Genomic DNA, 72,089 nt, shown 5'->3' on the forward strand with positions numbered 1-72,089 from the left:
ATTAGAATGAAAAGGAAAATTTGAGACTCATTCAAAGGGTCATAGAGCATTCTTCCAGGGACCTATGACTAATCTGTATTTTGGGGTGAGGGGAGGAGTTAAAAAACACACAAATCCTTAGGAAGTTTCTGGGTGATTTGGGAACTCCATGGTTTATCTCATTCTATTTCCAGGAATTTTCCGTCTGGGCTAGACTGCACCCCATCTACCTTTCCTTTTAGCCCCTCTGTGAGCTTTGCATTCCCCATCTTGGCCCACCAACTTCACAGAAGCATGTGAGCTGCACATAGGATGAAGGAGACAGGACTAAGGGTCCTCTGGATGCTCTCCGCAAGGCCCCTAACAGCAATACTGTTGTGCAAGTCCCAGGGTGCTGCCCCAGGTATGCATTACCCCAAGCAAATTGTCTCCAGGATCCCACAGACTTCAGCCTTGGCTCTTTCATTGCCATCCTATCTCAAGTCTGGAAATCCATAACATCACATGGCCTTAGTTTCCTGGTTGTCGGGAAGGGCTGCCAGGCAGTCCCAGTAATGGAAAGAACAGTGAGTCACACAGGCCTGGGCTCAGTTCCACCTCCACCACCCACCAGCTCCATGAAGCAAGGGTGGTAAGGAAACAGTGTGGGGCTGGAGTCAGGAGGACCTAGCTCTTTGATCTCAGTCAAGCTTCTCAGTTATGTCTTTCTTAAACTACCCAAATTTCAGTGACCTCATCAGTAAGATGGAGATTATAGTAACTATGTTAAAGGTTTGCTGTGAGGATTAAAAAAATAATGTGCCCTGTGTGAAGTAGGCACTAAATAATTGGTTGATGTTGTCATTGTTATTGTTATTCTATGACCTTTAGCAAGACACTTACCATCTCTGAACTTGCTTTCTTATTCGAAAAACTAGAAGTAATAGCAATTACCTCTTAGGATGGTCACAAGGATTATATATGTAAAGGATTATATACGTAAAGATTACAAGGATTATACATGTAATTTACGTAAAGCACCTGGCCTGATAGATAGTAGGCATTTGATGTTAGATTTCTTTTCCTTTCCTTTCCAACCTCCCCCTACGCAATCCAGGATAAGAGTTTCCTGGCTCCCTCATGGCCAAGCTGGCCCCAACATTTAGCTAAAAACCAGAAGAATCTGTCCCTGAACGTGGTTTTTCCGAACTACTGGTCCCTGGAACCCCACACCTGCTGTGATCTCAGGCCACGCCCATTAAAGGAAAAACTGTCAGGTGAGAGGCCTCCCTCGATCGCCCTGGGTCGTCCAAGAGGGAAGCTGACAGCTGCAGGACTCACCGCTCAGCACTAGGGGGAGCAGTACGCTCGGGAACACAGTGAGGGCCACGCCCAGAAATCGCTCAACTACCCTTGTGCCGTGTCGCCCGGATTGGGCCGATCCAAGCAGGAAGAGAACGCTTAAGGACAACTCCGAAAGCCCCTTGTGCGAACAAATGATGGGAGAAAATTCAGGGAGCCGTGGAGAGCACACCTTCCTTCGCGCTTCAGCCTGGTCCCGGCCAAGAGAGCCCTCTCTGGCTCCAGACTGCGACTTTCAGATCCCCTGGGGGAGGAGGTGGGTGGAGGCTTGAGGAACAGGAGGTAGGCAAGACAGGCCAGGTCACTTTTCCCAGTCACTCCAACTTCTCCATCTAGCTCATCCAGCATCTTAATAAGTCCCAGTGGGTCACAGCTAGAAGGAGTCTTAGCCCCAGATGTTCAAACCCCGGATATTTAGCTGGAGGGCTGAGACGGGGAGAGGAGAAACAACTAGAGCAAGATCTCCCAGGTCGTTTACAACAATCCCTCATAGACTTTACCAGGTACTTTCATGTCCACCATCTCACTTGGATGTTCACAACCACCTGGTGTTGTAGGCAGGAACTATTGTTCCATTTTACAAATGAGGAGACTGAGGTTCAGTAAGTACCCTCTTCCCTACCAAGCTTTCATTGCCACCCACTGTTCCCTCCTCTCTTGCTGTCCCTTGTTTTAAAAGCGGTCCAAACTGCACACATAACCCCAGGGAGATTGCTACTCAACTCTGAGTATTCCATAAATCAAACTTTAAAATATTTCTTGCATTCCCCATCTTCCTAACCCATTTAGCGTAAAGAAAAGATGATGCAGCATAGTAATTATGAGGGTGCACCTTGGAGTCAGATCTGAGTAAATACTCTATGTTCATCGCTTAGGAATTCCACAACCATGGGCCTCTCTATGTCTCAATTTCTTCATCTTGTAAAATGGAAATATTCACATCTATCTCCTGGGATTCTTTTAAGGATTAAGTGAGATGTACTGTAAAGCAGTTTTATAGTGCCTGGCATAAAGGCTCAAGAAATGCTTCTAGCGTATATAATTTTCATGTAATCATAGAACCGAAATGATCTTTAGGAATTCGTTTGTTACTCTCATGCCATTTACTAATGCAGTTAGATGACGTTAAGCGGGGATGTTACTTTGCAAAGGTTTGAGCACTGGTTTCAATGGTTTCCCCTCCCAAAATTCATGTCCAACTGGAACCTCAGAATGTGAACTTGTTTGCAAATAGGGTCTTTGCAGATGTCATGAGTTAAGACGAGGTTGTGCTAGATTAGGGTGAGCTCTAAATCCAATAAGAGGAGAGGACATATAGAGACATCAAGACACAGAGGGAGGAAACCCACCCAGACAGAGGCAGAGACTGGGGTGATGTCGCTACAAGCCAAGGATTGCCAAGGATTGCCGGGAACCCCCAGAAGCTGGGAGAGAAGCGTGGAATGGATCCTCCATCAGACTGCCCCCTCTCCCCGAAAGGAACCAACCTTGTCAACACCTTGATTTAGACGTGTAGCCTCCAGGCTGAGAGAGAATACACTTCTGTTGTTTAAGCCACCCAGTTGGTGGTAATTTGTTACAGCAGCCCTAGGAAACTGAGTTTGTGACAGAGGGAGAACTCCGACAGAACCCCGGGTTTTTTCCCTTCCAACCTAGCCTTCTTTTACTCCATCAGCGCCAGCAAAAAACACTTACGGATCACCTACCTGGGAAGTTTACCTACTTGGAGAAAAATTGACATGGTCTATAATCTTCACCTCTTCTTACTAAGTTGTTGCCTGACACACAGAAGGCATTTAATATTTACTAGCAAGTTGATAAAATAACAGATATAGGGGCCAGCCCGGTGGCGCAGCGGTTAAGTACCACGTTCTGCTTTTGAGGCCCTGGGATCGCCGGCCTGGATCCCGGATACCGACATGGCACCGCCTGGCAAGCCATGCTGTGGTAGGCGTCCCACGTATAAAGTAGAGGAAGATGGGGGCTGGCCCCGTGGTCGAGTGGTTAAGTTCACACGCTCCGCTGCAGGCGGCCCAGTGTTTCGTTGGTTCGAATCCTGGGCGCGGACATGGCACTGCTCATCAAACCACAAACCACGCTGAGGCAGCGTCCCACATGCCACAGCTAGATGGACCTACAATGAAGAATATACAACTATGTACTGGGGGCTTTGGGGAGAAAAAGGAAAAAAATAAAATCTTTAAAAAAAAAAGTGAAAATTAAAAAAAAAAAAAAAAAGTAGAGGAAGATGGGCACGGATGTTAGCCCAGGGCCAGTTTTCCTCAGCAAAAAGAGGAGGATTAGCAGCAGATGTTAGCTCAGGGCTAATGTTCCTCAAAAAAAAAAAAAAGATATAAAAATGGTACAGTGTGTTATACCAATTCAAGATATTATTATGAACTCACTTTCTGCCTCCTTTTATACCTTTGTACCAGGCTCTAAATTTATTTGCACGTTCTTTAAAAATGTTTTAAATTTTTTTATTATTCTTCTCCCCAAAGCCCCCCAGTACCTAGTTGTATATTTTAGTTGTGGGTCCTTCTAGTTGTGGCATGTGGGATGCTGCCTCAACATGGCCTAATGAGCGGCGCCATGTCTGCACCCAGGATCTGAACCGGTGAAACCTGGGCCACCGAAGCAGAGCGAGTGTTCTTAACCACTCGGCCAAGGGCCAGCCCCTATTTACAAGTTTTGTGTATTGAAGAATCACAAACTCCAGAACTCTCTCTCAAGGCTGCTACCTCCAGGGGTGCTGAGTTAAAAGGAAAGCCATCTGAATGCCCTCAGGACTCTGACTCCTGCAAGGCAGGGATGATCTCATTCTTGCCGGGTCCTCCCACAGTCACTGAGGAATGGGCAGGAGGGAGCCCAGAGAGTCAGGGGGCTGCCAGGGGCTGGAGAGGAAGTAAGCAACAGAGCACTGCGCCTGCGGGGCAGCCTGGGGTAGAATGGGAGATGGCGGGTTAACAGCTACAAAGGGAGGGAGGGGGAGGAGGGGGGAGCTGATTCACTGGGACAATTCTCAGAGTGACTCAGAAGCCGGCAGAAAATAGCCTGTTCTCCCACATCTGTCTCATTGTCAGGCAATGAGGCACTTCCTCATTGCACACCCATAGGCAGGGCAAAGGGAGGAGGAGGAAATGGGATTTTTCAAATTCATGGGCCTATTCCAGCGCCTAACACTCTGTGTTTTTAACCATTTCAGACATTTTGTTTCAAGTTGTCAGGACTTATTAACCACCTACTATGTGCCTGGCCCTGCATCCTTCTCTTCCAGATAGTCAGTCTCCTGAACCCAGGGAATGATGTCTTTCTGACATTCTGAATTTCTTACTTCATTACTTCCATAGTACTTGGGCTGCTGTTGAGAACCTCAGTAAACCTTGCTGTCCTTCATATACAGAGATGCCCCTTTCAGGGCCACAATCAGTACGGGGAGACACAGAGATTTCTCTGGCTCTAAAGCTGGTTTTATAGTCATCCCAGCCCAGGCTCTAGACCAGCGCTCCTTGTGAGAGCCAGGGTGTGGTGAGCACAATACGGCACAGGTTGGGAGTCACACATCCTTGTTGGAAGTTCTTGTTTTTACCATTTACTAGTTCTATGACTTTACTTGATTTCTCTGAATCTCTATCTTCTCATCTTTAAAATGGGCATAGTGATGTCTATCTTAGGTTAGGCAAGATTTTTTTTATATAGTAGTGAAGATTAAATAAGATATCATTGTATGAAAGTATCTGGCACAGTAATGACATAAATACTGGTTTACTTTCTTCAAACTTCCCTGTGATTGCACAGACTGACCACATCCCCCTACCAGACCGTAAACTGCATGAGGGCAGGGCTGCACCGGCAGGGTCTCCGGAGGTGCTAGGCCCCTAATACTGCCTTGCTTAGTAATAATTGTTAAGATTAGGAATAATGTATTAAAATTAATACAGTATTTATGCATTATATTTAATTGTATTAAATATTATATTTAGTTGTATTAGATATTAAAATTAAAAGGCATTTATTATATTTAAAATAATGTGGTTATTCTTCTTTCAACCAGCTGAATCAATCTGTGAACTGGGAAAAGAATGCAGAAACCTTGATCTCAGATAGGGATGCACCCTCTCCCTTCCGGGATATTTGGTCGTGGTAGGGCTTGCTGCCACCAGCATTCCTGTCTTCACAAGAAGGGACAGATAACTCCTTACATCCTCTACACTCTCCTTTGTTTCAGCCTCACCGCAAACAATTGTCCACATTACCACGGGGACAAGAACACAAAAATGACCCCTCATCTGGCAAGCATAGCACGGAAAACCTTGACACACACATTTGCAAGTATTCATTTGACTTCTACCTGGAAGGCAGGTTGGGCTGGGTCGGTCTCCCCGCCCAGGGGCTCCAGAGGTAGTGTTCTCTTCCAAACGTAGTGTGAAAAGAGAAAAGGGTCTTCGGGCTTTTCATCTTTGCGCCCTTGCTTCTAGCACCACACCCACTAGTTCGTCCAAGAAAAAGAGAGAGCAGGGAAGCCACTTTACCAGGTTTTCAACATCAATTCTACAGCAGACACCAATGCGCGCTTCATTTATTAACATTTTGGAGGGACTGAAACGTTACTGTGCCCAATCAATCAGGGAACCCGAAGCCCGCCAGTCCTAAGCTTCCCGGACCACGAGGGTAAAGCACCGAGCACTCTCTATGGTCCTCCCCAGAAACTGCAGAGAAGGTGCAAAGTTGCAGAAGCCGGGCCGGGAGGGGCGCGAGCCCACCCCCAAACCCGGGCCGGAGGAGGATGCTTCCTCCCGGAAGTGACGCGAACTCAATCCCTGCTTGGCTCTCCCCAAACAAAAGGGATCCTGGGGCCCCGGGAGGAGCCTAAATGACACTGGAGAAGCCCCTCCTCCAGCCGGCGCGGATTGGTGCTGGGGCTGGAGAGGCGAGGCGGCGATTGGCCCTGGTGAACGCCAGCGCCCCCGCCTGGCGGCTGGGGGGCGGGGCCTCAGGGGGCTGTGGATGGGAGCGGGTGGCGGAGGCGGCGGGGAGCAGAGCCCGGAGCGCCGGGAAAAGGTAGGAGCCGGTGGAGCTGGGGTTTGGCGGTGGCTGGGTGGCCGGGTCCTCAAGAGAAAAACAAAGTTGGGATCACCGGTGTCCTCCCACCACCATCCCAGCTGCCGCTCGCGCCCAACCCCTGAGGGGGCGGGGCCGTCTCCTCCACCTCCCGGTATTCCCTGAGGAGGCGGCTCCTCATCCTCCGAGGGTCCTCGCGGCTACTTATTGTCTCCCGGTAACCCCAGCTCCGCAGAATGGGCTTCCCTCCTGACACCCCTCATCTAAAGGACCCCTCGCCCAGCGCCTCAACCTTGGGGGAGGGCGCACAGGTTCCCATTCTCTAGGCTGCCGCTCCCAACCCCATTTTGTACCCCCAGGAAGCCAGACATCCCTCCCTACACCTGTCCCCGCTCGCTAAGGTGACACCAGAGCTGGTTTCAGCCATAAGATGTCAGTGTTTTCCAAAAAAGAGAGATGGGGCGAAGCAAAAATCGGAGACCCGATGTAGACTGCCAGCTCCACAGACGAAGCGGCCTTCCCCGACTTCGCTCTTCCCATCCCCCATTCTCTGACCCTCAGCTTTCCTCCTGAAGCCCCTCGGATCCTCTGTTCTCCACTGAGTCGAGAGCTCATCTGCTTCGGGACTTTTTTAGACTAGAAGAAGGAGAAATAGTAACTCCCCAGCCCCCCCCGCCCGCCCCTTGTACCTTCCCTCTACTCTCTATTCCTTGACGGAGAACCCAGCTTCTAAGGGTTTTTTAGGTTTGAGTTGCATTTCATTTTTGCTTTCCATCCTATTTCTTCCCCGAGAACTTGATGAAAAACCATCCTTTTATATTTCACAGTGAAGTGGGTGTGTTGGGTATCTGTGGAGTTGGCCTTGTGTGGGTAGGAATGCAGTATATATTGTTTGACTGTCGGTGAGTAACAGCGGGCTTTCAAAGGAAACAGTATAGATAATCAAATAAAGAGCGGTAGATTAGGAGTGAGTATCTCCCGGTCTAGGGTGGGCTGTGCTGTTGCTCGGGGAGACTGCAGTTAACCTTGAAGGTATAGTTCTGTTGAAACAAAAGGCAGGAAGTGTTTGAAGACAATTCAGGTTCAGTCGTCTAGGTTTATGATTAATCTGGTCCTGTGGCCTTTGGTTACTCTGTAGACCCTCTTTTATGGTGGGTTTTTCCCTCTAGGTGAAACTGATACATTTATGATGTTGTTGATTGATTTTACAAGACCAATATCATCGACCAAAATTCAGGGGATGAAAAGTCATAGCAAGTTTTAAATCTCAGAGATAAGGATAAATAAAAGCAAGGTTAACTCCAGCTATTCACGCACGTGTGACTACCGGAAAGTGTCTCTGTAGTGTGCTCATAAAGGCTTTGTCAAGTTGGCCTTCAATTCAGCAGCTGCAAAAATATTGATGATTTGGGCCTAATGTTAATGCCATTGAATCCTCGGTAATCTCTATTCCTAGCACTTTCATACATTCAAATTTGCCATATTTTTTAGGATTGTTTCTTTTGCTTTCAATCTGAAGTCCATCGTACTACTGTTATCTGTAGCCAAAGTTGATAGCAATGAGATGCAGGGAGGTGGAATCGCAGAGTCTGTTATGATGGCTGTCTTTTACCTTCCTGGTGAGACTATCTGAAGGTGGGCCTACTGAAGGTAATTACCTTTGAATAGTTAGGTTCGAAGTTTTCAGAGCCACTCTCAGAGCTCACAGATCTGTTTAGTGATTGTTTCCAGATTCCAACGAAAAAGCACAGAGAAGAAACTATGTGGAGGGTCTTCAGCAAACACAAAGTGTCCTGCGATAGGAGGGTAAGACATGGGCCACCAGCAATGGCAGCAGAGAAAAACTAAAAGCAGAACAGGAAATCCCAAAAAAGATACATCTTATTATCTGAGTGAGAACAGAAAGTAAACTAAGGTAAGAGTCTGAGGAAATCAAAGGAGTGATTTCCAGGGCCTTCAAGAGCAGAGAGGAAAAAGCAAATGATGCTCTGTGATTATTTGGCACAATAAGCAAGTTGGTACACATTTGGGTCTTAGAAATCTTTCCTCTAGCTTTTTTCAACACCTGTTTGGTCATGTTAGATAAAGAAAAGCACTGTATGCGGAGAATTTTTATGTATATGTTTACTCTATTTCATTAAATTAAAAATTCTTTGTGAGCAGGTAGTATGGGTTTTTTTCATCTTTGTGTCTTTCACATGCCTAGTATATAGTTTGACTTAATGAGTGTGTGTTGCACTTCGTTTGAATCTGTCCCCTTAGAGTAGACTGGACACATGCTCCACTGATAAGGCACATCTTGTTATTATAAACAGTCCACTTTTTGTCTTAATTTAACTTTATTTTCCCTATCTTCTATCTTCTGAAACTCCACTATCTTAATAGACTCTAAAATATTGAATTTCCTATAAGAAAATAGCTGCTGGTTAGGTTTATAATTTTGCCACGATGAAATCTGAAGCAGACGTATTAATGTAATCAGTGCTCGTCATTTTAGGATTTTACTTTTCTAAGACTCTGACCCGAGACGAGTGAAGTGAATTTAGGGGAGCACGCCAGGAACTGAGTGCTGATTTTTGTTTAAGAACACTTTCTCCGTGTTTGGTTTTGACAAGTTACTGATCTACTTTGGGACTTTTTATTTTAATGGATTTTTAGTTGATTTGGTGCTTTCTGAACTAGCGCTAAATACGTGACCGGGGCATCAGCAGCATCGGGTCTCTGAAGGGACTCATGCTGATTACGGTAGGCATGGTGCACAGCCCACAACGGGTTTATGTCTTGGCAGAATCTGGTTTGCAGTGCCACCGGTTAATCTGCAGAACAAGATTGGAATTCTTGGCTTTTCTGAGTGGAGCAGAGTGGTGTTTCTGGGGTTACCATTGAAATGGTGTCTGGTGGCATGAGACAAGAAGCAGAGATTTATTTCTAGAGGAAATTTGTCCAGTCTGTGGTGAGTGATCCCAGGAATGGCTTGTCAGCTTGTTTCTAACGGCTGTTTTTTCTTATTTCCTGAATGTTTGCTGCTAATAACTAAAAATCAAGTCTTCCCAGTTTCAGTTCTAAGCATTTCAGTGAGAAAATGACTTATTAGCGTGAGGCTGTAGAGTGTGGTCATTTACAGCCCAGACTGTAAGGCAAGCCTGGGTTCAAATCCCAACTCTGCAGCTTTCACGGTGTGACCCGGGGCCAGAGCAGAGTTTTCTGTCTCCACCACCTCCCAGTTTCCTCAGCTGTGACATGGAAATAACTTTGAGGGTTTTTTTAAGGATTGCATGAACTAATATGTATATAAATCACAAAGCAAGGTACCTAGCATGTAGGAAGCACTCAGTAATCGGTAGGTATTATTGTCATTATTATTAGCACTTTGCATGTGAGTTAAAGAATTTAATATTAAATATTCTTTTCCTCCTTTAGCATTTTAGCAAGGGTGAAGAATTAGTGTCTGATTTTCAGTTGTTGGTTGGTTTTGTTTTAAATTTTTCAATACATAGCTAAGATTCCTAAGTGGAGGGAAACAAAGCTTATATATGCTAATCTCAGACATCTGGTGTAACGATTTTTAGAAGAGTGTGTCTGCCTTCATAGTGTGCGTGTTTCATAATTTTGTCATTCAAATTATCTGCCTTGAAATTTTTGGCCCAGGAAAAAGAAAGGCAGGGGATTCAACCATTTGAAATCTTCTCTCCAAATTGTCCATTGTTCCACTCCCAGCTCTCCTGTCTTAAGAACCTCCTCCTGAGCGTAATATAAATGGTTTTGTGGACATGTCATTACAGTGCAGGGTTGTACCTTCTGTGAGATTTAAGGGATTTTCAATGGTAATTTTGATGAAAGTGATTTTTGCCTTTTGAAGACAATTCCCCTGCTGCCCCAAACGTAAGGAGCAGTCATAGGAACAACCAAAATGGGTAAGAAGGAGCCAGGGCTAGGGGAGTTAAGAGTGGAGGGTGGGGGTCGGGGACAAGGGTTTGTGGATTGAGGAAAACAGGGCTACAAGCAGGCATTGCAGGAAAGAATGCAGTAATGTGGTTCCTCTCTGCCAAGTATTTCCAAACTGTATTTCAGGTACAAAGCCAAAGCTTCCAGTCTAAATGTGTTCTTTGCTGCTAAATGAATCCTTTCTGACTTCTGGAGCCACAGAGAATGTAATCCTTAATTGTTACTGAGTTTAGAGAATATAATCCTTAATTGTTACTGAGTTCAATGGAAACTAGGAAAATAGGAGCACACAGGATGATGGGGTTTGCAGAGAAGAAAGACTCCTGACCTGATCTTTGGGAGCATCTGCATAGATTGCTTGTGCAAAGCTGCTGGGGAAGGCCAGGCAGAAGTGTGCTCTGGGTCTGCTCTCCAGAAAGATGAGACCCGGGGCGGGAGGAGTCCAGAAGGGAGAAGCGAGCGGGGTGAATAGTTTTAACAAGAGATGGGAACTCTCGGTTATAAAGGAGAGAAGAATTAAGGATAACTGACAGGTGAGTTGTAGGAAAAAGAGAGAAGCACTAACTTTGTTTTCTCATCAGGGCGGGTGCCCCATTTCTTGGTTTCTGCTAAGTGGGCCTTTCTGTGGCAGTAGGTCGTACAGGAGTGAGAACAGAACCAATTTGATTCTTAACTGGTTTAATATTTGAGGGTACAAAAATGATCTGGTCTAGTTCTATGAGTCGGCTTCTTCCTATTGCCTTTTGTTCTTAAATTGAAGTCACAGAAGTTTTCTGAAAAGGCTCCATCCCCAGAGACTTACCCACTTCTAAACCTATAGCATTTACCCCACTGACAGACTTAACATGTTCCTCATGGCAGTCTAATTACTTCTCATTCAGCATGTCTCACATCACAGTCATCATTTTCCCCTTAAAACCAGTTCCTTTTCTAACATCCCTGTTTCTGTTAATTGCATCATCTTTCTAGTCACCCAGTCTTAAAACCTCAGCTGATCTGGGATTATTTCCCCTCTTCTCTCCTTAAAGAGAACCAATAGCAAGTTACTGTAAATTCTTTATGAAGCCTCTAGCATCAGTCATTTCTTGTCCATTCTTCCTGCCACCATCCTAGTTCACACATTTTTGCCTCATACCTATACTGTTAAAGTTTTCTCTCAGCTGCTCTTTCTTCTTCCAGTTTCTCTTCAGTCAAATCAGCTCTGGACCTCAAGCCTTAACCTTCCTAAAACTATGCTTTCTTTATGATATTCACCTGCTTAACAATGTTTAGTAGCGTCTCGTCTCCTAAAAGGTAAAGTCCAGTTTTGTTGGCTGTAACTCACGGTACTGTACTGAACATTTCTTTCCAACGAGCAGTTTTTGAGTACCCTTTTGAACCACAGACTGCTAGGTGCTAAGTTTAATCAAGTTGAATAAGGCAGAGTATTTGTCCAGAAGAGAGGAGTCTTGTGAGACAGAAGACAGATATGTAAACAGGTGAAGTGATGCTAGAGCATGTGATGACTGCTCCTGGGTTATGAATGTAGATACATACCCATTATGTATTTAACATAATGTAAAAAATAGCTGTGATATTTTTAGAAAATCCATTTTTCAGTCATTACAGGGTAAAATTGTGACTTGCTTAAAAGCTGTAAAAATTCAGTGGAAACAAAAGCATGCTTTTCACCTAAAGTCACAAAAGCTAGTCTAGGCAGAAGACTGTCGTTTTCTTTTGCCAAGTAGTGTGCAGAAACTGTTGGCCTGAACAAGTGTTGTGTATGTTCCTAAGCCGACTTTCCCAGGAACTGGACAGGCCATCTCCTTCTTGGAGCAGATCAACCTGTCAAGTCAGAAGGAGTAAACTTGTTTTGATTTCTAAATTAGAAACAGGAATGATAGAAAATGACAACTCATTGGAAAAAGGAAAACTGCGTTATCCTTGCAGATGAGACCAAATATATGCTCTCCAGGGATGAGAAATGAGAGAACTGAGCAGTCGCTAACTCATTTAAATCATTCAGCATCCTCTTAGAGTAGGTGCTCTTATCCCCATTTTATAGATGAAGAACTTAAAGCTCAAAGGTTAAGTGAGTCAAGGAACTATGAAGTGGCAGAGTCAGGATGCAAACCAGGGCTATGGGCCTCTAAAGTCCCTGCATTTTCCACTGCAACACACTGCCTCCCAGAATTATTTTCCTAGAAGAACCTTGGAGCAAAAACAATTGCTAGGTCTGTTGGTAATTTTCAACTGAAACCAAATTGTTAAACTTTTTTTAAAATCAGTGATCTGATTTAGAAGGCAAAATTTAAAAGGCAAAACAACATCATCAATTACAGTATTTCTGTTAGAGGCTTTTGTGAAATTTTTCCAGTTCAGGGAGAGTCAAGTTATGGGCATAACTAAAACACAGATGCCTTGACTGTTTTATGGTTCATCCTCCATACCATACGCTCTGTTTCTTCTCAGTTTGCAGTCCGGATGGAGTCAACGACTTCATCCTACATTAACATTTAAAGGGTTTTTGTATTCCGGGGCTGCCTCTAGAATTGTGGCCCAGGCATCCTTTTACTGGAAATAAAATCAATCTACATGTTATTGTTCCCTCACAGTGATATTTTACAAGTCATCGTGGCATTATTTTAGAAAACAAAAATTTAGGGGAATGATGGACAGGTAGATGATACAGACATATACATATTTCAATGAAACCGTGTTATAATTCATTTAAACTAAATAAAGCAACTGACAAATATACTTGAAATGGTTCATACTTCTGGTAGTTTTCTGATGTTAAAAGACTTTTTTATTTTAATGAAAACATTATTAATGTAAAAACTGTTAATCATTTTCATTAACATACATTCCAGTAGCTTAACTAATGTAGTTCTTCTGGTTTGGTCTTGTCTCAGATGAGAATACCTGAAAGAGTGTAAGCAGATATCCAGGTAGACAGACCTGTTTTTAATAATGTTGTGCTAAATGTCCTCATTTTGGGGGAGAGATGTTTGAATGTTTATGGGCATGAGGCCACTTCCTCTTTTTCTTCAATATACGTATAAATCTTCTTGCCAACATATAGGAGAGACAATGAGAGAAACAGACGTACACACAGAGAGAGAAAGAGACAGACATTCGCGCACACACACACAGAGATACACCAGAGATGCCTGAATCTTAAAACAGAGCTAAACAAAACAAAAACCTGATATCCATCATGGTGTCCCAGAAAGTGGATTAGACTGGATCTTAAAAAGACATGAGTGCAAGGCCTAGTTTTACGATGTGACTGTAATCATCAGTAATTCACTTAACAACTCTGGCCCCAATTTTCATCTGTAAAATGAGAGTGCTAAATTAGATTATTTCTGAGGTCTCTTCCAGCTTTGTGAATCACATTTTAGCGGAGGTTTTTCCACTACGCAATCCCCAAGCGTGATAAAATGAAAAGATCAGATGTGAACGGTGATTACCAAGTAGCAATGGTTGCTAAGGAAGCCTCTGGAATCAAATTACAGAAGTTCAAATCCCATTTCTGCCATATACTAAATGTGAGGCTTTGAGCAAGTTATTTAGCCTCTATGCCTTAGTTTTTCCATCTGTAAAATGGGGATGATGCTGAATTCGTTGGTGATGGTTATAGCATCTATTACTCACCTAAGGTGGTTGGGAGGACGGAATAATGCATGCCAAGTACTTAGAACACTAGCTGGGACACGTTAATGTTTAGCTCAATAAGTATTTATCTTTTTTATTATTACTATTATTGCTTGAATTCTTCTTAGAAAACTATGCTATAAAACACTGAGGTAGTGGTAATTGACATTAATAAGCTCAATTATATCATTATTAATTTCTGTACTGAGCATAAATCCAGACAATCTGTTATCCTAGAATCTGCTTTGAATTAGAGCACTGTGTATTTGAATAGAGTACTGGAAGTGTTTTAAATGTTGACCTAACAGAGAATTAGCTTTATTACACAACTGGTTTCTTGAGACCTACTTCCAAGTCTCTATTGACAGTACCAGATAAACAAGCGTCTCGATCCCATAGCAGTGTTGTAGTTTCTTTGTAAGTGTACTGTTCAGATTATATTTCAGGACCCTGAAATTTACAATCTCTACAGGCGTTTCAAAACCTTTATGTTTTATGTAATGCTATGTATAGTGTGGCTGGAAAAAGCAGACTGATAAGACAAAGCGGGGCGTTCTGAGAAATGTGTTTGGCACTCTCATGGTGCAGGGAAGGCTTAGATCCTCTTGCTCCTCTAGTCTTTAAAGTAGTAAGTGGTTAACATGTCCTTTTAGTTTGCTGGGGCTGCCATAACAAAGTACCACAGACTGGGTGGCTTAAACAGAAATTTATTTTCTCGCAATCCTGGCAGCCAGAAGTCCAAACTCAACCTGTCAGCAGGATTGGTTACCTCTGAGGCCTCTATGGCTTGGAGATGGCTATCTTATCCCTGTGTCTTCACATGGGCTTTGCCTACACCGTGTTTGTGTCCAAACTTCCTCTTCTTATAAGGATACCAGTCAGATTAGGGCCCACCCTAGTGACCTCATTTTAACTTACTTACCTCTTTAAAGGCCCTGTCTCCAAATGCAGTCACATTCTGAAGGACTGGGGATTGGGACTTCAACGTATGAATTTTAGAGGACACAAATCAACCCATAACGCGTTATAACACATAGGCACATAAAAATCCGAATCATCCAGTAATGCCTGTTACCGTCAACTGGCAGAAGATTGATCTGACATTTGTAGTAAAGCTTATATTGCTTAGTATTATAGAATTCAGTAAAATGAGATTCATTTTTACACCTTGGTTTAAAGCCTTTGTGAATAATGAGAGCAAAACCAACTCTCTCTAGTAAATGTACAAAAGATGTGCTTTCTTGATCAGAAAATTATTTTCTGATAGTATTTTGACATGTTTTTCTTCCTTGACCTAATCTTAAAATGTGTAAATAACCCTTCTGAAAACCAGAAGTGCCAGAGGATGGGGGAACGTACATCTTTTGAGATAGTCAAGGTCATGTGTCAACACCTTCCACCCCAGTTAGGAGGTTGCTTGGGATACATTTTTAAAAATAGCAGTACATTTTTGTCCATATTTAGATTTAGTGTTTATGAATGTGACACGTTTATTTTATTTTTTTAAATTTCATATATACTAGCTTTTTAAGGAAGTACATTACCTAATGGAAAACTGTCAAAAACACCCATTTTGTATGTCAGTGTTGACTGTTTGAATTTTAAGAATTAACTGGCCTTCCATATTTTGGGTTTGCTTATATGTATGTGAAACAGTCTTTACGTAATTGGAGCAGATTTGCTTTATATCTTTGCCATATCTTATCACTAATACTAAAAGCTTAATGAATGGCCTGAATCTCAAGTCGGTTATAGCCCAAGTGTAAATTTCTTAAATTTGGGGGGCCAGCCTGGTGGCATAGTGGTTAAGTTCACATGCTCTGCTTTGGCAGCCTGGGGTTCGTGGGTTCAGATCCCAGGCACAGACCTACATACTGCTCATCAAGCCATGCTGTGGCAGCATCCCACATACAAAATAGAGGAGGACTGACACTGATTTCAGCTAAACGACAGTCTTCCTCAAGCAAAAAGAGGAAGATTGGCAACAGATGTTTGCTCAGGGCCAATCTTCCTTGCCAAAAAAAATAAAATAATAAAATAAAATTGATTTTTTAAAAATTTCTTAAATTTGATATCTGAGTGATTTTTGTCCAGTTTTACAGGAGTGATCTTCTGTGTAAAACAACTGATTTGTTTTTTATACCAGCCAAGTTGATTTAAAAAAAATCTATGTAGATTTTTTGAGGTGTTTCTATGTCCCAACATATCTAAGACTCATCTAAAAATGTTTTTCCTCTTTCGTGTCCCATATCACCTACCATTTAGAAATAAAGCCTTCAGTTCCACATAAAGACATACATACACCCAGATACTAGAGAGACAGACATCTTACTTGTACTCCACCCTATCCTGCCCTACTGTTTACATAGCTGTAGAAGCTGTTTGGGGTGTTTATTTTTCTGCCACCCAATCTCTATGTGGTAAAAAAAACACAACAACAATACCTGCTATCCTGTAGAATTAATTCAGAGTTCTAGAGCAAAAGCTGGGACCTCCTCAAGAAAGAGAATGCACAACCAGAACCAGAACGAGTGGAATTTAGGTATTATCCGAAGAAGGGAAAAGGTCAGAATAAAATGAACAGAGCTGGAGCCACAGCAGCATACTTCCGTGGCAAAATCAGCACAGCCATTTAGGAGGTACGGGGGATGGGGCTGTGCCCTTCCTGGTACCTATAGCTCTTGTGACTGTTGGCACGTGAAAGTTCATAGAGAGGAGACTCATGCCCTCCTGGCTGTTGGCCCTGACTTGGTGGGAGGTAGCATGTGAATAGACCAAATGGTATGCTGGGCAAACTCATGCTTGAAATCATTTACTGATAACTTAAAAATAAGTTTCATACTTAGCCTATAAATAGGGTTATTTTTCCAGGGTATTAAAATATATATAACTTTGTCTTTTTTATTATATGTATATTTTTTTTTAAGATTTTTTTATTTTTTCCTTTTTCTCCCCAAAGCCCCCGGTACATAGTTGTATATTCTTCGTTGTGGGTTGTTCTAGTTGTGGTATGTGGGACGCTGCCTCAGCGTGGTTTGATGAGCAGTGCCATGTCTGCGCCCAGGATTCGAACCAGCGAAACACTGGGCCGCCTGCAGCGGAGCGCGCGAACTTAACCACTCGGCCACGGGGCCAGCCCCTTTATTATATGTATTTTTTAATTGAGAAAACTGTAAAGCTTAATACAGCTAAGGCTAGCTGTACCACAGTGTACGATAATGTATCCAGACAACTTGTCCACAAATGGTTTTTATTTCAAATTTATAGACCGTAGCATTCCTTAGACAAAAATGTTTGCCTCGAAACTCTAAGGAAAGTTGGGTCTTGGAAAGGTTCTAATGGAAGGAATGAGCATTTGGTTGAAATGATCTTGTCTTTCAGAGCTACTTAATGGATGATGACAATGACAAGTAACAGCTTATTTAGAAAATAAGTAGAGAATGAGTCTATAGACTACAATATGGCATGCCAAAAATCTAGCAATCATACTTCTGATAATGAATATGGAGTTAGAAACAGCCTTTTTATGAAAATCGTGGGCCACATAATTTATACATTGGGCAGAAAGTAGAGTCAAATAGACTTGGTACTTTAAAATACAACACAAAAATTGCTTTATCAAATAAAATTTAAAGCCTATAATTTTTTAAAAGAGTTTGCTGAGTCTAATACACGCTTAGGAAAACATCAACAAAAAATTTGTATATAATTCAACATTCAATACTTGAAAGTAAATCAGAAAAAGTAGAAGCTGGGGTGAGTAATCACCCTTACAGACAAAGCTGAGATGGTGACAGCTTGATTTTTTTGTTTATTCATTGGCAGGCGGTGAGGGGATGAGAATTGTCCTCACATGGATTTGGCAGTTTGCAAAGTTCAGTTGTAATCATGTTATTTTCTCTCGAGTGCACTGTACAGAAGTCATGGTGATTCAAGCCGATAGGCTTTTGTCAGTTCAGGGAGAGAAAGTCAGTTTCATCTAGTGACATTCATAAGTTCTTGAAATAGCAGTGGACATCTTAAAGTAAAAAAGATTTTGAAAGTCCTTACTTTTCCTAATTATAATTGCAAAGGGGAAGTCAGATTCCTGATGTTTTTCCTATATCACTCAGCTTCAATTTGAAGAAGTGGCTATTTTCTTTTTTCTTGTCTGTATCAACCTACAGCTGTCTGGCCACATCAGCTATAATGACAGTTGACATTCATGAGCTTTACCAAATTGTTTGTAGTATGGTCACCTAGACAATAAATTTCTTATTATTTTGCAGTATTGGACACTTTTCCACCATGCTGACGGCATTTTAACTATATTTGTCAATTTTCTCAAATTGTAATTGAAGAAAAACCTTAAGAATTTATACTTGAGGACTGAAGTGTGACTGCCAATTATCAGGTCAGTATCACCCCTACCCCTGGGAATATCACTGCCATCTTAAAACATAATGCAGTTTTACTATCTTTCGTTTGTATTTCAGACAAAAATTTATTGCAATGTTTCATGTATTGAGATTAGATAAAAATGTAAAGAACTGCTAAATTTTAATATTTAGAAAGAAAGGTTATGGGAAACCAGACCTGTTGTTTTTTTAATTACAGAGCTGTGGCTGTTTTTTTCCTCCTGTGTCATATTTATACTGTATCCACTTCATGTAGACAGTAAGCTAAATGAGTTGGTACACATTAGCAGAATGTTCCAGGTATTAAAATTGGTATATAGAAGTGATTTACAAATGTAGAGATAACAAGGATATTGTTCTTCGTGCCATTGACAAAGAAAAGAATTTTTCCTACCTAGGCTGGACTGTTTTATTATTAAAGTGACAATGCAGGTTGTTTCAATTTTCAATTTTACTCTTTTATGAGGCTATATATTTATCACAACAGATCAAAGACTTTGATTTAGGTACAGTCTGTTTTAGTTCTTTGTGTATTTACCTCTCACTCATATTTAATAGGATTCTCTAAGAAATAATTCTTGATTTTTACCTGTGAAGGGTTAGAATGGAACCCAGAAGGACCTTAGAGATTAGCCAGTCTGTCTTATTTTACCGGTGAGGAAACTCAGTGCCACAGCAGCTGGGTAATTGTTTCCTCGAGGCCGTGTAGCTGTTGAGTGGCAGAGCTGAGACTGAAACTCTCACTCCTCACTCCCCCCTGTGATGTTTTGCTCATATCACACTGCTTCTTTGTGACAGTTTTGAGTCTGTATATAAGAATATTTGAGGACTGTGAAGATATTGAAGGAACAAAGACTAATACGTGTGCACACTGTTGTGTTTAACTCTATTCCTTCCTTCCTGCCTTGGTGCGTATCCACTCAGTTTCCTCAGTGCAATGAGTATTTGCGGAGTACCTTTACCAGGTGCCCATTATTCTGCTTAACATCATGGAAGGAGAAAGGAAAGGCCTAAAATGATAGGATTTTTCCTCTGCCTATAATCTCTCTGAGACATTGAAACATGAAACCATCGGGAAGAGGGGAAGCGCTTCGTCTGAGAAACCAGTGCCCCTTGGGCGGTAGTTGAAATCCCTCCCCGCCCCTTCTTCACTCCAGGACGCTCTCACCCTCTGCGTTTGTTGTCCCCACTATAGAAGGGCAGCTGAGGGTATTTCGGAGGTCACTGACCTCGGCTGCCCCCAGGTTTAGGAATGCCTTTCTCAGAATCCTTTTGAAAAATGAGAGAGGATAGTAGTTATTAATGATTAAACCATTGTTGGGCCTGTATCAGAACTTGGCAAGATGTTTTACATTTACTTAACTCAGTCTTCACAGCCAGCCTTTGAGTTAGCTGTCATCATCCCCCTTTCACAGATAAGAAAACCAAGAATGAGAACACTTGTCCCAAGTCACACAGCTAGATGCTAGATGCAGACCCAGCATCTATCTGACCACAAAGCCACGTGCTCTTCCCAGCATGCCATCTTAATATATAAGTGTAGCTTGATACGGTTTGTTGTTTTTTTAGTTATTTTTAAAATAACTGTCGTGAAATGTCTCTCTGACACTGAAGTGAGAATCACTTATTAGTTGCTAAAACTCCCTAGGTAGAAAGTTAGCAGTTAGAGGTGAAGTTACCTTAAACATATTTTACCATGTGGCAAAAGATTTGTACAGCATGTCCTGGAACACAAGCTGACAACACAGTGAGGTATGCGTTTTCTACATGCTCTCCTTCATTTAAAGGCAGTAGCTCTGGGAGGAATCAATGACTCTTTTGTGTGCCGCCTGAAATGTACTGTGCTCCTAGGAGTTGGGAATTGCTGGAGGGTGTGTGAACGAGTTATGTTGTGATTCACCTTAAAGAAAAGATATGAGAGTGGCAATTTGGAAGTAAAAAGTGGGAGAGGGAAAATAGTGTTTGCTCTACTTTGGAAGTTATAAAATGTATCTTACCATGCACAGTGGTCAGAAGACTCTTAAAGATTGTATAGCAGTCTAACTTCTATGTGTAGATTGTGAGAAATCAATCTTGTGGAAAGGATTGAGTTTGTGCCATGCAATTTCCCCTTTAACATATTTCAAAAGATGCAAGACTTTGTAGAAATGTGAATTTATTAAATGAAATAAATTCAGTTTGCAGTAGCCTGGCCAGTGAAGATGTTTATATATATATCACTATCTATATTTTCAATATCTATATTTTCAATATAGATATTGATTCAATATATTTTACTTCAATATATTTTAGGTCATTTAAAAGTTTATTTGTATATAATTGAACTTGTTTTATTTTACTATTTGAAATATAAATATTGTGATAGATGTTCTCTGTGAAAGTAGACAATTTAAAAGAAAAATTTCTCTCATACTCCCATCAAACATTATCTTTGCTCAGATTTCATTTCCACCAATTACAGAGGGATGCCAGAGTGTTTTATATACAGTTTTGGAATTTGGTTATCTAAAACCGGGAAATCTTTTCGTGGTCTAACAATTTTTCAGTGGAATAGTATTCATTGCAATACAATTTTACCTGAACGTCTAGTGAACAAAATTAGTGACTAATTCTTTCTGAGACCTTCTAGGATATTTGTAAATAATGACTGGAGGAAAAATGATGAAAAATTGATCTTTGTGAGTGTTGATGAAATCAGTAATTAAAGTGAATTTTATTTTCTCTTACTGCTCAGTTTGTGATTAACGTCAGAAAGCTTTTATTTTTCTATTTAATTGTAACCATTTCCTTTCTTAAAGCATTTTACACTGTAATTGTTGCTCCTTTCTTATCTGTCTCACTGTATTTTTTCTTTAATAATATAAAATTAACTCTGTCTTCTGGAGATTGACTGTTGTCTTTGTTTTAGGCTTTCAGGATGAATCTGGAAAAACTCAGTAAGCCTGAGCTCCTGACACTATTCAGTATTCTTGAAGGAGAACTTGAAGCGAGGGACCTTGTTATAGAAGCTTTAAAGGTATGGAAAAAGAAAGAAAGAGGTCATCAGATGTTTGAAAGTTGTTTCATTGGTTGTAATTTATTTAACTAGGGTATGTATGTGGCCCCCATTGAAGCTGAGGCCTGGGTTACGTTGATACTTGCCATGGCAGACACCTATGGGGTGTGATCTTAGGGACACAGGTAAAGCCTCTCTGCTCCCAAAATAGTTCCTTTAGTTTTTCTACCTGCTGTCTGGACCTTGAACTTCATTCTTTAGCTTAGTGGCCTTAGCTGTTTTTGAATACCAACCCCTCGAGAACTTGATGAGACCTGCTTCCTAAAAACTGTATGTACACCTGTAAACAAAATTCAGTATACAATATCTGGGAGACCATGGACCCTATGAAGACCATCCATGCATTCCATAGACCCCAGATTAAGAATTCTTACTTTTGTTTTAGTGTTTGATATCTATTCAAATACAGGGGGGAGAAGGGTGGGTGTGGTATATGGAAACTCTGTACTTTCTGCTTGGTTTTGCTGTGAACCTAAAACTGCTCTAAAAAACAAAGTCTAATAAAAAGAAAATACAAGGGGGCATAACTCCTTTGAAGTATCGTGAATCCTTTACTCCTTGGTAAGGATATTTCCCAGTCTGTCTGGAGATCAGATTTGGAGAGAGGAAGAAAACACCTTAAGGGTATCTGTGTGAGTAGCAGGAAGATGATACCCCCAGGAATGGGTAAAGAAGGTGAGACTTGAGTGTGCTGAAGAAAGCCTAGTCCCGGCAAAGTGCACCCGAGTCTGAGCATCTAAGATTTCTATAGTTTAATTCTTTAGTTAGAGGTTAAGTATATCTTAAAGTTCATTTGTAAAATGTTTATGAAGGGCTTTACTACATTTTTTGAAAATTATCCTAGCTCTTTATTAAATATTATATTAATATTTCATGTGTGTTCATATGAAGCTCCTCTGTTGAAGATTTTTTTTTATAGCAACAAAGATAATTTTCCCATTGCCATTCTAGGAGGCTTAGAGAATCGTTGATTTTCCTAAGTAGCCAAGGATGCCCGCTCAACAGAGTTCATACCAAAAGCTGTATCTTTTCTCTTCTTTAGCTTGTCTTGTTTCCACTCCTGTGCTGAGATAGAGTAAATGTGTTCATTTAGTCATATTTGGGTAGTCATTTCTTGGATTACTCTGAAATTATAATTGGGATAAAAATAAAATCTAAACCTATTATTTCTGTATGCTGTTAAATTTAGAGTGACATATTAATTTATGTTTTTTAAGGCTGGTTGAAAAAGACTGACATCTATCTAATTAAATATGCCTAAGGGTAATTTATCATTGAAAACTATTGCTTTTTTGTTTTCCCTTGTAGCTGTGTAATGTGTGATGTTTTTTCCAGTGGTTTCATTTTTCCAGAGTGCTTGAGGCAGCTCCCTTCTGATATGGGGCGATGGAGTCTGTCTTGTTTTCTTCCTTTCCCTGCTTGCTTCAGTCTTGTTTTGCATGGCTTCCCTAGGGACCACATGTTTATAGCTTTGACACATGCCTAGCCACATATGTTAAAGTTCATTGCCTGTCATGCCACTAAGCATAACTTTGTGACCTTGGTCAAGTCGTTTAATCTATCTCTGAAGCTAAGCTTCCTTGTCTATAAGAATAATAAATGATTAATAACTCGTGTTTGTGTGTAACACTGCAATTTGCATGGCGTTGCAAATACTTCAGTGGTGTAGGATTCATTTCTTCTTTTCCCTTTATTTATATTCTGTCAGTGCATATCATGTACCGCATATCCAAGGGACAGTCAGTGGTTGCTAAACATTTGAATGGGTGTCTCTAGTGTGCTCTCAGTGGTGCCTAATTTTTTCATGACTCCCCTGCCAATATATATTACGTAGAAATGTTCACTCTGGTTGGTGACTCATTTCTGCCACATCCACAGCCTTCCCTTTTATCACTGTTGGTGATTTCTCTTCCTTTCCCTGTACATCTCTGAAAACTATCCTATTTTTTATACCCTGTCCCACTATTACCAGTAGTCCTAACCTTCTTAAACCCAGGACACCGTCCCATTTCTTATCCCATATTTGTCTGATCAGTGAAGAAAAAGAAGAATTGGGGAAAGTTTGAGCTTCTTCCTAATCCTCACTTCTAATGCGTGTTGTTTTTCCCACTTCTTTCCCCGGTTCTCATCTGAGACCCCTGGCTCTCCTCTCCATAGGAGTTACCAGCTTAGAACTGGAAGAGTTCCACTGCCTAGGCTGAACCAGGAAGAACCTTGTTCATGGTGACTCCTTTTAGAACTTGGAAAGCATTTTCCAGGAGCAGCATTATAAATAGCAATAAGATTTTAGAAAACTACAATAGTTGGGCAACGTGTGTTAAATAGACTCACTCAAGGATCTAGCCCTATTTGCACTGAGACTCCAGGAGGCAGTTTCCTGTGAATATCACACTTGACTTATTCAAAAACTTGTGGGCCTCAACTCCCTCATAATTGGTGTGGGGATAGGGGATGGCTGGCTCTACTGAAAAATCAGAGAATGACCTTATTTTCTCTTTGCTTTTCAGCCTTAGAAACCATACAAACCTGTAGAGTTTTGTGTGTTTATTTTGCTAATCATAACATCCTCAGCACCCAGTGTAGTCCTTAGTGTATAGATGCTCAATAAATATTTATTGAACAGATGGAACGATTGTGCCATTTTAACTGATTGCCATATTTCAGAGTGAATGTTGTGAATTATTAAATTTTACAGCCTGTCTTATATGTGCTGCAGCACACTGACTTCTGGTTTTATTGTTAGCAGATACTTAGGTGCTTGTTGTGCATGTTTTCCTAAAATATATTTTTTTCTGCATGAATCCAATTTTAGTGTCTTTAGGCAGATTCTGACAAGTTGAAAGAGCAGCTTGAGAAGCAAGAGCTATAATTAAGGGAGCGTTTTGATATAAGATACCATTCAGAATCAGGCACAAGTGTTGTATGTAGTCTGTGCATACCGCCTGTAGGTGAGAAAGTTCTCTTCTGAGGCCTAAGCTGTATGCAGTTTGGGTGAAATGAATAGCTTCACCAGAAGTGATACATCTTTAAACAGTCTATTGTTAGATAAAATAAGCAGCAGCTGGGGTCAAGATTGTTTCAGTCCTTTGAGAAAAGCAACTGCCATACCAGATTCTTAGTTAACATGAAATGTTGTTTTATTTGTGGAGTAATTTCTTGTTTTGGTTTTATTTTCTTGTTATTTTTGTTTGTTTTGGTTCTGTAATGTGTCAAGATTTTTTTGTTGCTGTTTTTTTTGAGGAAGATTAGCCCTGAGCTAACATCTGCTGCCAATCCTCCTCTTTTTGCTGAGGAAGACTGGCCCTGAGCTAACATCTGTGCCCATCTTCCTCTGCTTTATATGTGGGACGCCTGCCACAGCATGGCTTGCAAGTGGTGCCATGTCCGCACCCAGGATCTGAACTGGTGAACCCCGGGCCGCCGAAGCAGAATGTGCGCACTTAACCACTGCACCACCGGGCCGGCCCCTGTAATATGTCAAGATTTTATTGCATTATTTCTGTAGCTCTTAACAACAAACACCTGTTGAACTTCTTGGACTAATATGGCAGCTGCTTATTTTCTTCCTTTTAGTATTCTTTCTTAATTCATGCTTAGTGGGTTGAAAAGGTTTTGGTCTTTGTCCCAAATAGCTATGATTGGTTTTTCCTTCCTTTTAAAGTAAAAAGGCTTATCTTTTTTTTTTTCTTCTTACCTTCAAAATAGATTTTTTCTTGGACATAAAACCTGTTCTTCAACCTTGAATCTCTGAACAAAACCATATGTTTCACTGTTGCTGCTACATAAATGTAGGACACATTGGCAAGGGTTAGGTTTTTATAGGGATATAATATAAAGTTTCCATCGTTTGTAAATAGATCCTACCTATAGGGTTACAACTGTAAAAGAGCTTCATTCATTTTCCAAAATTTCTACAAAGTGCCAGATTCCAGCTACACCCTTCTAGAGCCCCCATAGTTATGTTCTTTTTCTCCCCAAAATATCAAAGTCTCCTCACTCTTTTGTTGCAGCCAAGACATGTTTGGCATAGAACCAGGGAAGCCAATAGAAAAGAGTGTAATATTCAGCCTCTTCTATGTTTGAAGTCTATTTGTTACAGTGGCATTTATACTGTATTTGGTCCTAAATGAACTTTATTAAATAAAGTGTTTTCTGTTTTAGAAGGGATTATGTCACAGAAAAACATTCTTTATGAAAGTCTTTCCCTTTGACCACTTTATTTTCATGAATGAAAGCACTATGGGAATCCCCTGCACAGTGACAGCAAATTGCATTGCTCGTGAACTGTACCGGGGGGGTTGGGGGGGACCACACTGTTCAACGAGAGATCCTGAGCTCATTAATTCTAAGCAAATCTAGGAAATTATTTCCCAGCATTGTCTGACAACTCCAGAAGAACATGAAGGAACCTTAATTTTAAAAATTTGGGGGGCCAGCCCCGTGGCCAAGTGGTTAAGTTCACACACTCCACTTCGGCAGTCTGGGGTTCCCTGGTTCTGATCCTGGGCGCAGACCTACACACTGCTCATCAAGCCAAGCTGTGGTGGCATCGCACATGGAAGAACTAGAATGACTTACAACTAGGGTATACAGCTATGCACCAGGGCTTTGGGGAGAAAACAAAAAAAAGGAAGGTTGGCAACAGGTGTTAGCTCAGAGCCAATCTTCCTCACCAAAAAGCATACCTTAAAAAAATTGGAAAATAGATTTGACTGCTAATAAAAGTTAGATTAAATAGTTTATTTTTGAGTCTTCCACACTGGGTATATCTGCACATCTCAGATCTGACGTAAAGCCATACTTACTATGACTCAGTAAACTCTACCTTGTATTAGTATCAGTTTATTTTGAAGAATTCTTTAAATTGCTTCTACAATTATAAATGGTAAAGTATTACAACTTTCATGTAAAATTGCTTAAGGAGTCTTGAATTCCTTTCCACTGATGCCTCAATCATAAAACAGGTATAACTCTTTTAAAGCCTAGGATAGAACTTTGTTATTTTTGGCCAAAGGCCATTGCAGAATTCCCCAAGCGAGAAGATTTACAGACAAAAATGTTGTAGACAGGACAAAGTCAGAAATATATTTAGAGTATGAGACTGTAATATGTCACTCTATTGTTTTAACTATTGTTAGTTTTTTTAATCAAGCAAGGGTCAGAAATAAAAAATCTAAATGTTACATATATGTCTGTGTTGAAGCAATAAATGATTTACTTTTGCAGAAAATATTCTTAAAATAATAATAATTATCAGGCTCTTATGACTATGCCAAAGATATAGAACAAAACAAAAGCTATCGTGGAATGGAAGGTGCTGTAGCTCAAGAACCTCACAAATACAAGTTCACCATAAGTCAGGTCTGACATCTGCTTTTGGTCAAGGCCTTGTGCCTGTTATGGAAGCAGATGATTATAAAGGCTGGTCTGAGATGAGGAAAGTAACATTAAATTTAGCAATCACCATACATAGTCCTATACTAGTAAGCCTGTCAAGAGTGTTTGCACTAAAAAAAAATCAGGTATTAGCTTGCTTAATAACACATCTGTGAATGTACTTAAATGGACTCAAAGCAGAAGCATTCTTTGGCACCCATAAGCCTGGACCTAACAATTTTTTGGCCAAAAAGGATCCCATTTTGATAGATGATTTTTAGGAAGAGATTTTAGGATTGGAGCAGGTAGTTAGATCTTTGATAAAGATCGTATGTCTATAAGCTATAACTGAGAGAAGTCCAATTTCTGCCTGGATAAGAACTGGAATGTTAGGAAACAAACACAACTTTATTTAGGGAATTGAATTATAAGGTTTTTAGATTTACATTCATAACTATTACTGTGAAACATGTTTTAGAAGAGAATAATCTGTGGCCATTTTGGGCCATATTTTCATGTGTTTTTTATTGTTGAAATAGCTGATATTTTTTATTTCTACTCTTTCTGAGTAAAGCGCATTCATGAAATCCCAACTCTTCAAAAAGAGACATAAAGATAATTACTAGGCACTCTACGAAACTATCACCTAGAATGTTGGATTAGTGTAGCTGTTAAGAGCATGAGCTTTCGCATCAGTCAGACCTAGGTTTGAGCTCTGCCATTTCATTGTTGTATGATCTAAGACCAGTTATTTACCCTCTAAGCTTTACCTGTAAAATGGGACGGCTATTGTGAAGACTGAATCAGATAGCAAGTGCTCATCAAGGTCCTCAGTGCCTATTTACTATTAGTTTTTATTAGAACATAAGGATTTTTTTGTTTTTTGGGTTTTTTCTCCACAAAGCCCCAGCACATGGTTGAATATCCCAGTTGTAGGTCGTTCTAGTTCTTCTACATGATCCGCCACTACAGCATGGCTGCTGACAGACAAGTGGCATGGTTCCGCGACGGGGAAGCGAACTTGGGCTGCCAAGGCGGTGAGCACAGAACTTTAAACACTAGGCTGTTAGGGTTGGCTCAGAACATGGCTTTTAAAGTCCATCCACTTAGGAACAAAGATATAGTCCATAAAGCAAGAACTACTGATAATATGCTGTCTTTTGTAAGAAAGCTAAAGGTTTAAATTAAATCTTTGTTATCAGCAGAGCCTACTCCTTGGCTTGTTTTTCTTAAGGGGAATTGACGGGTTTGAGTTGATCCATCCCCACCCCCATGACCAAAAGCATGTATTTTGAGACAGCTGGCAAGGGTTAAGCGTGTCCTCTGGGGCATGGAACAGATGTTATATTTTATTTCCTTCTCTCCCTCTTTATAATGAAAACAGGAAAAAGAGGGACAATGTGGAAGCCTTTTTAGAATTGATTTTTTTCCATTGATTTCTTTGCTTATTTCTCTATTATTTGATTTGGTATATTGTTATTTTTTTTTTAAACAGCTTTATTGAGGAATAATTGACATACAGTAAGCTGCATATATTTAATGTATACAAATTGATGTTTTGATATATGTATTCCCCCATGAAACCATTACTACAGTCAAGATAACAAATATCCATCACCTCCCAAATTTTCCTTATGCCCCTTTGTAACTCCTTTACCTAACGTTCCCCACTCCTCCCTACCCCCTCCCCTCAAACCACCAATCCACTAGAGATTGGTTTATATTTTCTGGAATTTCTTTAAGTGGCATCATACAGTATATACCTTTCTTTGGCCTGATTCTTTCACGCAGCATAATTATCTTGAGATTCATCCATATTGTTGTTGTATTGATAGTTCATTCCCTTTATTACTAAGCAGTGTTCCATTTGCATGTATGTACCGTAGTTTGTTTTATCTGTTCATCTGTTGATGAACATTTTCCTTGTTTCCAGTCTTAGACTATTACAAATAAAGCTACTATGAACATTCATGCACAAGCCTTTGTATGGACATACGCTTTCATTCCTTTTGGATAAATAGCTAGGAATGCAATAGCTATATTACATGGTAGGTGTATGTTTACCTTTTTAAGGAACTACCAAACTATTTTCCAAAGTGGTTGTACCATTTACCTTCCTACCAGCATGTGTAAGAGTTCCAGTTGCTCCACATCCTCACCAACACTCGATCTGGCCAGTCTTTTTAAATTTTAGCCTTTCTAATAGGTGTGTAATATCTCATTGCAGTTTTAATTTGTATTTCCCTTTTGACTAATGATGTTGAGCATCTTTTCATGTGCTTATTTGCTATCTGTGTTTTCTTTGGTGAAGTATTTGTTCAAATCTTTTGCCCATTTTTTAAATTGAGTTATTTGTTTTCTCAGAATTACTGAGTTTTGGGCATTCCTTATATATATGCCTTCCAAATATTTTCTCCCAGTCTGTGGCCTCTCATTTCATTCTCTTAACTGTATCTTTTGAAGAGCAAAAGTTTTTCATTTTGATTAAGCCCAATTTATCAATGTTTCTTTTATGGATTTTGCTTTTAGTGTCACATATAAGAAATCTTTGCCTAAACCAAGGTTAGAAAGGTTTCCTCTGTTTTTTTCCTATAATTTTATAGCTTTATTTACACTTAAGTCCATGATAAACTTCAATTAATTAATTTTGTTATATGGTGCAAAATAATGGATCAAAATCCTTTTTTTTTTGCATATGGCTATCCAATTGTTCTACCAGCATTTGTTGGAAAGACTAGCCTTCCTCTGTAGAATGGCCTTGGCATCTTTGTCACAATCCACTTTCTATATATTTATAGGTTTATTTCTGGACATTGTTCTGTTACATTGATCTGTTTGTCTACCTTGATGCCAATACCACATTGTCTTGATCACTATGCCATATAGTAAGTCTTAAAATCAAGTAGTGTTAATCCTCCAAATTGTGTTTTTGCAAGTTGTTTTGGTTATTCATCATCTTTGACATTTCCATATGAATTTTAGAATCGGCTCATCATTTTCTCCAAAACTCCTACTGAGATTTTGATTGGGATTGCATTGAATCTATTAGATCAATTTGGGAAGAATTGATATCTTAACAATATTGTATTTTCTAATCTGTGAACATGGCATTCCTCTCCATTTATTTAGGCCTCTCAGCAGTGATTTGTAGTTTTCATTGTATAGTTCTTTCACATCTTTTGTTAGATTTATCACTAAGTATTTCATATTTTTTATGATTATTATAAATGGCATTGTTTTTTAAATGTTAATTTGATTATTACTGTTATACAGAAATAAAATTAATCTTGTATGTTGATCCTTATGCCATAACCTTGCTAAACTCATTTATTCTAATAGCTTTTTTAAAAATTCCATCGGATTTTCTACAATCATGTCTGCAAATAAAGACAGTTTTACTTATTTCTTTCTAATCTGCATGCCTTCTGTTTCTTTTTCTGGCCTTGTTGTATTGGCTAGAACCTCCAGTACATAGTCAAATAGAAGTGGTAAGGGTATCTTTGCCTTGTTCCTGAGCTTAGGGAGGAAACACTCAGTCTTTCATCATCAAATATGATGCTGGCTGTAGGTTTTTCACAGACCTTCTTTATCAGGTTGAGGAAGTTTCCTTCTATTCCTAGTTTGCTGAGAGTGTTTATCAGTAATGGATATTGGATTTTATCATATGCTTTTTCTGTATTTATTGAGAACATAATTGGTTTTTATGTTCTTGTTGTGTGTCTGAAATATTATCTGAGAAGGAGCTTGATCCCGTTTCTTATTGACCTTCTCATAGATCAAGAAGAGTGATGTGGAGTAGCTTCTTCAGCTTTGTTCTGCTGCTTTTTAGAAACTAGAACTTTTTCATTTTTTAAGGAAGATTAGACCTGAGCTAACTGCTGCCAATCCTCCTCTTTTTGCTGAGGAAGACTGGCCCTGAGCTAACATCCATGCCCATCTTCCTCTACTTTATATATGGGATGCCTACCACAACATGGCTTTTTGCCAAGCGGTGCCATGTCCACACCCAGGATCCGAACCCAGAAATCCCAGGTCACTGAGAAGCGGAACATGCGAGCTTAACCGCTGCACCACCGGGCCGGTCCCTAGAAACTAGAATTCTATCATTTAATTCTTTAAATTTTGCTGAATAGAGTTCAGTAATTAAATTATTTTCCCAATGGCGAAACTTAATAGTAATTTAAAAATCATAAACATTTCAACAAAAAGAAGCAAAGGATACTTCTGCTGCTTTAATGAACTGCTCTCCTTTAAAGCAGCTTTTATCCTTTATCTTTATTAGTTTTAATAGTTTATTAGCTTCTTCTGATAAATAGTTTTTCCAAAGAAGAAAAGACAAGCAATATGTACATTTTTTCACCTTCTGATAGAATATTAGTACCCCTTTCCTAGGAGTAACAAAAGTAATCTACCTGTTTGAAACAAGCTCAAAGATTATGTTTTCATATTAAACTATTTAAATTATATTTTAGTATATCATATCACTAGTCAGGAAATAGACATCCAAATGTACTGTTTCTTTACTATTTCCTAGAAAGCATTATTTTTCTCATTGTTAATTTGGACCACAAGAGGAAAATTCGTTTTAAAGAGGATTGCATTTATAGCTGATACCTGTATATCTGAATGCTGCTCCAGGGTCAGTTATTGCAGACAGAATAGGTGGATGTAGAGTTACTTCTCTGTTATGCTTTTGAATAAAAATTCCATGTTGGTTTCTTTTATTGAATTTATTAGTCTCAGGACACCTATTTATTGAGGAGAGTTGCTGTAGACTACATGGTTTTTTGTTTTGTCTTTTTGTGAGGAAGATTGGCCCTGACCTAACATTTGTTGCCAGTCTTCCTCTATTTTATGTGGGATGCTGCCACAGCATGGCTTGACTAGCAGTGCTAGGGCGGCACCCGGGATGCAAACCTGCGAACTCAATCCCTATGCCACTGAGCCGGCCCCCAAGACTACGTGGTTTTATGTAAAAGTGTATTTATAAAAAGCATTTTCTATAAATTATTTCCAGTTACCTCCAGACATCCCATGATAACATAGTTCTGTTGATCTAGTTCCAATTAATTCTTTATAAAAAGTAAACCCTTGGTTAATGGCTACATGAAGTGGGTGGTACATCCACGTGGTAGACTATTGTCTATCTATTTTAAAATATGATGCATATGAGGAACTTTTAATGACATGGTACATTGACAATGACATCCTACAGCGTAGTGCTAAGTTTACAAAGCAAGTCATGACGTTAGATATATCCTTTAATCTCAATTATAAGAATAACATATATGTGTGTGTACATAGAAAAAAGACTCAGACATATAGATTTAAATTTGTAGTTTGAGTGTTAATAGTGGTTGTCCCTGTGTAGTGGAATCATAGGAACTTTTTTTTTTTTTAAGATTTTATTTTTCCTTTTTTCTCCCAAAGCCCCCCAGTACATAGCTGTGTATTTTTAGTTGTGGGTCCTTCTAGTTGTGGCATGTGGGATGCCACCTCAGCATGGCCTGATGAGCGGAGCCATGTCCGCACCCAGGATTCGAACTGGGAAAACCCTGGGCTGCTGAAGCAGAACACAGGAACTTAACCACTCGGCCACGGGGCCGGCCCCTCATATGCACATTTTAATTTTTTTCTTCAAAACTTCTGTATTATGTCAGTTACTTTTAAATCAGTCACACTTGTTGTGTTTTTTTTTTTAGAGATTTTATTTTTCCTTTTTCTCCCCAAAGCCCCCTGGTACATAGTTGTATATTTTTAGTTTGGCATGTGGGACACCGGCTCAGCCTGGCTTGATGAGCGGTTCCATGTCCGCGCCCAGGATCCCAACCGGCAAAACCCTGGGCCCCCGAAGTGGAGTGCATGAACTTGACCACTTGGCCACATGGCTGGCCCCCATGACACACTTGTTTTTAAATAGCAATAATCTTGTACAACAACTTCTTGCTCAAATTTCTGTTTATTAATAGTCTTGCCATAAGAAGATAATTTAGTCATGTATTATTCACTTTGTAGGAAAAGATATTAGAGCTAATTAGAACTATAGTTAAATTCTTCCCTTTTCTGTTGTTTCTGATATTGTTAATATTATTCTTTTCCAACACACTCTAAATAATTCAAATTTCTCTGCCTGAAAAACCAACGTAAGTTCCTAAACTATCCAATGAAAAGATCACAGAGTTTAGGGGAAGAAAGAAGACTATGATAAAGATACCTTTTATCACACCAGTGTCTAAAGAGGTGTCTTTCAAACATTTTTGAAATACGTTTCACCATTTTGACCCAATCCAGGACACACATACACACCCACATACATATATTAACTAAAACAAAAATTTCACTAAGATGTATACTAACTTTATGTTTTACTGTAACTATATTTCACTATACCATGCTATACTACACTATTTTCTTTTCTTTTGTACTTTATTTTTCTTGAAATGCTGCTTGTGACCCCACTAACCTAGTTTCATGATCCACTTCTAGAAATTTATGCTGTGGAGGTACTTAAGCCTATACAATAAAGTGTATGTGTAACGATATTTGTTGCAGCATTGTTCATAGCAGTAAAATGCTAGAAACACCTTACATATCAGTTAGGGTTCTGGTCAAGTAAATGATGGTGTGATGGTACTATAGAATACTATGCAACTGTTAGAGAGAATAGAGCTCTTTATGTATAACATTCTCCAAGATATAGGAAGTGAAAAAATAAGACACAGAACAGTGTGCACAGTAAAACAAATACGAAAGAGTATTAAGTTGCAACTGGTAAAGCCAGAAATACATCTCCCAAAACCTCTTCCTTCCTTCCCTTTGGCTTAGTTCCCTTGAGAATGGTAGGAGCTCCCAAAATGGTCTGCCCTGAGAAGGGAATGAAATTAGTGAAAGGGAAGTCCCAGGTTCAGAGGTGGGGTACTCTGGCAGAAAAGAGCCAAAAGAAGCAAAGAAGGCTGGTCATATATATGGGCCGTTTATAAATTGGGTCTTTATAAAAAAGATCACTGCATTCCTACGTGATTAAGCATCTTTGTTCCATTCAGAAAAACATTGAATCCCATGTATAATAGCTAACTCTTAAAAATAATTGTCTGATACCAGCTACTTGCTATACAACTTTTTATCACATCATCATTCATATTACAAGTTTGGCATTTAGAAGTTCCAGAATAAAGGTGCCAGAAGAATAAACAAATTTCTCGTTTAACTGCCATCTTCCTATGGGCTCTGTTTTTCTTATGCCTTTGAGGAACGAAAGGGGCAGTTCAGCTTGCAAAGAGCTACCACTTGAGAGAACACACAGTTCCCTAGCAGTAGGGGAGAGACTTCAGAAAAGATTACAGCAGTGGGGAATTTCATTGCATTTATTCAGCTTGAAACTAAAACAAATAAAAAAGGGAAACAGCTTATTCCTGTTATTTTGACTTCCTCTTATTGTGTCTTCCTTGCATGTGTTAGCCTTGTGATTTGGGATTAATTAGAGGTTATTTCTAGTTGTCGCCATAAAGAAAAGAGAAAGGAAAACAAAAAGGTTTCTTCTAAAATAAAACCCAGGGCCCGGCCCCGTGGCCGAGTGGGTAAGTTCACGCGCTCCACTTTGGCGGCCCAGGGTTTCACCAGTTTGAATCCTGGGCACGGACATGGCACTGCTCGTCAGGCCATGCTGAGGCGGCATCCCATATGTTGCAACTAGAAGGACCCACAACTAAAATATACAACTATGTACTGGGGAGATTTGGGGAGAAAAAGCAAGAAAGAAAGGAAGAAAGAAAATCAAGCCCAAGGTCTATCATTTAGTATTTCACTTCAGCCAGTTGTAGGAATAACCTGAAAGACGGACGGAAACCATCTTGTATGTTTCCTGAAAATCTTTATGGAAGGGGAGCATTTATAGAATGAAAGTTATTATATTATTATATAGGAAATTATTTCCTTAGAAAAGCATAGTAATGTATCAATTCCACCAAACTATTCTCATATATGCACAAGGATGCTCATTGCACTATTATGTAAAACAGTATTGGAAACTAAATAACCTAAATGTCCATCAATAAAATATAGCCACATAAACTGGTGCATCCTTACTATGACCTATTATATAATCTATATAATTGCCCTTTTTTTCCCCAAGGAAGATTAGCCCTGAGCTAACTACTGCCAATCTTCCTCTTTTTGCTGAGGAAGACTGGCCCTGAGCTAACGTCCGTGCCCATCTTCCTCTACTTTATATGTGGGATGCCTCCCACAGCATGGCATGCCAAGCAGTGCCATGTCCACACCCAGGATCTGAACTGATGAATCCCGGGCTTCCAAGAAGCGGAACATGCGACCTTAACCGCTGTGCCACCAGGCCGGCCCCATTAAAAAGAAGAAATCTCTAAGATACAATAAATGAAAACAAGTTGTAAAACAGTTTTACACAATAATAATAATATCTATGTGATTTGATATATGTATCTGCTTGGAAAAATGTGTAGAAGGATAACCGTCATACTAAGAACTCTTGGAGAAGAGAGAGATTGGGTTGTGTTCAGGAAGGACTACAGCTTTATCTATACAGTTAAACTTTTTATGAGAAAATATTCTTTTATTTTGGTGAAATTAAAATAAAAATTATATTTGTAAGAAATATAGTATGAGCAATGGGGTGGCAAGGAGTGAATAACATTTACTCTTTAACTGTCTTTACTTCTGGGTAGTTTATACATCTCATCTAAATCCATATTAATCCTAAAATATAGTTAAGGTAGTGGAGACAAGCATAGAATGTTTAGGGAAAGCATGAGCTTGTTACCACCATATCTCTGATTTTCTCCCAAAAGAGCAAACAGTAAATTTCTCACTAATTTTCAAATTCTGCTTTTGTACAAGATACCTAAATGTTATTCTTTCAAAGCAGATTTTTTCATAGGTCATGGACTCAAATTAAATAAAGCTGTCAACATATGTATGAGCAGCTACATGATTAAAATTTTAAGAAATTTTATCACAGCAGGGCACCTACAACCCTTCAAAATATTTTTCCTGTCTTCAGTTTCATATGTGTAGTTCATAATATTCCATATTCCATTCATAAATATCCCATCATTTAACAACAAAAAGTATTTTCTGTCTCAGAAAGCCAGCTCCACCCAGAGGGCTCTAAGATATGCCTAACTTCAAAAAATGTTTAAATATCATTCAATGCCCAGCATGCTGACTGTTCAACAGAAGACTGAATCCGTTGGTGGAAATGAGTATGTGAATGTGTTGCTACTAAACTCACAAGTCTCTGATCTTGTTAGTTGGAAACTCCATATATAGAACCCCTCACAGAAAGTACCCAGTGAATTTTTGCAGAAGTAAACCACACTTAATGTGCTTTCTCTTTTTCTTTGTCTGCACTAGATTAGTGATAATATCAGAATCAGACAATTCTCGCTGATCGGCATCACAGACTGTAAGGATTTTCATCCCTGTTTTCTTTATGTCTAGCTGTTTTGTTTTGTTTTTTTTTCACTTAATGTAGGGGGAGGTACTTAATCTTGTTCAGCACTGCATCCCAAATTTCTGGAACCTAGTAAGTTCTTCAGAAATATTTGTCATATGAGAGAATAAGTTCAGGCCCTTTAAGGCTAACTTGAATACTCATATTTTTTTAGAAGAGAGGCTTAGCAATATAATAAAGTTTCATAACTTTTACTGTTGTTGATAATTCCCCCTCAGTGACATTATTTACGTCTCACCCTGTACTAAGAAGGAACAATTTGTTCTTCAGACAGGAAATCATTACTTTGTGCTTGTTTCCATATTTTTAAAGGATACCAAATAACTGGGATATGTCCCTTTGTTCACTATGTATTTGCATTCATCTAAAAAAAATCAGAGACCATAATCAGTTTTCAGCTGACATTTTACCTCGGTTGACACAATCCTGTCAAACTGGGATGTGGTCCTCTGCATTTCCAGACTGGTTAGTAACCAGTCAGAGCTTTGCGAGCATCAGAGAAAATAGTACAGTCTTGCTTGTCTTTCTTCATCTATCTGGATATATACAAAAAACATTGTTTCGCAGACTTGTCAGCTACAGACCTCTATGGGCATCTGTCTGAATTTCATACGTCCTCTCTCTGTCTTACAGAACGTATTTACTTATGTCTCATTTCTCCAGTGTCTTTTTGTTTTTGGCTTCCACAAAATCTCCATCATCCCCCCTTTCTCCGTTTTCCAAATTAATAGCTCTGAGTTCTTGTCCCTTTAAAATCTTCCTTTCAGTCTCTTGCCATTTCTTTTCTGCAATCTCTTATATCAGTGGGAAGAACGACCACCTTCTCTACCTCAGACCTAGAAATCGTTAAAGTTTCCTGTTCCTTGTGGGATTGAAATGGGAAAGGGGTCTTGGTTATCCCATTTTTGTCATGACATTTAAAGTTTCCTCATGGTGTTGCCACCCTTTAGAATAAAAAGGAAGAGCTCATGTATCTCCAGACAAAGATAACCCCTGTTCTTCTGATCCGTGCATATTCTAATCCTCTTCAGAACACTTGTTATGACGATAAAGACAGTCTTGGGTTGGGATCACTTGGAATTAATGGTAGCAGTGGTCAGCTTCATCATGCTCCATTTCACCGTGTATTCAGTGCCTTACTGTAGTGATGAACACTGCCAGTGCACGCTTAAAGTTATCATTAAACACCCATAATGCACGTATAGCCCACCTTTTACTTTTCAGTCTTGGCCTCTTTACCCCTCTCCCCATTCTGTTCTCTAAATAAAAATGATCCTTCCCTAATTTGAGTCTCAATCTCCCTGTATGACTGCAGGTGCCAGCTACCTCCTGCTCCATAAGGCTGCAGTGACAATAGAAATTGCCACTTTTCCTTCCTCTGACTTGTGGCACAGGGCTTGTTCTCTCATAATATGTCATCGTAGATATTCCGTTCTACCATCTGTCATTAGGATGCATAATTAGCACTGTCCTTGCTTCTGTCTGCCTGCCCTGACATCTTACTCTCTCCGTGGTGTGGTTCTCAAACCATACCGGTCCCCTTTTTTCATTTTACCCTGTCTCTCCACTCCCCCCACACCCTCCTCTACCCCTACAAACTTCTTATTCCTGTTTACCTGATAAACTTTTAATTGTGAACACTTTTTATGTCCCAGCCAAGCTAAGGACCTCTTCCCAGGACCTTACATTTGAGCAGCTTGTTTCTTACCATGTTTCCTAGTAGTATCAGTCTGTTTGTAATTTAAGAATCTTGCTTCAAACAAATTTTTAGAGTTAAGACTCATCCTACAATTGTACAGCTTCAAATCCTCCTTCTATCGAATCCCCTAACAGGAGAAAGAAGAAGATATCCTTTCACATCATACTTAGTGAGCTCTTTTTTAATATTTTAACCTTGAATTAGTTTCTGTGCTATCTGTTAATACACTGAGTGAAAAAGCCTGAGCACATCCCTAACAAAGATGTTTTCAAGTTCACAGTTCCTTAAAGGATCACATGCAGTCACAGTCTGTGGGCGGGGTCTCCTTGTGTAATACTTCAGAGACACTTTGCAGATTGTGTGCCCCCCTCAACCTTGTGGTGTTTCCTGTGATTCATTAAATTGCTGATAGTCTCATTTATCTGTCAGAACCCGCCCACTTCCAGGGCTGGCCTTTTCCTTCCTATTCCTTATGAGTAAGATCTGAGCCTTAGAAAGTTCTGATCAAATAAATTGTACTTAGTGTTCCTCTAAACATTAATGATATTGTTTAGAAAACATTTAAACAAGCAGTGGTAGCTTGTTTATTTCTGCTGTTAGGCCTTAAACTTGTCTGGCAAATTTTAAGCTCCTTGAGAACAGTGGCCTACATCTTACTTAGTCAAATCTATGTCCCCATATCCTGGCCTCTTGTCACTTAGCATATATAGTACCCAGCAAACATGGTGCTAATAAAAGCATTCAAAGCATGTGCCCCTGTGAGTCATCCATATGTCCAGAAAATTTTCTCAGATTTCTCCAGTGCTATTTTTGGTTGTCTAGACCTGATAACACAGATTTTTTAATTTTCTTTTTACATTTTGTATATTTGATGGTAGGCCAAACTTCTCCTGGTTTGTAGACTTTTATAACATTTGTTAGTTTAAAATAAAACAATAATACTGATTCCTTATCACTTCTTTTAGAATTTACATATTTATTATAGCTTAAACTATTTAAAATCATAGATTCAGGAGTCAGACTTCTTGGGTTCTTCATTCTATTTTAGTGTTTTTCAAAGTTCTTGACAGGGGCACATAGTAAAAGATAGATTTTGTATTGTGACCCTGGGGGTTACACTAACTAACACACACATACCCCTGTGTTCTTATGCCGGAAGAAAAGTTTCTTGACACAGTTCTCACCTTATAACATTCAGTGCTCTGTGATATTTTCTATTCTGCTCTATTTCATTTTTAAGCTACTGATCGAGACCTACTGAGCTGAACTCATTCCTGCAGCCCTGGGTCACATCTGTCTGTGTGTTTCTCATGCAGCTAACGCATTCAGTACTTAGGATGTACCATGGACTGTTCTTCTCCACTACTTCTCTGGCTTCGTGGCCCTGGGAAAGTTGCATGTTCGGGTTCAGTTGCTTCCATAAAATGGAGATAGGGTGATGTCTACCTCCAGGGGAATGTTGTTAGGATTAGATTAGACATGTAAAACACTGAGCACCCCGGTTGGCAGGGAATAAACACTGCAGCGTTAGTGCCCCCTTCATTGTTTCTGCTGTTGTTACTATTATTAAAATTCCTTTCCCTTGAACTTCCCATGTTTCTGCAACACTATATATAAAGCATGTGTTACATATAACTTGATTTTCCTTTTAACTCTCATTATATATTTTTATATTTTTAAAAGAGATATAATTTGGATATAGTGAAATGCACAGATCTTAAGTGTTGAGTTCACTAAGTATTGACAAATGCACACATCCATTTGACCTACACCCTATCAAGATGCAAACATTCTCATCATATCAAAATGTTATCTTGTGCTCCTTTCTGGTCAGTTGTCCCCCTTATACCCAGAGGCAACCACTGTTCTGATTTTTTTCACCATATATTAGTTTTGCTCATTAGAACAGTCATACAGAATGTATTCTTTTATGTCTGGCTTTTTATTGTTCAGTGTAACGATTTTCAGGTTCATCTTTGTCATTGTATGTATCAGTAATTTGCTCCTTTTTATTGCTGAAGAGTATTCCACTGTATGAATGCCCCACATTTTATTTATCTGTTCTTCTATTGATTGATATTTGATTGTTTCCAGCTTGGGGCTATTATGAATAAAGCTGCTGTGGTCAATTTTGTAAAATTCTTTTTGTGACTATGTATTTATTTCTTTTGAATAAATACTTAGAAGTGGAAAAGCAGCTAGGCATTTTTCTACTTTATGAGAAATTTCCAGATTAATTTCCAAAGTAGTTACACCATTTATACTCCTACCAGCAATATGTGAGTGTTCTAGTTGCTCCATATCCTAATTGACAACATTTGGTGTTGTCAGTCTTTCATTTTCATCTTTCTAGTGGTGGTACAGTGGTATCTTATTATCGTTTTAATTTACATCTCCCTGATCACTAATGAGCACTTTTTCATGTGCTTTTGGGCCATTCATATCTTATCTTTAGGTCTGTGATCCATCGCTGTTTCTTGTGCATGGTATGAGGTAGGTGTTGACTCTCATTATATTTTAAGAGAAGTATGGTCTCCTGAATAAAAGAGATTAGGATCTAATGCATCATTAAAATTATACTATAAAACTCTTAATTGATGTTCAGACCATTAATTTGTTCTGTGCTTGTTGAATCCCTTTACACATTTTTCTGCCCCGCCTGAAAAAGTTATTTATGTAGAACCAGTCCAGAATGTATATGTAACTTGTTTCAACCATATACATTTGAAAAAAAAAAAAGACAAAAACCCTCAACATCTTTATTTCAATTTCATTAGGAGTCTTTGGAAGACTCTTTGGAATTTGAATGTTGAAGTAGCTACATCATGCTGTTTACTCATATTCTTATTCTATCAACAAGCAGCCTACAAGCTGGTAGTATCACACTTGTAGCTATTTGTCCTAAACTTACCATTTTTAGTCTTCAAAAAGAATTTAGTAGTACACTAGTCAAATAATAATAAATTAGCATCTATCCTTATGTAAATAATTGCTTTTATAAATATCCGTGGCTGCAAATTCATTCCAAAGAGAATCTTTCAAGTTCATTCTACTTCAATCAGCCTCCAAGATGGCCCCCAATGATACCACCTCCTGATACTCATACCTTTATGTAGTCCCCGCCCTGTATAAATTGATATTACCTTAAGTGATTATACTAAGTAAATCATCAATTTTACTAATAGCAAAATAAAATATTGCCCTCACTAGAATGATGAGAGTAAGGAGAGGCTGAGACATCAGGAAAGAGCCTGGAAAGTAAACATCTGTTAAGTGTCTTGGGCTGAAGGCAAAATATAGGCTATAGGAAGAAGCAAAGTGTAGGAGAACTGCTTCTTCCTTCAAGTCACTTACAATCTAGGCAGGAAGAAAAATGAAAGTAGGAAATGTTTAATCATAATGCAAGAGAAATCCCAAATTACATAAAATGTCACATAGCAGGATTAATTGCTAAATGAATAGATACTGTTATTGGTTATCCAGGTTCCCAATACGTGTTTAGTGATATATTACTTTGTAGTTATTTGCGAATTGGTGAATTTTGTTTTGCTTTTAAAGATTTCCTGACCTAGTCCAGTTTTATAGGATCTTAAATCTGCAGGGGTGGGTTTAGTCATTGGGTCTAAAATGAAGGAAAACCTATATTCTATATTCTAAACTTGGTTATTGAAAAAATTAATTCATATTTATAGTACCTACTATGTCAGGTGCTGTAGGAAGCATTTTACATTACTCATTTAATTTTTATAAAAAACCTATGGGTAGATTATTATCCGCATTTTCCAGATGAGGAATCTGAGGCACAGAGAAGTTAAGGGAATTTCTACAGGTAGAAAGTAGTAGAGCCAAGATACAATTCTGTTAGACTTTAGAGACAAAAGGTATTAAAGAAAATAAATGTATAGAAAAGGCTAGATTTGAGAATACAGCATTTATGGTTAAGTGGAAGTAGCACTGGGTTTTCAATAATACATTAGAAATAATTTTTAAATCATGAAAATTTTCTCTCTTTACTGCTATGTTAAATTTTGTACCATTTTCCAAAAATTAAAGTTTAATTCAAATGAGGGTAAATACTTTTTAATCAATATTGTCAAACACTAAAATCCAGTTTTCTCTCGGCAAGTGAAAAGGAATTTGCAGAACAAAGGGTATACTTGTAGTGCTGTTATCGTCTTTATCCAGAATGATTGCTTTATTTCCAGTTGCTCAGGCAGCTATTTATAGTTTATCAGGGACTCCAGAGTTGAAATTATTTGAAGATTAATAGACTCAACTTGTGTATGAAAAGGATTCCTTTTAACATGCTTTTGGTGACATTGACAAAAATCATCTTGGAATTATGTTCTTTTATCTTTCTGATCCCTGGCATTGAGGTACTCAGGCATTTTTAAAGGCACAATGTTTATATTGCTGATTACTTTTTAAAGTATCACTTCAAAATTGGCAATAAATGGCAAAGATGCATCTTAATCCAGTTATGTTACCAGCCTGAGTCTTCAAAATAAAACCTTATATTTGAATATAAACCCCCAATTAAATGGGCCTTAAAGAAACTTTTAGATTTGGAACCACTTTTCATGTTGGTGATTATCATCCAAAGAATAAAGAGATTGATTTCCTTTTTTAAGATTGGAATATACATATATACATACATATATAAATGTGTTATAATGATATCTTTCATACATGTATATATAATAGTACACGTAATAGTGTAAGTAACATTGGGGAGGGAAGAGAAGGTGACTGCTGCTTCTTTCTTTTTGAAGTCTGTCATAGCAAAGCTGAAATTTTTGGAGAGCAAGCATGGCAAACTCCAACGACATTATGTGATTTTATTTTGAGCTTTCAGTAGTGGTATGTTTCATTCATCCTGTGACAGTAAAAACAAATGAGTAATAGATGACTAGTATGTTTTGTCTGCTGTAGTAATACCCTCTATCATTGAATCCGTCCAAGTAGCCAATTATTTTCCTGTTGTCTGAAATTAAAAACCATCATGTTTTCTGACAGTGTGGGAATTTCTGTTCAGTTAAAATATATGTTGTCATTGAAGTAAAATAATGAAATTGCAAGAAATTCATTGAGTTTTAGCTGTATTACTGAACTCTTCCCCCAAAAAGTCAAATCCAGATCATTTAAATTTTCTTATAAATAGCTGAAATATCATTAAACTATTAAAACTCAGCCTTGACAGTTTTTAGTGTGGGTGCTTAGTCTCTAAATTTTGGCCTGAGGTGTAAATGATAGTGGTAGCATTATCTGGTCACTCACCTTGTGGTGACCAGCCTCCAAGATGGCCCCCAATGATACCACCTCCTGATACTCATACCTTTATGTAGTCCCCGCCCTCATTTACTGGCATTGGTTAATAAAATACACATGACCAATAGAATACATCAGAAGTGATGGCATGTCACTTCTGAGGTTAGGTTGTAAAAGACACTGGGACTTCCATCTTGTTATGTGTGTGTGTCTCTCTCTCTCTGTCTCTCTCTCACATTACTTGCTCTGTGGGAAGCCAGCACATGCAAGGAACCAAGGCTAATGCCAAAAGCCATGTGAATAAGCTTGGAAATGGATCCACAGCCCTAGTCGTGCCTTCAGATGACTACAGCCCTGGCCAACAGCTTGACTGCAACCTCATGATACACTGAGCTAAAACCATCTAGTTCAGCCCCTCCCAGATTCCTGACCCTCAGAAACTATGTGCAATAAAAAATGTTTACTAAATTTTAGTGTAATTTGTTATTCAGGAATAGATAACCAGTACTCACCTCCACTAAAATTCTTCTTCCATTCTTCAAATCTTAACATCTACTCTTGGTTATTGTTGTTGTTATTTGTGCTTTTAAATCTGTAATCCATACAATGCGCCTGACTGAGGCATTAAGTTGGTTGAAAAATACCATATACCATCTCTCATTTTCCTATCCAGTATTTGGTATAATAAATAAAGACTTCAAATTCACTTTTCCCATATTTGGGTCTCATATTAGAAGGCACTTAAATTGTTTTGTGACAAGGAGTCTTTTTTAGATCATTCCACAGATTCTTTTCATTTATGTGCAAAGCCACCAGTTTTGTGTAACTTGTAATTACTATGCAAGTGATTATGGAATTACTATGAAGTACTTCAAGAGAAAACAGACAGCCTAACAACTGTTCTCAGAGAAGTCTGAGACCTCACCAAAGAAGCTCCTCATCTATTACTCGTAACTCTGTGATGCTTATTAATTACATAGGATAATAACAGTGTAGGTTTTAAAAAGTCATATTTTTAAGGATTAGTTAACTATATACTCAAACCTGAGAGACAGCTTCTCAGCAGGTCTAATGTCAAGGTCATGAATTGTACTGCCAGCTCCTGCTCTCCCGTCCTGCTTTCTCCATGGTGTTCTGAAAAGGAAAAGGTCATAAAAATAATTCAGGTTTACTTTTTCCTTTTTGCCTACTCAACTAGTTTCGGTACTAATAATCATTCCATTACCACAGCTAATCCTACAGAAATGGTAACCTTGAATAAAAAATGTGAAAGAAAAGTGGAATTTCAACTTCTTAAGGAGTTTTTTTTTCGCTTGCTTGCTTTGTCTAAGTGTTTTTCTAAACATAGATTTGCCTTAGGACATTAATAGCTATACTTTCATTGAATCCTGGATTATCAATCATATGTTTTTCTACCTGAACTTAAAAGAAATAGATGTTCTTGGTGAAAGGAAAATATTGATGAGTCCCATGTTTGACACTATTGCTTTTAAAAGTGTAATTAAAGACTAGCTTTTTGTTTTACTCTCACCATGATTTTAAAAATAATACAAATAGCCAGTTCTGGAATTGGTCTTTTCTTTCTTCATCTGAAACGGATTAGAGATTATTTTGAAATTTTTTTTGAGAATTTCCTTTTCAATCTGGAACTGAAAAAAATACGATTCTGTCTTGGATTCTGTCTTTCAAATCTTCCTCCCTTTAATTCTCACATGCTCACATGTGTACACACACATATACACATACTTGTAATAAGGCTAGGAAGATGGTTACCAATAACTTAAAGGAACAAATGGATTTTGGTTTTCATATTTCCAGTATACAAATATCATCCAAATGCTCCAATAATGTCATCACTTAAAATGGTTATAGTCAAGCCAGAAGTAAAACCCAGGGCTTCTAACTCTGCTTTGAACATTCGCCAACTGATACCAACACCACTTTGTAGTATAAGGCTAAGTGATCCCTGGGTCTTCAACTTGGACAGTCTAATGAAGATGGGGCACCAAATGTCAGCACCAAACATACTTCTGTGTTAAAGAAACCCCATGTTTGCTTTATTTTCTTGAGGGTTTTTTTTTTTAAGCATAGCCATTGAATTGTGAATTTTCCTTTCTTGTCAAATAACCATTTGTGGATGGTGGTGGTAAGACAACATAGCTCCTGGTGAAATAATTTTTAAAGATTGATAAATGATAGTAGTTTTCGTAACTAGATTTCATTTGAAAGCTTAAATTTTATAGCACTTTGCTGTGGTTTTTGATAAATTCTCCTCAACCATGTATTAACACTTCATTTTATTAAGTATTATTATAAAACGTCTCAGGAAACTTTCTAATGTCTGTGTGATAAAGTAATTGATACTGTCACTCTGTTCATCTGCACGAAATATACCATGCTCATATGAAGCAATACTTCAAGTCCTTAGAAGATAGAAGCCTAAGAATCTCTCTCCACTTGCCTCCTGACCCTTAGATCCGCCTTGGCACCCAGGCCCAAAGCCCTCCAAGCACCAGTCTGCACTCCTTGCTCTCTCACCCCACAGCTCACATGCCCTGAAGGGGACAGAAAGGAGGAGGGAAGACAGCACCCTAACAAAGACTAGAAGAGGGGGTGGAATTTGGCAGCAAGTAGAAGGGATTTTTGTCTGGACCTCTAGTTGTGAGTGCCTCTGCCCTCTTGACCAACCAACAACTGAGGGAAGTTCTGTATGTACAAATCCCAAATAGTCCTAGATTAGAATGTGAAACTAGTTCTAGCATCCTTTACTTATCTACAGCCACCTTGTTGGGTCTTTAAATATGTAAACTTATAACATTATCATGCTTACCATATTTTAGAAATGCAAATACTGTAACAGAAAGAACAGAGAAGATATACCTGTTGGTAATATAAGCGTTCGTAAGCAGAGGCAGTAAGCATAGTGGTTAAGGACACAGATTTCCGAGCCAGGCTGCCTGGGTTCAAACCCCAGTTCTGAACACTTGTAGATAAGTAACCTGGAACGAGTTACTGACCTCTCTGTGAGAGTTTTCTCATCTGCAAAGTAGAGATTGTAGCACTACTTTATAGGATTGTAAAATTTAAATGAGTTAATCTGGATCTAAATGCTTAGAACAATAGTTAGCTCTATACCAGTGTTTGTTCTCATTAATGTTATTACTGTACTAGGGCCTCTTTCTCATGTTGTTTCTATATGTAGATGGCCCAGTCTGATTTGTAGTCAGCAGATTGCATTCAAACTAACACCACCACCTTTAATGTAGCAGATCTCCCTCCTGAATAGTTTTTAAAAGCAAAATGCTTATTTTTTTTTTCTTTCCCAGGCCCAACACAGAGATACTTTCATTGAAGAACGCTATGGAAAATATAACATCAGTGATCCTTTAATGGCTCTACAGAGAGACTTTGAAACACTGAAGGAGAAAAATGATGGCGAGAAACAGCCGGTCTGCACAAACCCACTCTCCATTCTTAAGGTGGTGATGAAGCAGTGCAAGAACATGCAGGAGCGCATGCTGTCCCAGCTGGCTGCTGCTGAGAGCAGGCACCGGAAGGTGGGTGCGCCTGGTTGCCTTGTGCTCCATAAACTCTTGTGAAGACTTTATAAATAGTGCCTGATACTTTCTTGTGGGCTGCCAGTTTTCACAGTAATTCAATTGGGAGGTCTCACAGGTGTCAAAAAGCCCCTTAGCTTACCCGGCAGCCAGAAGATAGAAAAGAAAACACAGGTTATTCCAGATGTTAAATTTAGGGAGTGTGCCAGATTCATTATTTGAGATGGCATTCCTTCTTGATACGACACTCCAGAACTCTTGGTATGTTTTTTCAGCTCTTGATCATCCAAACTTCGGCAACAAACTGGGGTTTGACCAAGCTTGTAGCTGAACGGAACGTTCTTTATTTGCTTACTTAAGTGATAAATAGAAAGATTTACAGGTATTTGGGGAATGCTATGTCTAAAAGAGAGAGAGAATTTACCTGACTATAAACCTACAAGCCAATAGATTGTCTTCATTTCTTCCTTGTTTTGAGTTTCATTGCATTTTATTTCTCATGAAACCATAAACACTTCCTGGGGTTGTTTACCTTAAAGCTGTTCTACCCCATTAGGAAAGTGTGTGTATGTCTGTGTTTGGTTCAGGTCTTCCAGCCTCTAGTGAGGAAGGCAAACCTGTGCTTTCCTCCACCTCGTCTCATTGGAATTCTAGTGCTTGTGATTTTATTCCCCAACTTGTCATTTACTCCTCAAATTTGCCTTGTAAGAGATGGTTGGCTGGAATCTGCACTTTTTAAAACTATTGGTTTACATTTATACTAACAAGGGGAAACATCAGTGCATTTAGTAGGAAGCATTTTATTCTGAAAAATTGGGTTAGCAGCTCCAGTGTGACGGGCCTTCGTTTCCTTTTACACTTAACCTGCATTAGAGAGCCAGCCATCTGCTTCAAACGCAGCTGACAAACTGCTCAGGCTTAAGTTCCACCCATGACTTTTCTTTTCCTTCCCAGAGTCCAAAGGAAAGGCCAGAGTGGAGGTTCTTAACCATGGATGGGCCTCAGATGTTCCCTGATCCCCCAGAAAATACATAGAATGCCAAAAGTTTATGCATTTTTGTAGAATATGAATTTTTTCCTATAACTTTAATTGAATTCTCAAGGTTGTCCAAGACTCAGGAAAGTTTAACCTCTGGTCTAGAATGAAATAATCTGAAGGCATTTATGCTCCAATTTAAAAAGTGTCAATACACTTGAGTTAGTTGCCTAAATTTTGGGGACTTTTACATAATCCTCTAAGAAAATCTTCCCAACATCCTTGCTTGATAGGCCTCTTTTCCACTTCATCCATGAAGCAATAGTGCTGTGCGGAAGGGCTGGCTGGCTGTCATGCCCATGAAGATGTAGTATTGGGATGGTTTGTGGCTCTAGATGACTGGGAAGAGGAAGAAGTTAAAATATTTAAAAATTTCTTAATATTAGATTTCAATGTAAGATTCTTTAAGTGAGTGTTAAATATTTTAAATCAACTGCCTATCTATTCTTAAGTGTTTTATCAAAGTAGAACACTGACTTTGTTAGAAATCAAATAGTACCTAGAGGCATATAATTAAGGTGCTTATTGTCCCAGTTTGCCTGAGAGAGTCCCAGTTTATGCCTGTTGCCTTGGCACAGTTATTAACAATATCTCCTTTGACTCTCAGAAGTGTTGTGGTTTGAACAGTAAATTACATGTTACTCTGCTCATTATAAAAGATAGAGTTCGCTAGCCCACTTCTTCCCATTCCCTTTCCTCAATATTCAGAGACAACCACTTTCTTCTTTTAACCATTTATTTTGGTAGCTAACTTCCATATATCTAAATGGTATCCTGCCCTCTCACTTTATCAATTTTAGACACTTATATTACTTCCTTTTCTTATAGATGCACATTTTGTTGTCTTATGCCCCACCTCCCTTTCCTCTCCACCCCTACCATCTTGCCAAAACAAATATAATCCCCTTTCCTCACCCCTATTCTCTGTCATACCTGGTATTTCCAAATCCTGAGCCTGTCACATTCTGTTTCTTCATCTGGCTTATGCCTGGGCAGTAGATGCCTACCTGCTAACATTCAATGTCGAGGAATCAAGTTGAGGGGACAAATAAACCTGGAAACTACAGAATTTGAGCCAGTTCCCTTGTTTTCTATCCCACATCTCACCTCTCCTCTGCAGTACCTGCCCCGTCCAGGCTCCATATCTCTTTGGGGCTCTGCAGGGCAAAACAGCTTCCCCTACACACACCAAAGTCCTTACCACATCTCCAGCCCCGTTCCTTCTTCAAATGTTGTTAAAATTTCTTGTCTGCTCAAGTCTCTCTTTGTCTTTGCGGGTTTTTATTCTTTTCACTCCGTTTCTGTAATTTTAGAGGCTCTGGGAAGGACGAGGAAATGTTCTACTACCTTTAGCCAAAAGCTTGTCTTTTGATTAAACTGAAAAATTAGCTTTTTTTAAACCAGAAGGATGTACACCAAAATGTTTTCATTTTTGTAAACAAAAACACTTTGTGTTTAAAGAAGAGTTTCATGCCCCAGAAAATTTTTCTCTTCATTCATAACAATTATTAGTGAGGAGAAACAATGAGAGATGGCCATTAAGATGGCAGTGCTCTGCCCTGGACATCTGGGCCAGGCACCTCTGAAGCATGCACAGAAGCTGCTAAGAAGGAAATCCACTGCCATTCAGAGTACTGTGCAGTTATGGGAGGCAGGATTATGTGGGAAATGTCCCTTTAAATTTGTATTCTCCTTAAAATTGGGCTTGATTGTTTGGCACTAGAATAAGTGGAGTGGGGTAGGCAGGTTAATTAAAAGGCCTTGTGAAAAATCTCCGCTTAAGATCCCAATAATTCAGAGTCCTGAGTGCTAACCATTACACCATGGAACCCACTTAGAATTCCAATAATTGAGCCATTTACCTGCAGGATGAAGTCAAGAGAGTCTTTTCAGTTCTTATCTAACTATATACAAAATGCCTATTCTTAATTAAGCAAGGCACAGTTAGGATGTCACCTATTTAAAATGTTTGATTTCGGGCCCTCTCTTTGGCGCCTTCTGTGATTTGAGCATTGAGGGGAGAACCTGAGCTTTCAGCTTTGTGTGGTCCTGTCTTGTTTCATCACCTACCCCTGCCTCCAGTCCCACCAAACTGCCTGCAGTTTCTGGACCTTCTGTTAATTCTCTGAAACCTTCTCAACCCCTACACCCAATTAGTTGCTCTCTTCTATTTACATGCCATTTCATGCATACCTAAAATGAAGCATGCATCTTATTTTCTAGTACGTAGCTTGCATATCTTTCACCCAGTTTGCTCCTTGATAGCCCTGACTGGGATTTACTTATTTATCTTAGGTGCTTAGATAGGCACTTAGTATTTCATTGTATTATAAGTGTGATTCTTTGATATTTGGAAATGATTGTTTTTGATTCTTTAAAGGTGATCCTAGACCTTGAGGAAGAAAGGCAAAGGCATGCACAGGACACAGCTGAAGGGGATGATGTCACCTACATGCTGGAGAAGGAGAGAGAGCGGCTGACTCAACAGGTAATGAACATGGAGGGGTTCGCAGCAGCATTTGCCTAGAAAAGCATTTCTCAAAGATTGTTCTGCAGGGTATAAATTGGTGTTATTTCAAAAAAAGGGCTTTGTGGTCAAATAAGGCTGGGAATTACTAGATTAAACAAAGTGAAACAGGTTTCTAACTTCAGTTTGTTAGATCCTTTAGCAAGCAAAAAGCACATTTTTTTCTTAAGTCCTCAAGAACAAGATAGGGTATCTGTGTTTAGCAAATTCATGTTTTCATAAAATCTTTTTTTGACATGGATCACTCACTTGTGGGACTGTCGTTCCACTGGACGCACTTTGGGGTATGCTTACTTCAAGCTCTCAAACTTTTTTTGATTTAGGACTCCCAGTAAGATGTACGTTTTCCATCGCAGCCCAGTATATATGTGCAATAGACATGGACCTAAAACAGAAATCTCATGAAACCACAGATAACCCATACTGCTTGTAATACACATTCATTTTTTAAAATTCTGATCATGGCTCACTAAATTGGTTTCCCCATCCTTTAATGGGTCTCAGAATTTCTAAAACACTGACCAAAAGGGTTTCATCAACCCTCTCCCTCACTCACAGTCTCTGTGCCTTAAATTGGGTTGGAACGATGATTACAATAGACTGCATTTGTACAAAAAGTATGGTTCAAGTGCAACTATTTGTTAGTTTGTTTTTAAGACCAGAAAGAACTATTACCGAGAATCTTAGTTTTGTTTTCAGCAGCATTCATCACAAACCTAGTTGATATGGCTTTCTGTTTTCTGTTTTCATTGGTTCTAATCATCTGAACTCTCCACAGACCTAAAACACAGTGGTGATTCATATTCTCATGAATAACCCTGAGATAATATGAGAACTAGAAGTATCTCCTAAATCATCAAAGAAAGATGAAATCATAGTATGTATGTTTTTGTGATGGGTGTTCTGATACTTCAGAAATATTTGATCTAAGCACATGACATGTGGTAATCCTGTGTGCCAGAGAATGGCTAGCCAGGACACTCTACTTGATATTAGTTTTTCACTATATCTCTTTGTTTTCTTACTCTAATCATGATGTATGGTGGCCTTTTTTTTCTAGTTGGAATTTGAAAAGTCCCAAGTGAAAAAGTTTGAAAAAGAGCAGAAGAAGCTCTCGAGTCAGCTGGAAGAGGAGCGCTCCCGCCACAAGCAGCTGTCATCCATGCTGGTGCTCGAGTGCAAGAAAGCCACCAGCAAGGCAGCCGAGGAGGGGCAGAAGGCAGGAGAGCTGAGCCTGAAATTGGAGAAGGAGAAGAGCCGGGTGAGTAAACTAGAGGAAGAGCTGGCAGCTGAGAGGAAGCGAGGCTTGCAGACCGAGGCCCAGGTGGAGAAGCAGTTGTCTGAGTTTGACATCGAGAGAGAGCAACTGAGAGCAAAACTGAACCGAGAAGAGAACCGGACCAAAACTCTGAAAGAAGAGATGGAAAGTTTGAAGAAGACAGTGCAGGATCTCGAGGCTTCTCACCAGTATAGTAGCCCTAATGAGCAATTGAAGAAACTGGCGACGATGTCTAAAGCCACAGCGACTGAGCCCCCCATGCTCGTGTCTGTATTTTGCCAAACAGAGAGTTTTCAGGCAGAAAGAACCCCTGGGAGCAACACAGCCAAGGTGACAACCACTGGGCTGCCTGGTCCCACCACTGCTACTTACTCTTATGCAAAAGCCAATGGCCATTTTGACCCAGAGATACAAACTACCAAGGAATTGATCACAGGCAGCAGTGCAGAAGACCAAGTGCCTCCACGAGAGAAATCTGTGGGACTGGCCCAAGAGAAGGCAGTGGAGAATGGTGGGTGTCCTGTGGGAATTGAGACTCCAGTCTCAGTGCCTAGTCACCTCCCTTCCAGTGGGACCTCACTGTCTCCCAGCAGCACTGCCTCCTCCTCTCTCACATCCTCTCCATGCTCTTCACCAGTACTAACTAAGCGCTTGTTGGGGTCCTCAGCTAGCAGCCCCGGCTACCAGTCATCCTACCAAGTAGGGATCAACCAGAGGTTCCATGCTGCTCGGCATAAATTTCAGTCACAAGCAGATCAGGATCAACAAGCCAGCGGTCTACAGAGTCCTCCATCCAGGGATCTGTCCCCTACCCTCGTGGACAACTCTGCCGCTAAGCAGCTGGCCCGAAATACAGTCACTCAGGTGCTCTCCAGATTCACTAGCCAACAAGGGCCAATCAAGCCCGTCTCTCCTAACAGCTCTCCCTTTGGCACAGACTATCGAAATCTGGCCAACACTGCCAACCCAAGAGGTGACACAGGCCATTCACCTACTCCAGGGAAAGTGTCCAGTCCTCTGAGCCCCCTGTCTCCAGGGATCAAGTCCCCCACCATCCCCAGAGCTGAGAGAGGAAACCCTCCACCCATCCCACCCAAAAAACCTGGTCTCACTCCTTCTCCATCCACTACCACTCCAATGACCAAAACTCATTCCCAGGCATCTTCTTTGACCACCACAGAAGAGCTTGCCAGCAGCTGCTCTTCTAATGCTGTCGTAGCCAATGGCAAGGACGTTGAGATACTCTTGCCTAGCAGCAGCTAGTCCCTAGGAGGGAGCTTCCCTCTACTTTTGACATTCCATCAAATTTTGTCCAAGAGCTCAGAGTCAAACCGTTGAGTCAGATCATGTTATTTATTTTGATAGTAGCTGAAACCATCTGTATAATACATTTAGTGTAGTTCACCTTTTTGTATTTTTTTAAGTAGAAACTGAGTAGTTTGGATTTTTATGACTCACATCTTTGTACTAAAGCTAGAAGGGCACTTCAAAGATGTCTCAAGCTCAGCAGTCACCGTCATGTTGTGATGGAGAAAGCTAATTGAGTACCAGGTGGTGATTTGCTGTCTGTTTTGGGACTAGAATCACTCAACACTCATTTTGAATTATGCAGAAGTGGTTCATGCAGATTTTTATTCCAGATGAACATGTTTAAAAAGTGCCTGAAATAAGACTGCCATATGAATGTGATTCTGCAGCGAAAACACAAAATGGATTATTTAATTGCAGAAAATGAGATCTTCTGTGAATTCTGAATGTTAAAAACTAACACTGCTTTTAATCATCTTTTACTGTTTTTAATACAAGCTTTGTATTCAGAAACAAGGCTGCATACATAGAATGGGAATCCTGAAGGTGGGGGTGTGAGCTCAGCACAGAGCTGAGCATTATAGAGCCCTCGAGAAACCCTGCTGAGCATTAAGCAGTTGGGGTGCTGATTTTCTTGTACTTTTGAAAAATTAAGTCACCCCCAGTTTCCTGCATAAATTCTTGAATAGAATGAAATCACATCTCCATTCAAAAAATGTCTTCAGGCATCTACTGTTGTGTAAGGAACTTCTGATTCCGATTGCTGTTACTTGAATACGAAATGGCTACTCATTCTGTATAAAAGTTTTGCAACAGAATGAGATCTTTATTATGTAATCAAAAAGCAATAACTTAAAATTCAGTTTCTTTATAATATTATAAGTCAGAATTATACAGGTTTTACTAAATTGTTATACTTACTCTCCAAGCTGCCAGCCCTTGGTGTCTGTATCTGTGGAACCAAATTAACTTTTGCCTAAATGGAAGTACACATATATCTGTATAGATACACACCCCTTTACGTGTTTAACACACACACTTAAACACATAAATATTAGTGTGATTGTATCTTTGGAGTTTGCAATATAGCATAAAAGACGAGCAGAAATGCACCTTAAGATTACCTACCAAAGCAACTAGATGTGGCTGGGATCTAATCAGTCAAGGAAGTAATTGTGTCCACAGGGAGGTGGGGAAATTCCAAATAAAGTCAGGTCTTCAGCATCATAAAAAGGCAGAGCCAAACTAACCCAGTGTCACAGAACTCAACTGATCATATGAGTGAAATAGGTCACGCAGTCAAATGGTGTAAGACAGCTGGAGGTAGTGGAAGCTGTAGCAAACTGAAGTGCCCAAGCCCCGTTTAAAAGGGCACCCCTGTTCAACTCCTGGGGCTCGTTGCCATGCAATAATGCCAGACCAGGGTTACCAGCTCCTCAAATTTTTATGAAATCCAAATTTTCATGAGAAACATTTTAATTTTTAAATATCAAAACTGATTCAAAATTTTAAACACTGCTGGTTAAACATTTCTGCAGCCAGATGTAGCTCACAAGCTGCCAAGTTGCAACCTCTATTTCCAGAAACTTCTGTCATTTCCATCATATCGAGTTTGTGAGGACAAAAGCCTCCACTCTTTCCAACTTGTAGGCTAGTACAGCTGACAAAGTCCATGGAATATAATGACTATCCCCCTCTTCCAAAAAGGACTGCAGCTCAGCTCGGACATGGTGGTTGTATGACTGTGTCCACAGGGATGGAGAGGCCTTGGTGTCCTCACATACATTCTTCTAGCCAACATCTCTCCTAGCAGCCCCTGACCTCCTGCTATAATTTAAATCGATTTTCTCTTAATCTAATCAGAGTTGATGAGAGAAAGGCAGGTGATGGAAATCACTGTATAAATCACAATGGAGTATATTAGTGTCTCCACAGCTTATGGTTTCACTAAGGCCAATACATCAAAAATTAAAATACTACTAATGCCCCAGGGTGTCTACCAAATGATGAAGGGGGTGTCTTATAAACTGCCCAAAGCAATCATGCATTAAACTTTATTCCCATGCATAGCCAAATGAACAGTGTTAATGATAAAATAGCTGAACTTTCTAAACAGGGGAGTGGGCTATAGTCCCAGAGCATTCTTACCTCTCTTGCTTTAAATGGTAATCTTAAAAGTTGCATTGTGCTCTTCCTTTGTTTTGGCATAGATATATATAGAGAGAGATACTATAAGGAAGTTTATTTCTTAGGAAGTGCACTGAATAATGTAATTCTTTTACAGTGTAATATGGGGGTGGGGAAATGCAAAAGAAATGTGTATTTTTGCTAGTTGCCTATCTTCTGAGATAAATAAGCACAATACTGCAATGGATCCAATAATCCAGTTAGGTATTATAGATTAGTATTTAAGTTTGCTGTAGATTGTGTGTGTGCAAAGTAAAAGTTCCATGATTCACAGTTTTGGTATTAACCCATGTTGCGAAATCTATGCTACTGGTCAACAGATTATAATGATGTGCAACACATAACACAAGCATTAACTAGTCATTAACATTTGTAAAGCCAAATGTACCATGCAGAAGTCTTCATCCATTTTTATAGCAGACGACATTAAAACAAGTTAAGTCATACTGTTTAGGGGGAAAATAGTCTTGTTTGTACAAAGTAAAGAATGTTGCACAACAGGGCGTGTTTTGCTGGGGAAGGAGCAGGTGGTGTCGAGGAAGCACTCATTCATGGCTTTAAAATACCAAGTGAAGTCAGTGACCTATCCAGGTCAGACCCCAAAAGGAGCTGGGACAATGGTTTTCTTTAGAGCTGGAAGAAGCCTTTGCAATAATCCAGTCTGTACTTTTTAAACCATTTGGAGGTTCTGGACCTTTTCAGAATCTAAGAAAGGCTAGACTCCATCCCCAGAAAAATGGACATGCTTATGTGCAAAACTTGGTTGATGGCTTCACAGGATCCAAAGACCCTGAAGCCATCCATGATTCATGTACTCTAGCTGAAGAATGCCTGATCTTGTCCTGCCCTCTAATTTTACAAATGACTAATGCATCCCGTGTCTCCTAGTCCAGTGCGGGCGCTGCAACACTGTTAGCAAATGCAAACTGTAGCCAGACAAAAGCACTTGAAAATCCTTTGTTGTACAAAAGTGTTAAAACAGTGTTAACAGTGTGGATGTTTACATATCTTAATTTTCCAGCATTTAAGCCAATTAATGATCATTTCAACAACACTGAATGTAGCCATTTTCCCATAACAACCTCACTGTCAGCAATGCTGCCTTGTCAATTTGAGTGTATATATATAATTTATAAAGCTCATCTGATGCCTAGTCCTTGAAACAGAACTTCAAATATCTTTTGAAATGCTGGCTTCAAAATAGGATATGTTTTCATAATCATGAGTCAGAGATAGGCAATGAGCAGTGTTCCACAGGAGTAATTTTAATTTAATTGCTATAAAACTAGTTGAGAAGATTTGAGAGCCTATCTGCCCACTGCTCATGGTAGAAGCAGAGGAGGAGAAAGGAGACCGGAATAGTGGCTCTCGAACTTTATTGTGCTTAAGTATAACCTGGGAAGCCTGCTCAAAAGATTCCTAGGGGTTGGGCCTAGGGGTTTGCTGATGCAGGTGTCTGAGGATCACATTTGAAAACTAGTTCCTCATAGCCATCACCTGTTCTTTTTCAAGCACTTATTTGCCCCTGACCTAAGGAGATGTCTTAAGCTCCTGAATCTGGTTTACCATAGTGTCAGTGACATTCAGAGTCCAGAGCGCCTACGTGGGTTCCACGCACCATGTTAATTATTTCACATGGCATATCACCTTACTAATGACAAAGGTGCTGTGAGGTATTAGTGTCCCCAGTGTGCAGATGAAGACCAGAGATTTGCACACAGGCCCTTAGGATGTGACAGAGCTTTAACCCCCCGTGCTCTGCTCTTCCCCGTGCTCTGCTCTTTCTGCTACCTGTGTTTCCCAAGTGAGAATCTCCTGAGGCACCTGTTACCCTATTCCCAGGCACACCGAGGTGCGCTCTAGATAAGCGCCTGGGCTGATTCTTAAGATGGAGCAGGTTTAAACCCCACAGGACACCACAGTGCTGTTCCCACTCACCCTAAAAACCCCCACCCCCAGAAGTGGATGTCCGAAGTAACCAATGCCAGGGGACCCTTATCCAGTCAGACAAAATGAAGAAAAACTAATCTTTCTTATTCCCCTCAAGCAACAGATGTTTCTTAAATATTTTAGATGAGCCAGAAACCAAGGTAGCTATTATAGAAAACACAAGTTTAAACATGTTCTTTGTCCTCGGGGTACTCACAATCTAGTCAGGGGAAGCAAAAGAGAACACATAAAAAGTTAACAGAGGGGGGGCTGGCCCCGTGGCCGAGTGGTTAAGTTCGCACGCTCCGCTGCAGGTGGCCCAGTGTTTCGTTGGTTCGAATCCTGGGCGCGGACATGGCACTGCTCATCAAGCCATGCTGGGGCAGCGTCCCACATGCCACAACTAGAAGGACCCACAACGAAGAATATACAACTATGTACTGGGGGGCTTTGGGGAGCAAAAGGAAAAAATAAAATCTTTTTTAAAAAAAAAAGGGGGGGCATAAACTAGCCTTCTATTTAAAAAAAAAAAAGTTAACAGAGGGGCATAACGGTGAAGTTCACACACTGCTCATCCAGCCATGCTCTGGCAGTGTCCCACATATAAAACAGGAAGACTGGCGCGGGTATCAGCTCAGGGACAATCCTTCACAAGCAAAAAGGAAGATTGGCCACAGATATTACCTCAGGGCCACTCTTCCTCACCAAAAAAAAAGACCAGAGACAACTGAACAGCAAGTGGGGTACAATGTCATATAGGGTTATTGAATGTGGTCCTGGCAAAAGCACTATGGCAGCACAAAAGTGACAGAGCTCTCTATGGGAAGGAAAAAGTTAACTAGAAAAGAAGCAAATGTCTTTTCTCCTCTCTCCAAAGCACTGTTTACCTGGAGTTCTGCAGTATCTCCCCGTGTTTGCCTTATGTTGCAGTTGGCTTGTCTTGGTCTTAGGATGAGGTCAGAGACAGGCACCCAAGAGCTGAGTCCTGTTAAAGGGAGACTGACAGACACCAATGTCGCGTGGTCTCTGCATGGGCTTGGGCTGGTAGAAGAAGGAGCTCCCAGGTCACAGCACTCTGCAAAACACTCTCAAGTAACTTGTAGGGAAGACCTGGGAAAAAGCAAGGTGAGAAAGGACCTTGTTGCCAAAATACTGCATCACCCATAAATGTCCCCTCCTGCCCTCTAGATCTCTATAAGCAAAAGAGAGAAATGAAGATCAAGCTTTGAAAAGAACCCAATAGGTCCTTCAGGGACACCTACAAGTGACTTTTTTCCTGGGAGGGATGTAAAAGCAGCGTCTCTTCTCCCAGCAGTGTGAATGTTTGTGCTGCTGTTAGACTGTGGGAGCACAGCAGTATCCTGTGGCCTGTCCACGCCACCGTGAAACTGAGCTCTGAGAAATTACTGGGTGTTCTGCAACAAGACTGGCCTTTAGCCCTGGGGAGGCACCTACTTGATTTGACAAGAATTCTGCTCACTAACTCAACGTGGTAGACGCTCAGGTCCCCTTCAGGAAGGAAGGATTTATTTCCCTAGCTTTAGGGAATGCTGATGGCTATAAGCCCCCTATAGGAATTGCCGTAACTGAAAGAAATCATAAGCAGTTCATACCCAAAGACTAGTAGGTGTGGAGTATAAACACCCAGCCCTTGTCCGAAATCAAGAGAACTCTGAAGGGTCATCTCAGCTCCAGACCCCTACAGGGCTGACTGAGTCCTCTGGAGACTACAGCTCAACTTCCCCTCCCCCTTCTCTCCTTCACGTGCATCCCAAGGGTACTCCCCGGTAAGCCGCCTGCACCCTAATCTCCATCTCGGACTCTATTCTGTTCCTTTTGGTCATAAATAAGTTCTCTAAAGGAGGGCAGAACATTTTCCGAGTATTTTATTTGGTGCCCACATATTTTATGTTACTTCATTTAGTCAACACAACTATTAAGAAAAAAGCAGGTTATTCCTACTTGACCCATAAGGTAATTAAGACCTACTGAGGTACAGTAAATTGTTCAAGGTCCTACAGCAAAGCAGGGCTGAGATTCAGTGCCATAGTTTGGATTCAAACTTGCATTTGGCCTTCAAGTCCACTCTCCTTCCACCGACCACACTACAGTCAAAATAGTAATACATTTGGGGAGTTTTGAATATTAGCTTATTGTCAGTCATATATCTAAGTATGAATCCACTAGTTAGCAGCTTTCTTTTGAGATTTCAGCTAGGAACAGGCCACAGAAGGAATGAATGGGGATTTTGGTGAAGAGAGAGGAGAGGGAAGGTTTGCCTACACAGTCATCAAACGTGGGAGCTAGAAGGAAGCTTAGAGCTTCCCTCATATTACAGATGAGGAGAATGAGGCCCAGAAAGGCCAGGTGACTGCTCAAGCTTACATGGCTAGTTCATGGCAGAGCTCAGAGTATAAAGTCAGTCTGGCTCCCTCATTTGGCCTCAGCCGACTGCTCCTCCCTGAGCTGACCTGGGACCAGGAATTCCTAGCCCAGCCCTGGCTACTCCCTCGGGCACTCCTTCCTCCTCTCACCTGCTTCTCTACAATACCTGGGCTTTGATCTTGTTCACCTGAGCTGCCCCTTATTCAGGACTTGCCCTCTGTCCACTGGCCTAGGGCTGCTTGGCACGCTTGTTGCCACAAAAATCCTGTCCTCATGTCTCTGAACCGGTTTGACAGCTGAGATGAGGCTGGGAGTGAGGAAGGTGGTGGAGCTTCTACTGCCAGGCTGTACATCCCTCTGTCTAGCATCAGCTCTGGGAAGCACTTATAAGGCATGCCTTGCTCCTCAGGTATGGACAGAAAGCCAGTGAAGCCATGAGCATCTCTCCCCTCCCTGTTTGTGAGTCTGATCTCCCACACTGCCTGTGGAGGAGGGGGCAGCTGAGTGCTTGGTGAGAGAGTCCCCGCCTTGTCCTGGTCCTCCTTCCCCACCTGAACTCAAACACACAGCTCTCCCAGGAAGGGCCTTTTGCATTCTCAAAAGACTTACCCATCTCCCTTCTCTGGGGTTAGTGCCCACCCTCCTGCTCCCCCATGCCCCATTCCCCCTGCTCCCCCAGCCTGCTCAAGCCAAATCAAAGCCTTCCAGGACTGTTTGGGCATCAGAGCAGACAGGGTGTCCTCAGGGTGGTAGGGTGGTTTGGGGCTGGTGACCACAGCATACAGGCCCCTTCTTCATCCCCAGCTTGTTTTCCCTCTCCTGAGTCCTGGTGAGTCAGCACCACAGGGCCACACACAAGGCTCCTATTCAGGGCTCATTTTCCTTCTGCTCTAACTCAGATCTTGGCATCTCTCTCTCTCTCATTCTCTATGTGGGCCTTATTCTCACCATGGGAAAGCTCTGCTCCCTGCCCTGTACCTCCTCACTTTCCCCCAGTACGTCCCTCCCACCACACACACACACACACACACACACACACGCCCACATTCCTCCTGCTTACCTTCTGCGAGTTTGCAGTCCCAGCTGGATACAAACATAAAGGAGGGAGAACAAAATAGAAATGTTAAACTATTAAATCCTCATTCACATATTTTCAACGGGTGTTCGTTGCTACTGACTCAGTGACGGCCCTGAGCTATGTTGAGGACACAAACACAGGCACACACACACATGCACACACATGCTGTGCCTGCCCGTTATTTCTTCAGTGTGCTTATTAAGCATGGGCTCTGTGTCAAGCCTCACACTAAGGGCTGGAATTTCCATTCTAATGGGGGAACAAGTCTTGTAGATCAGACATCTCAGGGCAGTGCTGGGAAGGATGCAGCTGGTGCCCCATATAGGTGCTAGGGCCCCAACTGCCTAACAAGTTCAGCAGAGCAGGGAAATCTGTGGGTCTGGAAGCACTGGATTTTAAATAAACAGAAGGGAGAAGGATACCTGTTTACGTTTATAGGGGTATGTGTACCCTCTGCCTAGTAGGACATGGGGATGCAAAAGCAGGACGAGCAGGAAAAGCAGTTCTGAACGAGAGCTTTATCATTCTCTGTGTAGCCCCCGGCAAGTCAGTTAACCTCTGCTAGCCTCATTTCAGCATCAGTAAAATGAAGATATGAGAACCTCCTTCCTGGGGGTTTGTGAAGATCAAATGAGATAAAGCAGGCAAGTGCCGGGCACATAGTGAGTACTCGGCGGATTGTTTGTTGCCTCTGTGGAAAGGCGCTGGCGGGTGAAAGGGCGGCCCCGGGGCTGTGCGTCCAGGTGGGAAGCCCAGTGGTTCCGACGCGCCGCCCTTTACCGGAAAGCTGAATTGCTCGCGCCCCCTGGCGTTTCAGTCGCGGTGATTGTCTCTGGACCAAGTTCTGGCCGCACACCCACCTCCTTGGGAAAGGACCGGGAACGCAGTCAGGAAGGGACCCACTGCAGACACGCTGGCGTGGGCAGGGGTCCTCCCCACCCCAGACCTGTGCTCAACCGCTTCCCTGATGGCCAAGTCGGGAGCACCAACCCCAGCCCCTGCCTAAGACACGGGTGGAGGCTCAAACTTGTTTTAAAAGGTGAGAGAATAACAGAAACAGGAGTGTTGTGAGCCTTAAATGGTGAAATCTAAGACTGCAGACTAGTTAGGGCATAAGTAAGCAGTCGGCAAGGTGTTCATATTATGTAGCTCCTAGAACGTGACCAACACATAGTAGGTGCTCGATAGCTATCTGTTAAACAAGGGTCAGGATGACTCTGTCAACATTTATTTATTTATTCATTCGTCCATTTAATTATGCTTCAAAAATGTCTTGCTCTTACTATACTGTTGATGATATAAAAAAATAAACTCTTAATAAGCCAAGTAAGTAAGTAAGAGCCAGCACTCTGTAGGAGGAAAACAAAGAGATTTCATCCATTCAAACATCCATCCTGCAGCTCTTACTAGGTGCCACTTACTGGCTTGGGCACTGAGATAGAGAAATAAGTAAGTTACAGGTCCTTAGGGGCTTTAGATGCTGGTGAAAGAGACAAACACGAAACACGGTATTACATGGAGTATAATAAAAGTAGGAACAAGCTGTGGGAACACAATTAATCCCCTGTGGAATCAGGAATGATCTCACAGAGGAAATGATACTTGACCTGGTCTTGAAGGAGGGGCAGATGCTCCCAGGTGACGAAGGGGATGAAAGGCATTCAAGGGAGCGAGAGCATATGCAATGCACCGAGTTGCCAACAGGCATGGTGAGAAGTCTGGGGCGGAAAGTGGATCTGGAGAAGTAAACGGGAACACGAAAAGGCATGGTCTGCCCTGAGAAAGAGTTTGGATTCTATTTGGTGAGCCACTTGGAGCCAGAATCAAGGATGTTTCATGTGCAGAGGCAGATTTACGATGGAGCCAATGAAGTTTAAGCTTCAAGGGCCTTCACTGGCACAGCCCCTTCCAAGCCCGGAAGGGCCCAAGCAAAGTGTTCATATAGTCATGTTTTTATAAACTTTGCAAAAGTAAGGTATCTTAATTGCGATCAGTTAAGACTGCCGTCTCTGTTTACTCTGACTTCTCCTGTATCACAGTTTCCCCCATGTTGGTGGCCTAGGAGTGGTGGCCACAAGCATTTTTGGAATTCAGCTAAAGGTAAGTGGAATAGGGGACTATTTTTGAGTGAAATATATTTGTGTGGTTTACAGTCACTTCCATGTATAGTTGAGGTTTTGCAGCCATCCCAGTCTAGGAATGTCTTCCAGGAATGTGCCTATCAGTCATCATGCTGTCTCACCTTGCATAATGACATGAAGGAGCAGCACCAAAGGTTGTATTTTTATAAATATATCCTATAGCACTGCACACTAAAAGTAAAGTGGTAAGTGGAGGAGAAACAAGATTTTAAATGTGTGGAGCCAGAGGCTGGTCTCTGGAACATTCTTCCAGTTATCGGATGTGTAAAATTGTAAGTGGGTGATTAATTTGTCATCAATGCCTAGTCAAAACAAAATTTTTCTCTTGTCAGGAAAATACTCAATAATGCAGTGTACACCATTATAAATGCACTATATGTATGAAGATATAATCAAAAAGTATGGAGTCAAAGATATGTTTTTTAAAATTTTAGAGAATTCTGATTCTTGCAATTCAAAATGGAATAACAGGGACAGGATTTATTCTTCCACCTAAAACAACTAAACACTGAGCAAAATATGTTAAACAACAATTTTCAAGACATTGGTCATCTGGCAACAAAGGACAGAGATGGGAAACAAATGAAATGAGTCCTATGATTGCCCTAGTAGTAAGGGTGAATCAAGGCATAGCCTGACAATCTCCTCAAGTTGAGGAGATGAAGCTGGAGTTGGGAGGGAAGAGTACTGGAGATGAATGCTGCAGTGAGAGAGACCTCCAGAGATCTTCGGAGGCTTCCCCTGGGGTCTTCAGCTGAGTACTAATTCACATACACATGTGAGGAAACTACCCAAGCCAATGAGAGAACCACCCAAAAGGTTTAGAAGGGACAATACTCAGGGTTCACATGGCACTGGGAATAGTTTCTGTTCTCACTAGCCAGAATGACAAATCTCATAATTCATGGGACATTGGATGGGATGAAGTACTCAGAAGGGTTTTGTCTCTATAGCGGGTCAAAATTAGCCTTAGGCTAAATGTTGCTCTGCACCCACCTAAAAAACGTTTAAAAGCAAGACTCAAAAGGGTCAAACTATTTACAAATAATTGCATCCCAGAACAAAGCTCAAGAATTTGCATAGGAAAACAAAAGTATCCACACTCAAAAAGTTAAAATTCACAATGTCTAGCATCCAATCAAAAATTACCAGGCATACAAAGAAGCAGAAAAATATGGTCCATAATTAGGAGAAAAATCAATCAATTGAAAATTAGCCAAAAATGACACAATGGTAGAATTAATAGACAATTATATTAAAATAGCTATTATAACTATATTCCATATGTTCAAGGAGATAGAGGAAAGATTGAGTGTGTTAATTAGAGACATGAAATATACAGAAAAGACCCAAATCAAACTTGTAGAGATGAAAACCACACTATCTGAGATGAAAAAGAACATTGGATGGTATTAACAGCAGATTATACACTATGGAAGAAATGATTGTTAAACTTGAACAAATAGCAATAAAAACTATCCATAATGAAACATAGAACATAAAAAAAGATTTTTAACAATGAACAGAACATCAGTGAGCTTTGGGACAAATTCAAATGATCTAATATATTTAATTAGAGTCTCTAAAGGAAAATATTTTGAACAAATAATGGCCAAATCTTTCCAAATTTTATGAAAATAAAAAACCCACAGATTCAAAAATGTCAATGAGCCCTAAGAATGACAAACATGAATGGAACCACACCAAAGAGTATCATAATTAAATTGCTTAAAACCAGAGATAGAAAGGAAACCTTCAACAAAAAAACAGAAGGAGAAGACCATATTATATACAGATGAACAGGGATAAAAATAACAGCAGACTTTTCATTGGTAACAATACAGTCCTGCAGGCAGTGGAGCAATAGCTTTAGAGGACTGAGGAAAAAACTGTCAACGTATACCTAGTTAATTCTATACCTAGTGAAAATACCTTTCAAAAACAAATGCAAAATAAAGATTTTCCTCAAACACACACAAGCTGAAAGAACTCATCACCAGAAGTCTTGCAATACAAGAAATATTAAAGGAAGTACTTCAGGCAAAAGGAAAATGATATCAGAAATCTGTATCTACACAAAGGAATGAAGAGCACTAGAAATGGTAACTATGTGGGTAAACATAAAAGATTATTTTTCGTATTCTTTAAATCTCTTTAAAAGTTCATCACAATGGGGGCTGGCCCCGTGGCCGAGTGGTTAAGTTCGCGCACTCCGCAGCAGGCGGCCCAGTGTTTCGTTAGTTCGAATCCTGGGCACGGACATGGCACTGCTCATCAGACCACGCTGAGGCAGCATCCCACATGCCACAACTGGAGGAACCCACAACGAAGAATACACAACTATGTACCGGGGGGCTTTGGGGAGAAAAAGGAAAAAAAATAAAAATCTTTAAAAAAAAAAAAAAAAGTTCATCACAATGTATTGTGGGATTTATAACATGTAGAAGTAAAGTGTATGACGATAATAGCACAAAGGCTGAGAGAGGAGAAATTCTTGTTCTATAGGTGAATCTATACTGTAATTGAATATGAATCTGTATGATTGAATATGAATCTCTACATAATTCTATACTATACATGGATCAGTATATTATATGAAGCTAAACTATGATAAATTAAAGATTTATACTGTAAGCCCTAAAACAACCACCAAAAAAAACAAAACAAAACAAAGCTCATAAGGCAACAAAGGAGATAAAAATGGAATCATAAAAAATAATCCAAAACAAAGAAAAAGAGGAAAAGGAAAGCAAAGAAGAGATAATAGAAAAATAGATTGTTGATTGAAAATCAACCATCTCAATAATCAGTTAAAATGTAAATGGTCTAAATAACCCAATTAAAGGCAGAGAGTGTCAGATTGTAATAAAAAGCAAGACTCAAATATATGCTGCCTACATAAAATTGACTTTAATTATAAAGACACAAATAAAGTAAATTGCTGTAGAATACTCCAACCAAATGCAGCTGAAGGCATATGTTTGAGTGCACACATAACATTCACCATGATAGACCATTAAAATGTCTCAATAAATTTAAAAGGATTTAAATCATACAAATAATGTTCTCTGACTACAATGGAATTAAATTAGAAATCAATAACAGAAAGGTCTCTGGAGAATCCCCAAATATTTGGAAAATAACACACTCCTAAATAACCCATGAGTCAGTGAAGAAATCAAAGGGGAAATTAGAAAATATTTTGATATGAATGAAAATAAAAACACAACACATCGATATTTGTGTTTTATCAATACAAGTATCAACAGATAAAGGAGTACTTAGAGGGAAATTTATAACACTAAATGTCTATATTAAAAAAGAAGAAAAGATTCAAGTCAATTAAGAAAATAGGAGAAGGTAAGTAGAAGAAAGGAAATTATAAAGATCAGAATAGAAATCAATGAAACGGAAAACAAAAACAATAGAGAAAAATCATTGAAACCAAAAGCTCGTTCTTTAAGATCAATAAAATTGACAAACTTCTAGCCAGAATGATCAGGAATAAAAGAGAAAACATTCAAATGGCCAATATCAGGAAGGAGAGGTGCCATCACTACAGATTGTACAGATATTAAAAGGATAATAAGGGAATATTATGAACAATTTTATGCCAATAAATGCAACAACTTATATGAAATGGACAAATTCCTTGAAAGACGCAAACTAGGAAAGCTCGCTCAAAAAGAAATAGGTAATCTGAACAGCCCTGCACTATTAAAGAAACTGACTTCTTAGTTTAAAACTTTCCCACAAAGGATACTCTAAGCCGAGATTGTTTCATTGGTGAATCCCACAAACATTTAAAGAAAATAAAATACTAATTCTACACAAACACTTCCAGAATACAGAAGAGGTTAGAACACTTTCTAACTCATTCTATAAGACCAAGCAGTAACATGACAAGAAAAGAAAGCTACGAACCAACATCCCTCATGAACAAAGATGCAAAAAATCGTAACAAAATTTTATCCAGTCAAATCCAATAATATATAAAAAGATAATACATAACGACCAACTGGGACTTATGTCAGGAATGCAAAGTTGGTTTAACATTTGAAAGCCAATCAATGTAATTCATCAATTAACAATTCAAAAAAGAAAAACTATATAATCATGTCAATTATTCCCAAGTGATGCAATTCTAGAGACTGGAGAATTAATTCCACCAATGAAAGAATTTCCTGGTCAACATCACTGAAGATTACTTAAAAATTTCATCCCACAACTAGAAGGACGTGCAACTAAGATATACAACTGTGTACGGCAGGGGGGAGAGGGGTGTTGGGGAGATAAAAGCAGAAAAAAAAATTCAAAGGCTTATGAGCCCAAGTTTGTTGCTACGTCACCATATTTACTGAATATAGTTTCTGGGAAAGTAACTTTAATAGTTTACTCTCAGCACCAGCCCGATGGCGTAGTGGTTAAGTTCCAATGCTCTGCTTTGGCAGTCTGGGGTTCGTGGGTTCAGATCCTAGGGGTGGACCTATACGCCACTCAAGCCATGCTGTGGCAGCATCCCACATACAAAAATACAGGAAGATTGGCACAGATGTTAGCTCAGGGACAATCTTCCTTACAAAAATACTAATAATAATAAAAAAAATAAAGTTTACTTTTGGGGAAAAAAAGGATTTTCAGAATGTGGCTATTGTAATTATCCATTAAATCTAATGTCTGATGCCATTGCTTAATCTTTAAATATAATCATGTCCCAGCACTTGGTTTTGAGGAAAATAAATGCAGATTTTTCAGTGAAAAAAATAGATTCAGAAAAAGCATTTGACAAAATCCAACATCCACTTCAGATATAAACTCAGCAAACCAGGAAGAAAAAGGAACTTCCTCAACTTCAGTGGACATCAAGGAAAAACGTACAGCTTACATCTTACATGCTTTCTCTTAAGATTAGGAATAAGGCAATAATACCCACTTTCCCCACTTTCTGTTCAAACATTATACTGTAGTTAACCAGTGCAGTAAAGCAAGAAAAATAAATACAAGATGTCAAGATTGGAAAGAGAGAAGTAAAACTGTTTTTATTTGCAGACAACATAATTTTCTAAGTAGAAAATCTAGTGGATTCTATTTTATAAAAAAAGCTACTAGAACTAATAGAACTAATGAGTTTAGCAAGATTGCAGAATAGAAGATCAATATTCTTTGTGCTAGCTATGGAAATAGAAACTAACAAACAATATCACTTATAATAGCATCAAAATTATGAAATATTTGAGGATAAATCTGACAAAACATGTGCAAGACTTGTATACTGAGAACTACAAAACATTGCTGAGAGAAATTGAAGAAGACCTAAATAAATGGAGAGAGACACTGTGTTCATGGATCAGGAGACAATATTGTTTGGATGTCAACTCTCCCTGAATTAATCAATAGATTCAATGCAATCCAAATCAAAATCTCAACAGGGTTTTTTTCTTAGAAATTCACAATTCTAAAATTTTTACAGACATGCAAAGAACCTAACATAATCAAAACAACTTTGAATAATAAGAACAAAACTGGAAAATGTCACTGCCTGATTTCAAGACTTCTTATAAAACTACAGTAAACAAGACAGTGTGGTACTGGAATAAAAAGAAAACAGATCAATGGAACAGAATAGAGAGTCTAGAAATAGACCCTCAAATATGTGATCAGGTTATTTTTTACAAAGGTGCAAAAGCAATTCAATGAGGAAAGAATAGTTCTTTCAACAAACAGTGCTGGAACAATTGGATATCCATATGTAAAAACTAAACTTTGGTCCATACCTCACACCATTTACAAAAATTAACGCCAAGGTATATTTTACACCTAAATGTCAAACCTAAAACTATAGAGCTAGGAGATATAAAACATAAGAGAACATCTTTGAAACCTTGGGTTAGGCAAAGATTTCTTAATATGATGCCAAAAGCTCTATCCATAAAGAACAAATTGATGAGTTGGATTTTAGCAAAACTAGAAGCTTCTGCTTTTTGAAGGACACTATAAAGAGAATAGAAAGATAAGTCATTGACTAGGAAAATATATTTTCAAATCACATGTCTATGAAAGGACTTATATCCAAAATGTATAAAGAACTCCAAAGCTCAATGGTAAGAAAAAAAACAACGCAATAAAAATGGGGAAAATATTTTACTAGAAACTTCAAAGAAGGTATATAAGAGGCAAATAAATAAATTAAAATATGTTCAGCATCATTAGTCTTTAGGGAAATACAAATTAAAAACACAATAAGATACCACTACACACCTGTTAGAATGACTAAAATTAAAATGACTTTCCATACTAAGTGTTGATGAGGATGTAGACCAACTGGAACCGCTCACAGGAGTATAAATGGTATGACCACTTTGGAAAATAGTTTGGTAATTTCTTTAAGAATTAAACATAGACCTACCCACCATATGATTCAGCCATCCCACTCCTAGGTATTCACCTCAAAGAAATGAAAGTATATGTCTGTACAAAGATTGTAAAATCATCTTTTATGTGTAATAAACAAAAACTAGAAACTACCGAAATAAATATCAACAAGTGAATAGATAAAATATGGTCTATCCATACAATGGAATACTACTCAGCAACAAAAATAGAATGAACTATCAAAAATGCAACAACATGAATGAAACTCAAAATAATTATATTGAATGAAAGAAGACAGGTTAAAAAACAAAGAGAGAGAAAGCAAGTGGAAACAGGGCGCTGAGAGCCAAAGGAGGGGACTTTTTGAAGAAGCATAGGGCTTTGGCAGTGTCATAAACTACAGAAAGATCAATGAAGGCAAATATAGAATGAAAATAGGCCACTAAATCCAGCAATTAGGAGGCATTTTGTGACAGCACTGAGAACAATTCCAAATATACTTTTGGGTACTGAAACCAGATTATAGCAGATTAAGAAATAAATAGAAGTTAAGAAAATTAAGATGGAAAAGTGTAAAGTTCTCTTTAATGGAGAGTGTAGACTGTATTTTCAAGAAGTGTAGAGGTTAAGGAAGGACAAGGGGAACTAGCTTTAAAAGAAAGTTGAAAAAAATAGTTCACTTTTAGATCAGGAGTACGTGGTTAATGGACAGAGACATGTTGAACATTCAGAGAAGTTGGCTCATTATATGGAAAAAAGTAAAGTCAGACCTTGAACCATATGCAAAATCCAAGCTAGATGGAATAAAAACTGAAGTATAAAATATAAAACTAGTTGAAGAAAACATAAGGGAATACTTTTGTGATCCTTGGATAGGGAAGACTTCTCAAATAAAACCCAAGAAATACAAAACTATGAGGCAAAAATTGATAGGTATGACTACAACGAAATTAAGGATTTCTATTCAATAAGGAACACAATAGATAAAATTAATGGACAGTTGCACTCAGAGGAGACAAATGCAACATCTAAAACTGTCACAGAGATATTAAAATATGCAAGGAACTTCTGCAAATCAATAAGAAGCCTGGATGTCTAATAGAAAAATGGGGGGCTGGCCCCATGGCCGAGTGGTTAAGTCCACGCGCTCTGCTTCGGCGGCCCAGGGTTTCGCTGGTTTGGATCCTAGGTAAGGACATGGCACCGCTCATCAAGCCATGCTGAGGTGGCGTCCCACATGCCACAACTAGAGGGACCCACAACTAAAAATATACAACTATGTACCAGGGGGCTTTGGGAGAAAAAGGAAAAATAAAATCTTTTAAAAAAAGAAAAATGGACAACTCACAGAAAAGAAACCCCAATGATGCAGAGACAGTCAAAATCACTGATAATCAAATGCATGCACATTAAAACAACTTTATGGAATAACCAATATCAAAAAGTTGAAAAATGCCAAATGTCAAGAACGAGAGAAAAAGGGAACACTCATTCACTGCTGGGAGAGTGTAAGCTGTAGTGTAATTAAGCATGTCTGCATCCTGAAACCCAGCAATCCTAGATAAATTTGCACACTTGAAGGTCATGTATAAAAATATTTTGGGAGGCATTCATTGTGATAGCATGGGTTCAAGGTACCTAGATGTTCATTACCAGGAGAATGGAAAGAAAAATACTATAAATATTCATTATGGAATAAAATGCAATGCCTAGAAGCATGAACTATACATGTCTATATAGCAACAGGAATATATAATTTTTAAACATAGTACTGTGAAAAAAATAAAAACCAAAGAAGTCTAAGGTCAGTTGTATTATTGTTATTAGCAATTCACTCTTCCTTGTAAGAGGATTATGTATTCCATCTGTTGGATGAAACTTGTTGCGCCAGTGCTCCCACTAGGTATACTTCCTATCCCATTGTTAGGCTTAGGTATGACTTGTGGGAGCAGTTGTGACACGTGCCAAGTCCAAGCTGAAGTTTTGAGAAGCATCACAAATTCTGCCAACTCTTTGCTGTTTTCTTTTGCAAGAGAATAGCATGTCCACCAAAAGGGTCTGCTCTTTCAGCCTGGATCCTAAAGTGAGAAGATGGAGGTGGAGAGCTTCAACCTCCAGCCCACAATCGCTAACATGCAATGTGAGCAAGAAATAAATGCTGTCATAAGCCACTGAGATTTTAGGATCATTTGTTACTGCTGCAAACTTGAATAATACAAGATCTACATCACAATACAATCTATTAAAATTAAAAACCAGAAACACGCAAACAACATATAAGGGTACATATATATATATATATATATATCTCAAAGGGCATATTTCAGTTACATTAGAGGGGATGCCTGTGGAACAGGGGAAGGGAATAGGAGTGGGGAATGGGATAAAGGGAATAAAGAAACAAAAAAGAGAGTCTTTACACAGTTTGATGATGTTCATGTATTAAGAACTGAGGAGTAGTATTAGCTCAACTCTCTGCACGTGAAGTCCAAAAGACAGTAAGAAGCTCTGGAGTTGGGGGTAATTGTTGGAGGGAGGTCCCAGGGGAGTTGGGAGAGAAGGGAATCTAGGATCTAGGTAGAGAAGATTAGCATTGGGATCACCTCATGTTGTGAGAGAGAAATTGAGAGCAGGTCTTCTAATGATTCTGTTTTCAATATGATATGTAGCAAAGGTGTTCTGCCAACTGTGAGTTAGGAAGGGGGCTTAAAGAGAGAGGTAAGGGAAGGGTAAGTTCCTTTGTTCTCACAGAGTTTATATTCTTGGGGCCGGCCCTGTGGCCAAGTGGTGAAGTTCACACACTCCACATCGGCGGCCCAGGGTTTCGCTAGTTCGAACCCTGGGCGCAGACACGGCACCACTCGCCAGGCCATGTTGAAACGGCGTCCCACATACCACAACTAGATGGACCCACAACTAAAATATACAACTATATACTGGGGGAATTTGGGGAGAAAAAAGCAATAAAAAAAATATTGACAACAGTTGTCAGCTCAGGTGCCAAACTTTAAAAAAAACAAGAAAAGAATTTACATTCTTAGTG

General features: G+C 39.6%; 1 protein-coding gene across 2 annotated transcripts; it reads left to right on the plus strand.

The window, feature by feature from the left end:
- The first annotated feature begins 6,322 nt into the window (after positions 1 to 6,322).
- On the plus strand, positions 6,323 to 55,587 carry CTTNBP2NL (CTTNBP2 N-terminal like). 2 transcript variants are annotated; one of them, XM_046645485.1, is made up of 6 exons: positions 6,323 to 6,381; positions 18,234 to 18,358; positions 21,271 to 21,378; positions 46,574 to 46,804; positions 50,221 to 50,328; positions 51,428 to 55,587. In XM_046645485.1, the coding sequence occupies exons 3-6, from the start codon at positions 21,280 to 21,282 to the stop codon at positions 52,907 to 52,909; spliced, it is 1,920 nt and encodes a 639-aa protein (XP_046501441.1). In that variant the 5' UTR covers positions 6,323 to 6,381; positions 18,234 to 18,358; positions 21,271 to 21,279; the 3' UTR covers positions 52,910 to 55,587. The 2 variants fall into 2 exon arrangements, with proteins under 2 accessions (XP_046501441.1, XP_046501442.1); XM_046645486.1 differs by lacking the exon at positions 6,323 to 6,381 and adding an exon at positions 9,176 to 9,334.
- Positions 55,588 to 72,089: the final 16,502 nt, after the last annotated feature.

The sequence above is a fragment of the Equus quagga genome, chromosome 18 (assembly GCF_021613505.1).
Source record: "Equus quagga isolate Etosha38 chromosome 18, UCLA_HA_Equagga_1.0, whole genome shotgun sequence".
Classification (NCBI taxonomy): Eukaryota; Metazoa; Chordata; class Mammalia; order Perissodactyla; family Equidae; genus Equus; species Equus quagga.

What these genes read in the sequence shown, in the direction of transcription:
- CTTNBP2NL (XM_046645485.1), top strand. Translation starts at nt 21,280, where the DNA reads ATGAATCTGGAAAAACTCAGTAAGCCTGAGCTCCTGACACTATTCAGT. An exon ending in TTGTTATAGAAGCTTTAAAG is followed by an intron (nt 21,379 to 46,573) that starts GTATGGAAAAAG and finishes TTTCTTTCCCAG; the next exon opens with GCCCAACACAGAGATACTTT. An exon ending in GAGAGCGGCTGACTCAACAG is followed by an intron (nt 50,329 to 51,427) that starts GTAATGAACATG and finishes TTTTTTTTCTAG; the next exon opens with TTGGAATTTGAAAAGTCCCA.